General features: G+C 41.4%; 2 protein-coding genes and 1 non-coding gene across 3 annotated transcripts; 2 read left to right on the forward strand and 1 right to left on the reverse strand.

Moving 5' to 3' along the window:
• Positions 1-16,469: 16,469 nt before the first annotated feature.
• Positions 16,470-31,986, forward strand: LOC128504010 (uncharacterized). The gene is made up of 7 exons (XM_053474225.1): positions 16,470-16,586; positions 16,844-17,006; positions 17,452-17,595; positions 18,653-18,781; positions 20,427-20,678; positions 23,615-23,740; positions 31,590-31,986. Exons 1-7 carry the CDS (start codon positions 16,474-16,476, stop codon positions 31,779-31,781), a joined length of 1,119 nt encoding a protein of 372 aa, XP_053330200.1. The 5' UTR covers positions 16,470-16,473; the 3' UTR covers positions 31,782-31,986.
• Positions 31,987-33,265: 1,279 nt separating this feature from the next.
• Positions 33,266-37,062, reverse strand: LOC128504011 (ras-related GTP-binding protein A). The gene is made up of 10 exons (XM_053474226.1): positions 36,934-37,062; positions 35,922-35,968; positions 35,207-35,306; positions 35,053-35,119; positions 34,640-34,862; positions 34,435-34,530; positions 34,210-34,332; positions 33,992-34,083; positions 33,765-33,880; positions 33,266-33,608 (listed from the first exon to the last, which is right to left on the reverse strand). Exons 2-10 carry the CDS (start codon positions 35,946-35,948, stop codon positions 33,511-33,513), a joined length of 942 nt encoding a protein of 313 aa, XP_053330201.1. The 5' UTR covers positions 35,949-35,968; positions 36,934-37,062; the 3' UTR covers positions 33,266-33,510.
• A 422-nt stretch (positions 37,063-37,484) lies between these two features.
• On the forward strand, positions 37,485-37,556 carry TRNAE-UUC (transfer RNA glutamic acid (anticodon UUC)). The gene has a single exon. It is a non-coding gene; the product is annotated as a tRNA-Glu (tRNA).
• Positions 37,557-54,038: the final 16,482 nt, after the last annotated feature.

Genomic DNA, 54,038 nt, shown 5'->3' on the forward strand with positions numbered 1-54,038 from the left:
TGCCTCCCAGAAATGCCATATACCTCTTGTATGCCTTATACCCCCAGATATTCCACTGTACCCTCTGATATGCCTTATACCCCCAGATATTCCACTGTACCCTCTGATATGCCTTATATCCCCAGATATGCCACTCTGCCCCCACCAGATATGCCACTGTGCCCCCCAGATATGCCTTATATCCCCTATATGCCATAGTGCCCTTTGATATGCCTTATACCCCAAAAATGGCACTCTGCCACCCCATATATGCCTTATAACCCCTATATGCCACTGTGCCCCTGATATGCCTTATACCCCCAATATGCCACTCTGCCACCCCTAGACTTACCCCCCTGTGCACCATACTACCTTGTGTCTAGTAGGGGCAGCCGGTGAACGTCTGCGTATAGCCCGACGCCCGGGACATGCAGTTCCCGGGTGCCGGGCAGACAGCAGGGTTAGGATACAGATCCTCTGCAAAAAGTAACTATTTCCTGTATCTTTTTATCAGGATGTCGTTAGACTTGCTTGAAGATACCTGGGTTGCTAGGGAAGCTACCTCATCAGCTTAAAGCTCCTTATCAGCATCCTCCGCTGATGTTCAGAAACATAGGTCATGATTCTGGTTTGTCGGGCTCGGAGAAAGATTGGCACCAAGAGGCACCCCTTAAAAAGGAGAAATATCAGAAAAGGCCTTCTTTCTTGTGGAGGAGGTGAATATACTTGTTAGTACCGTGAGAGCCACATTAGCCACAAGAGAAAACAGATTTTCCAGTCCGCATTTCAGCCAGGGCCTTCCGCCTATCTGTGGTCTGTAGAAGAGTTTTATGGCTAAAATCTTGGTGTGTAGTTAATGCCTCCAAACATCAGTAAAATTTCCTTCTCAGGGAAAGAGTTGTTTGGGAAGAAGCTGGAAGTTCTTCAGAAGGATTAATCCACTCCTGCTCTCTCAAGAAAGTGTGTGATTCCAGCCAGAATATGTTATTACCTCAGGTGGTGGCTACAGAAGAAAAGACTAAGAACAGGGCTTGTATAGACCAAACCTTCATGGGCAATTGTTTCAACAGATGCCAGCTTGTACAGCTAGGGGGGCACTCTGGAGATAGAATTCAAGTCAAGACAAGTGTTATAGTCAGTACATATCAATGCATTGGATCTCTTGGCGGTATGAAAAGCACTTCTATCATGGCAGGACAGATTGTGAGGAAGAGTTTTGAAGATTCTACCAATCACACTGTTGAGGGTTTCTGGAACAAGCAGGGAGGTACAAGGAGCATCCAACTGAGGAACCTTCTGCAGAGAATAGGAAGCTGGTCCGAGAATACCGTATTTGCTCGATTATAAGACGACCCTGATTATAAGACGACCCCCCAAAATCAAAATATTAATTTAGGAAAAAAACAAAAAGCCTGAATATAAGACTACCCTATAGGAAAAAAGTTTTACTAGTAAATATTAATTCATGTAAACTAATTTTCATATTTAATAAAAGCTATGATTGAGAAAAATATATTTTTTATTTCCTTTTATTTGCCAACCTGCCCCCCCAGTTATGCACATCTGCCCCCAGGCTTGCCACTCTGCCCCCAAAAATGCCTTATACCCCCCTATTTGCCACTCTGCCCCATTATGTGCCTTTTAACCCCTATATGCCCCTCTGCCCCATGATATGCCTTATACCCCTATATGCCACTCTGGCATATAGGGGGTTAAAAGGCATATCATGGGGCTGAGTGGCATATAGGGGGTTAAATGCATTTCTGGATAGATATATATATATAATGCTAACAGCAATCACACTCCTATCAAGCCAAGGCAGCCAGTACATGCTGGAACCTGGGGATGTTAGAAGTGTGATTACAGCCTCCCTATGCCATGCTACCACCCCCACCCCCCTTACACATCCATGCTATCACACACACACACTCATTCACAAACATTTAAATACTCATTCATTCCATTAATCACACATACACACACACGCTCAAACCCCCCCACCCCCTTACCTGAACTGCAGATCTCCCACTAGCAGACTTCTGCAGGGGCCTGGCTGTGTGAGCAACTTCTCTGGCCCAGCCCCCAGAGGAAGGAGGGGGGAGGTAGAGTTATGTGAGGACTGTGCTAGCTTCCTGTTTCCTGCTGCTAATAGCAGAGACGCTGCTCGTGATCAAAGCTCGGTAAGCAGCACGGCCGAAGCAGAATGAGGTCTGATTAGAAGACGACCTCGATTATAAGACGAGGGGTATTTTTCAGAGCATTTGCTCTGGAAAAAACCTCGTCTTATAATCGAGCAAATACGGGATCTGTTCCATCTTTCAGCTATATTCATTCAACAGAAAGAAAATATCACCACAGATTACCTCAGCAGGATGCTTGTTCATCCAGGGGAATGGAGCCTGAATGATTCAACATTCCTGCAGATTACAAGAGAATGGGGTATGCCAGAAATTGATTTTATGGCAACAGCAAACAACGATAAGTTGTCTCTCTTCTACTTCCTGTCTACAGAGGGCCATCTTTTAGTTCTGGAAATTTTTCACAAAAATGGGACTCCAGGATCTTTCCCTCTCTACCTGGTTGTATAGGGAGAGGTATTAGCAGTAGGAAGAGGGAAGTGCTCATGCCGCTGTACAGATCACTGGTGAGACCTCACTTGGAGTATTGTGTACAGTACTGGAGACCATATCTCCAGAAGGATATAGATTTGTTGGAGAAAGTGCAGAGAAGGGCTACTAAAATGGTTTATGGATTACAAAATAAACCTTACCAGGACAGGTTAAAGGATCTTAACCTATATAGCCTGGAAAACAGACGGGACAGGGGGGATATGATAGAAACATTTAAATACTTAAAGGGAATCAACAAAGTAAAGGAAGAAAGTTTATTTAAAAGAAGAAATAAAACCGCAACAAGAGGACACAAGCATAAACTAGAGGGGCAAAGGTTTAATGGTAACATCAGGAAATATTACTTTACGGAAAGGGTAGTTGACACATGGAATAGCCTCCCAGTGAAAGTGGTAGATGTTAATACAGTAAAGTCATTTAAGCAAGCATGGGATAGGCATAATGCCAAGCTAGATATAGGATAAGGGCAAGTACTAAAGGAGAGTACTCAGAGGTTGGGCAGACTGGATGGGCCTTCTGGCTCTTATCTGCCGTCACTTTCTATGTTTCTATGTTTCTATGTTTCTACCTCTTATCACCAGAGTCCTAATGAAGATCAAGAGAGAGAAATGTCTGGTGATTCTGATAGCTCCGAACTGGCCCAAAAGGATTTAGTATCCAGAGGGGTTAAAAGCCTGAAGGCACCATCTTCCCATACAGGCACCTGTCTCCTGATCTCATGGCCAGCTCACTGGCCATGCCCACCACCCTGTCATAGGCGATAGAATCAGCAGGAGAGGTCAAAAAGCCCAGCATTTTCCAAAAACGTAAGCATTAGTGGGCAACTGCAAATTGCCTTAAACTTTACCGAAATTACATCTTTGAAAAATTGACACAGTGACCTGGAGGATGAGGTGTTACACCTCAAAGAGACAACCAGCTCCCATGCTACTAATTTTTAATCGCTCCTTACCTGATCTTGAGAATCCCGGTAACAAAAACAACATACAGAGTATAAACTTTCCAAAGTACATAAAACCCTACCTTGAATACTCTGAAGCCTCCCCATACAGGAAGAAAACGGACCTGCTTTATAATGTTTCAGGAGTATTTAGCCCTGTCACTGCTAAAAGGAAGGATTTCATCCTGATCTGCACACGATAAGGGAGTGAAATTTACTCTAATGTGTCTAGCAAGGCTTTGCCTGGTGCATGAGGGCAAGACACATATCCTAGACATGGTGTAAGAAGCAACTGACAAAATAACTAATCTAAAGTTGTTGGAGCAGCTAACAACTAATGACTGCTCTGCTGTCTATAACATTTTGGTACACAGAAATGCCTACATAAGGTGCTACTGAGAGCGCTGCTCTCTATCCGCCTCTGTTTTCCTATGGTTGGTAATGTTAATGTTGATTTCGATATGTCTAAGGTAATGTTTTGAGGCGTCTCCAATTTAATACAAGCACTCATTCAGTATGTGATAACTCTCTTAAGATAATATCCTGGAACGTTGAGGGACTTAATTTCCCGGTAAAAAGAAGACTGATTTCTACTGGGTTACATCGCTTCCATCCTCACATGGTGTTTGTGACGGGCACGCCTTGTACCCTGGCTGGGTACGCCCATCGGTTCTGCAATGCCTCCTGCCGGGATTGAAAGGGTTAAACCAGGTGAATACTAGCAAGGCAGCGTTCAGGAACTGGTCCGATGTCCCTCTGATCGCAGCCCCGCAGCTCGCCGAGGCGCAGCTATAGGCAGTGCAGAGATTGTCCTGAGAAGGACAATAGGTGATCTAGCGGGTCCCTGAAGCATTAGACGAGGCTAATGTCCAAGTAAAGAACACACTTTATTGGGGAAACACACTGGCTTATATACAGGTTAGGTGAGAAAAAGACCATAAATCATGTCCGCATCTTCCCGCCCTGCCCAGACAGTCCGGTGCCACGCTTAGGCCACGAGCCCTGCAATGTCCGTATGACTTCAGCTGTCATTCTCGGGGTGATCCCGAAGGAGCGGGGGCTATCCCGGGGTGCTATCAGGGTTCCGGGGGTATCCTGCCCAAAAAGCGACGCTATCGGCCAAAGGGACCTTGAGTGACGACAGTTCAAAGTTTCCCGGGACGGACAGTGAGATAGCTGACCTGCGTATCATAACCACGCCAGCCGATCTCTGTTCTCCTGGCAGTCCCAGCGACTGGGAATCTGCCAGAGGCTTCCTCCCACGAACGACCCCTTGTCTGTATCCCACCACCAGTGGGTTACCTCCATAAAAGAGCGCTGTGGTGGGGTTGGTGGTTTCTGGGCTACTGGAAGTTGGGGGAAGTGGGGACACATGGATACGGGAATGTGCCACATTACCGTACCTCTCTGGATACCACACCTCTCTGGATACCACACCATATCCAGAGAGGTGGCAATAATTTTCATTGAAAACTTTGAAAAAAGTAATATGGTTCTGAGTAATAAAAAAAAAATCAGTGATGAACAAATACTGTCCGTGTGTCAAAATGTTTTGGTTCAGAATTTCTTAAATGTATAAAAAACTTATATAATACCCCAAGCTTCTATGTACTCTAAGCCCCATTAAACAGTTGGCTTACCATAAAAAGACAAGCAATATATTCAACCCTTCAGGGTATTTATCAAGACGGCTCAAGCCCCAGTTTCCACCTTGCACAAACACATTAACGCACATGCACACAGACACTAACATACCTACATTCGCACACACATGAATGCAGACACACACTAACACAATGAACACAGACACACACATTAACATACACAGACAACTACACATATGCAGACACACCCAGACACTCACACTAACACATCTAATCACTCACACTAACATCAACAAACACTCACTCGCACATGCCCAGCCAGGCACTGTCAACATAACCAGAAAAAAACGTTGGAATACAGCACTCAGCAGTGAGATGGTGCACAAGCCAGGGTACCCCCAAGTCCTTCAATAAATCCAAAATAAAGAAGCAGAGGCTCAGCACTCAAATGGTAAGGTGAATTTATTCCACACAGGCAATGTTTCGACACACAGGTCTTGGGCTTGAGAAAGACCTGTGTGTCAACATAACCAGGCATATGAACACACACACACTGACGCTAGCACAACTGGACACACACTCAGATACTAAAACACAAACATACCCAGACACACATAAGCAGACACTAACATACCCAAATGCACACACTGTCCCACACACTAAGATACCTAGACACACAGGCACATAAGCAAACACCAACATACCCAGACACACAGTCACAAACAATTCACTTACTATTGTGAAGCCCCAGCCTGTACATGGGACATAACACTCTGCTGAACACTGCCACCTATTTGCAAAAAAAGAGATATAGCAAAAGAAACAATCAAGAATTAAATAGACAGAAAAGGGACACTAAGAAGTCTCTTTCATGAAGCAGAAAAAAAGTAAATACATCCACCAAATAAATTGACATAGATCCTAGCAACCCGAAATAAAATAAATCGAATTAAAATGTAACTTTTAATGATGTTCAGCAAGAGTAATATGATTTCTGTAGGTAGAACAATAAAAAATGTCTAAGTAGCAAGGAAGAGGTTAAAACTACAGCTCTGTCTCTCAAACCTCTTCCTTGCCATTTTGCATTGTTCTAGGTACACAAATCATACTACTCTTATTAAAAATTATTAAAAGTACTAATTAAATACAATACTAATTAAAGTTAACAAATCCCACTCCTCAGAAAAAACCATTATCGGTACTTACCACCTCCATAGCCTAGCAGTCAATTATTTCTCTCTGGCGCGCAGTGAATAGAGAAGACTGCCTTTGAAGAGACCACGTCGTGACCAGATCAGGTCACCAAGATGTGGTACTCTTTAATTTTACTGTGGTCCCAGTGGCAGTCAATTAAATTCTTTGTGTGTATGTGTACGGACACCTTGCCGACCACCGGCACACTCCTTTGTCCAAATCTCCCTGCCCTCCAGCCTCCTACAACCATAACTCTGCCCCTTTTATTACTAAAAACTTTCTCTTATCCATCTCTCTATTTCCCCTCTTGTAGCTTTCCTGTCCATCACAAGCAAGAAAAGCTTTCCTGGCCATTGCAAGCAGTCTGTTAGCCATCATCTAGAGAGACGCTCTAACATCACCTCATCTTCTCTCATTTGTCACTCACACATATATCCTGTACATACTTTATCCCCATTTATTAGATACTGATACTTTCCTGCACACCTTGTGAATAGCAAAAACTAGGAAAATGTGTCGGAATAAATCCCTCCATGGAGCCATGTCTGAGGCCTTTGATAAATACTGTCAAAGCCAGTTCTCTGAACATAAAGAGAGGTTTTGACTAGACTTGGGCACCAGGGGGCTCTTCGTGTTCGTCTAAGGCAAAAAAAAAATCTTCGTATTCCGCGAATACCCGCCCGTTCCTGTTCTTCGTTTTTTATAAGAGGTTAATATAGGGTTAACGCGTACCGCAGCAGCTCTGGTGCCAGGAGTTAAATGTCCGTATGAGCAACTCTATTGGTCGCCAGCAGAGGGGTCGTCTGCCATCAACCAATGGTTGATGGCAGACGAGCCCCCTGCTGGCGACCAATAGAGTCACTCGTACAGGCTTTTAAAATCCTAATGCAGGAACTTGTCCGGCAGAGACCAGCTGTGTCTCTCCTGTGTCAGTTAAATGTCCGTACCAGCGACTTTGATGGTCGCTGGCACGGACTTTCAACTGTTGCAGCGGGGAGACCAGCGGTTTCTGCCAAGATGTCTTGGGGATTCTCTTGCATAATAGACCTTGCAAGATCTCAGTGTCATCTCCGTTTTCTGCGGTTGAGTATCCTGGCTTAGTTCAGCGGGGTAACCCCCATACCAGAAACTCATAATTTCCAAGCTTCTGAAACATCATTTGGAATCGTGTTAAAATCGTCACAATTAGTCAAAACAGGCAAAACATGGGCCTTAGACCAATAAACTATCCACTTCATGAGAGCTGTCATTAGGATTAGATGTCCTTACTGACCATACCCTCATGGGTTCTCCCACTGGTTCTGCAGATCTTATCTCTACACACTTTTGAACTTTTGAAAGATGTTTCAGCGACAGTGCTTATTCAGAAGATTGTCTCCTTTGTTGTCATAATTTTTTCCTAAATAATCTCTGAATTCTAGGCCTACATGGGACCATTCACTATTATCCACCATTTCCTGTTCCTCAGTTCCTACCCCAAGTGGTATGAAGGAATGATTCTCCCTTCATTTTTCACATCCCACCTCAGATGAGGAAGCCCAGTACAATATGTTAGCTCTGGTTAAACACCTTACAATATATCTGTCATGGCATCATGCAGCCTCTACTGCCCCCTCCTACAGATGGATTGTGTCCACCATTTCCAGGGCAACCTGTTGGGCATTGAAAAATGTGTTACAATCTAGAAATTCAGTGTGTTTCCATTCTGCAGGAGTCTCTAGGTAGGAGGCCACCTGAGAGATATCTGGAACAGTTCAGCTAAAGACTCCTGGATTCTCTAAATTGTCCACAAGGGCTACAGATTGGTATTCAGAATCATTCTTTGGAGGGACCACTTCATAGATTCCATAATTCCAGGAGCAGCAGAGTATTTCAATTGGACCAATTTACTACACAGTGATTGGAAAACAGAAAACATTAGTAGCTGCAGCATTTGATCAATTTGTATTGTTTAAGTTATGTTTACTTATGTTAAATAAAATGCACATATTAAAGTACTTACCAAGTACTGTTTGGTGATTGTGTTTAAGGCAGTATATTTTTTTACAAGCATGCAGAAGTGCACCTCAACGCGTATCACTGCAATGTTTGACACTGCAAATTAAAGTACACACAGGCATACTTTAACATGCATCGTTTTTTAATGGAGGTGTCAGGGACACTAAACTGTACCTTTAAAAGCAAATGCCCTGATACCTACAAAGACAATACAATGGCCAAATGCATGTGACAGGGAGAAGTAGAAATACCATACAAGATTGCAGTGCTGCAGCATTGCCCATTTATTAGTGTTTTTTTTTTTATTTAACGGTGTTGTAGTCCAGAAAGAGTCTGCTACTTCTGCTGAATAAGGACCCACAGCTTGTTCCTGTTAAAAGTAAGCACCAAAGCAATGTGTGACACATGACAGCATTTTTCAGTGTATTCTTTATGGTACATTGGTATTCTTAAATCGTATACATTTCCTAAATAAATATGTTAATATTACATTATATGATAATATTATATATTTCAGTTAGACACATGATTGGTACACTTCATATGATTATCTAGTTAATAAGTTGACAGCAAAGCTGTACAAAATTTTCAAAGTATGTACTCGATTGTAAAACACATGGTTAATAAGGACCTTTCTTAAACCTGTAAAACACCATAAACCTTTGGAGTGAAACAGGTTTAGAAATATTCCCTAGATGCTTCAGAAGTACCCAAAGGGGCACAAATTAAAAAAGAAGTCTTGAAAACAGCATAATCTCACATGTTTACATCACATCAAGGGAAAAGAGTGGTAATGGAGAGGAGGTAGTTTTTTCAATCACCCTTTTAACCCAAATTTTTGTCAACTAACTAAAAAGAGGAAACATTTTAATCCCTTGGTCTCTTTGGGACATGTAAATTCCTCGCATCAGCCTTGAACTACTAAAATAGAGCTTCAAATTGCTCCAGTAATCTGGTTTTCATAGCGGGCCCTTCATGTGATATGGAAGAAGGGAGAGGAAATCTTGTGGCACTAGATTTAGGGCTCTGCAGATTGTTCATTTGCTGTTACATCCTGGCAATGGAAAGGACTTGTACGTGTGTCTGGCATACAAATTAGAGATACAATATCCTTCAGGGTCATTACTAATAAATGGGGCAGCTGTCCATGGCATTGTACAGAGTGGCACAATAAAATGTCTTTGTTCAATATATTCATATCTTATTCTGCTCCCTACTGACTTATGTCCTTTTCTGCTTTCCTCTTTCTTCATCTCTCTGTTATTGGTTTGTTACACCAAGATAGTTCTGCATTTAAATCACTTCCAAATTTACACACATATATTCCCAATATTTAATTCCTGTTTGCAGCCAAAAGTGGAATCTCTATTTGTTTATGTTGTATGCTGTATGACATATGATATCCTATGTTGTCTTCACCCTTTTGCTTGACCACATTACTAAACCCATAGAGGCATGTGTAACCATAAATGTACCTATGGGTTTAAGAGGAGAATTACTGGAACAAGGCTCCCTTGTAAGAGGGACATACCCTCCTTGGGTCCCATATCCCCCTGCTCAGATTGTTTGTTAGTATTTAGGGTCACAGGGTTTTACAGGCAGGTTTTTACTTAAGGTGTAAATGTAATGTAGAGTATGGCATTAGTTGAATCTAATCTACTGTATTATAGAGCAATTTAGAATGTGTTTTATATTTTAACATTTTATTTAAATATATAAATATTTAAAATCATGTGATATGCCATGGATACTTAGTGAATTGTGGTGTATGAGTAACTTGGGACAAATGTTCCCTTATTTTCTAGTAATAATGTATTATTAGTGCAGCAGCACCACCCAATGATAACAGCTGCAATTGCAATGCATAGTATATCGCTCGCTGTTTTACAATATTATACACCATATTTGCCTGATTATAGGCTGCACCCCCCCACACACACACACGTTAAGTCTTTAAAGTGGAGGTGCGGCCTATAATCAGGGTTTAGCGCAGGGATGCACTGTTCGTATCGTTCGAAACTCGGGACATGCAGTTCCGGTTGCTGGGCAGGCTTTTTGTTTAGCCCTGCTGCGGGCAAGCAGCAGGGTTAGGATCCAGATCCCTGTGTGATGCAGACAACCCACGCTGCTGCCGACACCTCGTTATAGAAGCACTGCAGGGGACCTGTATCCTCCTCTCTGGCAGCCAGTGAATGTCTGTGCAATGCGTGCAGACAACCTCTGCTGCTGCCGGCACTTCCGCTAGGGCTTCTATGCCGGAGCGGAAGTGGTGACCAGCAGCAGAGGCTGTCTATGCACATCGCGCAGACATTCACCGGCTGCCCCTGCTACACACCAGGGAGTCTAGGGATGCAGAGTGGCATATCTGGGGGGTCAGAGTGGTTTATCTATAAGTAAGGTGCATTATGAATTAAGGGGGCTTAAAATGGTTATTGGTTTTCCATATTTTTGTTTGTATATAACATATGCTGACTAACTGTCAGACCTGCTAAGAACACAGACGCCCGCCGGCTGCCAGAGAGGAGCATCCGGGTCCCATGCAGCACTGGATCTTGTAGTCAGACCTCTGTTTGAGGTCTAATTAGAAGACAACCTTGAATATAAGACAATGGTTATTTTTCAAAGTTTTCAGAGCATTTGAAAAATCCTTGTCGAGCAAATATGGTATATAGCCCGCTGTTCACTGTTCTGAAATATCAGGTGTTAAACTCCTCTGGGCATCATTTCTATTACTTTATAAACAAATTTATAAGGCAAATATAAACATTTAATATAATATGTCAAAGTGACTATTGAAAAAGAGATGTATCTTTAATACATATATTGCCAATAATGTGTCTCTCCATTTTTAATGATATAGACATTATTCAAAAGTGGGTGGTTTCCTCTTTGTTAATATCAAAGTCCATTAGTTTTACCAAGAGAGCTGTTTTTGTTGAGATATTCTGTTTTTTTACTGGCAAAGTCCATCAGTGCTGACATTTAGTTTCAGTTAGCATTTAACTGTATTTGAGAAAATTATAATTCTATAAATTAGTCCTTGCACAGTAAAGCCTTCCTGATAAACGCTTTACTGCACACACAGTTTTGTCACAGCACTTTTTCTTCCCCTTTTATCAATCATGATAACTGAATTGATGTTTACTTTTGGTTCCTCCACTGCAGATAAATCCTTCTCCTTTTATGTTACAACCCTGTGGTGTACATTTCTCAAATTAGAATATAATCTTAGGTACTTTATTCAGATGATAAAAAGGTTTTGTACCGTGTTAGCCGTTGAGAAAACAGGAGAAAAGTATAGTTAAAATGATACCATTTATTGGCTAACTGAGAGTTTGATTGCAAGCTTTCGAGACCAAGTTGTTAGCCTGAGGAAGGGACCTAACAACTTGGTCTCGAAAGCTCGCAATCAAACTCTCAGTTAGCCAATAAATGGTATCATTTTAACTATACTTTTCTCGTACTTTATTCAGTAAATACTGGATGCTGTCTGCTTGCACAAGATTGTCTACAAAAAAGGGTTCTGGGCAGCCGCATATGAAGGTCTGGGCAGGTGGTGGCAGACCCCTTGCCACAGAACCAGTAGTAGGGCAGCAGCATCATAGCAGCTCACATTGACAGTAAAAGCTGCGGTAAAGACATGGCTCTGATAGCGGTGAGAGTGGGAGTATGTATTTATGTATGTATAATTGTATGGTGTTAGAATGAATGAGTGTGTATAGAGTCGTGTGAAAAAGAAAGTACACCCTTTTTGAATTATATGATTTTACGTATCATGACATAATAACAATCATCTGTTCTTAGCAGGTCTGAAAATTAGGTAAATACAACCTCAGATGAACAACAGCATATGGCATATTACACTGTGCCATGATTTACCCAACAAAAATAAAGCCAAAATGGAGAAGCCATGCGTGAAGAACTAAGAACACCCTTACTGCTTCCATGGGACTTAAGATGCTAAGTAACAGACAGGTGCTGCTAATCAAATGCTCTTGCTTAATTTATCATCAGCAAGTGTGACCGCCTCCATAAAAGGCAAAGTTTGCTGGTCTGGAGCATTCCAGTGTGTGTTAACACAATGTCAAGGAGAAAAGGCATCTCTTAGAGAAGCAATTATATACAGTTAGGTGCAGAAATATTTGGAGACTGAAACAATTTTCATAATCCCATCATACCTAATGTAAAAATTCTACAAATAATGTGCACCTTATAGTATGTTCCCTATAAATGCTGGGAAAATATGGAAATTCTATATAAAGTAGGTATTTCTAAAATCACCTGAATTGATAAAATTGGAGGGGATTTTCCATCACTTTACCTAATTTTGTGAGGTTTCTGTCAGGCCCCATCCGGGCTGCTGAGCTGCATGTCTTTAGTTTCCCTAGTCCTTGCTACAGTTTCCCTAGTCTTTGCTACAGTTTCACTAGTCCTTGCTACAGTTTCCCTAGTCCTTGCTATAGTTCTCCCTTTGCAGTAATCCATTCCTGGATTTCCCTATGCTCTGTCCCGTACCTCTGATTCTTTGATTCCAGTCTTGCTTTTTGTGTTAGCTCTGTTTCATTTATAGGGTGTGCCCCACCTGTGTGTTCTGTTTGTCTCAGTCTGCAGGTATGTCTCTCTGATATGTGTTTGGGTTTCATGTTTAGTTTGTTTAGTACCTCTGTAGGCACGTTTTAGTGTTAGGACCCACCGTCATTGGAGTACTTTGGCGTAGTGGTGGGCTAAGCATACTATGGCCATATGATGTGACGGAATCTCCAATTGTTATCACATAGTCCTAGGCTAGTTCCGGTATTCATGTTTGTCTGTCTGTGTACCTTGCCCTCCTTTACCTGAATCATCTGACGGAGTTCGGTTCCTCTCTCCTCTCCCCATGTCCCAGTTAATATGTCCTATCTTTTCTTAAAGGAGAAGCGTCAGAGGATTCTGGCTCCTCACTCCATCCCCTGTGTTCCTTGCCTTGTTCCCTGTCCTGTGTTGTGCCCTGTATCATGTATGTCTTGTCTTGTTATGTTTCTTGTTTGGTCTCCCTGTTCCTTGCTCGCTCTGTCCCTCTTGCTTGCTATGTTTCTCCTGTACTCTGCTCAGCTTCCCTACTCCCAGCCTGCAGCATCCTGCCCATTTCTATGTTCTGTTATGTCTCATACCTGCTCCAGGGTGCCTGCAGGTTATTACTTTGTTTTGAACTGGACAACATCTGCTGCTATGTCATGGTGCTGGTATGTGGCTGAACAACCCTGGGTGCTCGGCGCCCGGGAAGGTGTGGCTGCCCTGCATCAGGCCCTCACGCAATAACCCCTGAACACCATCTTTGGGCGGTCTGGGTCATGGTAGCCTTCTGACCATGGACCCTGGACCTTACAGATTCAGAGGGAAAATATATAAAAAATTGGTTTTTTTTCTAATTTTCTCATCCTAAATTTTCAGCTAATCATCTAACTATGGTATCAAAAGAAAGCTCTATCTCTCCTCTCGCTGAACTGACATAATGCAAAAATGGCAAAATTGCTCCGGGCTTTGAGGTACCAAAAACCCCTGGGACTGAAGGGGTTAAAGAACTCTATCTGTAAAGTAAAACTCCATAGAAACTTCGCTAAATTAGGCTGAATCTGAGCAGACAATATATCCCTATACACTTCAGAATCTGTCTGCGTCTGTCACATCATCAATAAACACTAGTGACCCAGTGCCACTGGAAGCCATGCATGCCCATGCCATCACACTGCTTCCACCGTGTTTCACATGCTTAGGATTATGAGCCTGGTACAGGTTGATCTTAGTTTCATCTGTCTAAAGAATGCTGTTCCAGAACTGAGCTGGCTTTTGTATATGTGTTTTGACAAAGTCTAATTTGGCCTTTATATTCTCCTCGTAGACTTGGAAAATGATATACCTACCTGCTGAAGAGTGTTCTTCATTTGGCTGGATGTTGTGAAGGGATTTTTATTTATCATGGAAAGGATTGTACCCTCATCCACCACTGTTGTCTTCTGTGGACTTCCAGTGCCTTCTTTTTTTCTCAGAATGTACAAAACTATTGATTTTTCCTAATGTCCCTGCAGCTCTCTGATGGAGTTTTGGTCTGTTTCACTTGCATTTAGAGCTCGTTTGATCGCATGTTGTATGTTCACAGCAACAGCTTCCAAATGTGAATGCCACACCTCGAATCAACTCCAGACCTTTTACCTGCTTTACTTAATGTTCAGCTTTTGAGTCAATTGACCATTTACTTCTGGTCCATTGAAAAAGAGGGGACTACATATTAAAGAGCTGTAATCCCTAAACCCATCCTTCAATTTGCATGTGAATGCCCTTAAACTGAAGCCGAGAGACCGCACTTTAAACCCATATTCATCATTTAACCGTACCTTGCTTTTATATGGGTTAACAGCCGAAATAACAAAACTTTTTCAAATGTCTTTTTCCTGACTTCCCTTTCTTGCCATACTGATTACACAAGCAGAAAATAGGTAGAAAATGGGTAGACTAAATTGTCCAATTGGTTCTTATCTTCTGTCAGATTCTAATTTTCTTTGTTTCGGTCGGTATTGTAAAAATCCTGCCCCTGTCTGAACCGTGAAGGGTTAAGCTCTGCCTGATATTTAATTTAGGGAAGTAAAACTCATTAGCATTAGTGAGAGGTTAAAGTCCTTTTCAACTCTTACTCTTTTCTCTGTCTCACTTGTATCATGAAACCTTTAGCGGATATCATTCTGTATTTTAATACAGTATATAGATTACAATTTTCATAGACAACTTAAAGGCATTCAATCATTATCAGTTGATAGTGGGGTGGAATTTAACTTGAACTATTCTCGTCATTCTGCCTCCTCTGCATGTGCTACATGACTGGTAATTTCCCAAGTGACGAAACAGGTACCAGCTGACTGCGTTTTGGTGTCATTAATTTCCACACAAGACTTCCTGCTTTTGGTACAGAAAGAAAAGCCAAGGACATGTGACATACAGACGCATCGGGCAGAGAAAGGAGAAGAGGTATCAGTGACAGAGTGGATGAGAGAGGCTGAAAAAAGCAGGCAGGTAAAGAGTGGAGAGAAGGAAAGAAACCCAAAAGAAGCAATGACAGAATAAATGTGGCAAATAGGTGGAGATGTGGACAGAAAGAAATAGTAACAAATAAGAGGCAGAAGATAGAAAAGGGATATACTGTGGATGAATCTGGGAAGAGAGTTTCAAAAAAGTGAAATTAAAATCAGTTTGTTAGAGGGAGTGCTAAAGAATATAAGAAAGAGCCAGCGATAGAAAGCAAAAAAATACACAGTTGCTGTGACTTGACGGAAAAAAGAAGAAAAAACAAACAACTAGACAGGTTTGACAGTAGCTCCAAATTCTAGGAATCCTAGCAGACGACTAAACAATTAGTTTAAGATAGTATCTTTAGAGTTGCCTTTCATTGCTTCAGGTCTTGGATATTAAACCAGGTAAGAATCTATAATATGCCCCTCAAACCTCTTTGCCTTTATCACTGACTTGTCTTGGGTCCTTTGGGGTTCATTCAATGAAGCAAAGGTTAGCAGGGGTGTTTGCAGGATAGTTGTGGTTTCATTTTACTAAACTTACTATGCATTACAAAGGGACATCCTTGTCTACGTTCTCCAGAATAATGATAGTGCCAAAGTCTGCTGTTGTTGGCCCTCCATAATAAATTGAAGTCAGAAGAGTCAACTGTATTCTCCTGCAAACTCTCTATTTAATGATTAGATTACTTAGATGAATTTCAGCAGCTGCTGAAGTTGTCTATATGTTAGCATGGTCAAGGATAAAAAGCAGGCACTGAAGTCCTACTAATCTTTCCTATTTCATCATTAGATGTAGGCAATCCCCCTTTAGAACATTAATCTACCAGTTTCAGTCAATATTTCAAAATCTACAACGGATCATGTAAATTGGAAATGCAATATATTAAAAACCAGGTAAGCTTAGGAGCACACCGAAGAGCGTTTTACCTATGAGAGAATGTGTGGGATTCCAGCACCATTTGTATTTAAGTAGTTTTTCCTTAATATTTCCTAGGTTCATTCAAAACATTATGCTGTTTGTTCGTTTTACTTGAATGCACAAATGGAGAATCACAAAGTGCATGTCTTATTTTTCCAGTGTTACAATGAGTACAGAAGCACTCCTCCATTACCCAGGCTCACTTTCCATATTAGATGGTGAAACAGATTTTGCATCAGGTTGGACAGCAGATGACATCTCATCATATGACCTGGATAGGTGAGCAAACGGAACATTCATAAGAGGGAAAAGAGCCCAGCAGTGGTTAAGTGGCTTACAGCAGTCCAAGGGTTTTCCCCCTGCCTGTCTTGCAAACCCTCCCCTGACTGCAGTTATCTGTAAGCAAAGCTGTTGTTTCAGGTGGTAGATGGTTGATAATAATATGCTGCACCTGATCATCATTTGAAAGGTAAAAATGGGTAAACATATACAATAATTTTTTCTATTTGTGCCTTTTTTTAATTTATGCGTAACAGCCAGGTCCAGTGCAAAGATCCTAGTGTCTCCCTGGCAAACAACAGATTGGACTCTGAGGACACTAGAACTGTTATCACAGAGAGTATGTCCGTTACTGCTTCTGATGAGGAAAAGCTTCAGCTTCTCAACAAGAATACAGAGCTCCGAAAAATCAATGCAGAGGTACATCTTTGACCTACAGCATAATGGGGTTATGTCTTTAAAAAGTGCATGTATAGCTTTTCTTTTTTCATGCTTTTTTACATGTAGAATTATTTTTTGAGCGCTGGGTAAGGGGTGGTACTTATTTTTTCCCTAGGGGTGCAGTAAATCTTTTTTCTTTCAACATTATATACCATAATATCACTTGTCATTATTTAAAGATAAACTTAATTGGGTCATCTACATTAAAGCAGGGATGTCAACTGTGAAATACAGGTATCATTGTATAACGTGTACAAATTTAACAGTATAGTTATGTTTGCATATGTTTCCCCGCTTTTCCTGAATTTGTCCATAAATTTCAGTTTCAACAAACTTCGTAGAAATGAAACATAATCATACAGAGCAATATGCTTATTATTATTCTATAGGAATGCTTATATTAAAGCATTAATTTAACTTGCAGCTAATGAAACTGAATCAGCAGTGGGATGAGATTTATCGTAACACTACAGAAAGGATGCAGCATACAACCCGTGCCTTGCAAGATGAGGTCCACAACCTGAGAAAGCATAGTGACAAACTGAGCCTAATATTGGAGCATGAACAGGTGACATATAAGACTAAACCCAAATGAAACATGACAAAAGTGCATAGAAAATCCTGATATATAGGTGGTTGTGACAGAAGCACTGTCAGAAGCTACTCCTTAAGAGCAGGACAGGAACCAAAGATCCAGCATTCCAAGGGTTAAACGAATAGAGCTCTTTGCATATTAGTACAAGCACCAGACAAAACTAGTTTTGAGGTAAAACAGAGACTGAATTTTATTGAAAGCACACTGACATATATATATACACAGTATTCTTGATAAGAGCATTAGCAAACAATACCTTGCCCAGACAGCCTGGTGCCTCAGTATGGCCACTATAGCCAGCAATTCCCACAACAAAGTAATTGATTTTGGGGTTTTCCTGGGGGAGCAGCAGCAATCTCAGGGTACAGATGGATAGCTCTGAGAACCAGCGTGTTTCAGTTCCGAAAGTGCTCTGCTCCGAGGTCGGGTCTCCGAGCGACAGTGATGGAAAGTTACCTGGCCGCAGTCCGAAATCTAGCCAGACCAGAGTTCCATGGCCACGGCTAGGAGACCCCAGTCTTAAGATCATGATGGAAAACCAGGTTTCCCAAATGAACTCCCTCTCTGGAAGCACCCTAACTTGTGCCCCATAAAGTAATAAAGGAAGCCACAAGGAAATTGTCTTTGCAGCCCTATATCCATGACTGATTTCATATAAACTGTATTTGCTGTTTTTGATGTTTGAGGTTCCCATTAGATGAGAGCTAAGGACGAGATATTTTATCGTGATACACATTCATAATACTTTTGCATAGCTGTATTTTTAAACGTATATAAACAATGTAACAATGTAAGCACTGAGATTTATATTTTCGTTACCGTTTCTATCCTAATCAGAAAGAACATTCTTAACAGTAATGGTTGTAAAGCTCTATAAAAACATTGCCTATGGACATGTTGACTGCATGAACTACATAGGCATTCCAGTTTTAAACTGGATTTCTTTTTAACAAGAAAGAGTATTGTCTGGATGCACATAATAATTTTGTTCCCTTCATACCCTGGTGCACCTTTTTTAAAAAATACCCAGAATAAAAGGGAGTTCTACGAGACCTCACTTCTCCAAGAAATGAAGAGGAATCAAAAACTGCAGGAATATGTAAGACACTTGGAGAAGTCTCTTCACTACAACATTCTTGCTCACCGTGGTGTGTCGAATGTGAGTACCAAACACTATGTGTATTGCTAAAGAGCTGCTTGTGTAAAGGTTATAAATAATCAACGATCCTGTACCAGGCAATACACTCCTACAACCATTTTATTTACCTTCTTTAGGAATTAATACAACACAAGACAAAATGTCTTAGTGTGTCCCTTTCAGCATACCAACACTTTTTGGACAATGCTATTCTTGCTGTACCCTTTGTGACCCAGGCTGTTGTAACATTTTTGCGCTGCTTGTGTTTCGTTATAATTCTTCTTTTCCGGAACAAAAACTTGAAAAACTTTTTAAAAATCACCTTTTCTCACATTTTTTTTTACTAATCTACAAAAGCTAATGATAAAAAACTGCTAAATAGATTAGAAATACCCAATATTTTTATGTTTTTATGCAAATGATAGGGCATTTTGCTATATTAAAACCATTTTTTCAAATATGGTGATCCTGTCCCCATGTCCTATTTGGGACATCTTTGAACCCAGCCAATTAAATTTACCTCATCATACCATATATTTGTGAAAACTAGACACCCCAGGGTATTCCAAATGGTGGTATTTTAACTTTTTCCATTCACTAATTCTACCACCAGGTATGAATGTATATGTCACTGACAAACAACACCCCAATATGTGTTCAGCAGCATCTCCTGAGTACAGCGATACTACCCATGCATATGTTTCCCTGTTGGGGGCTAAAAGGCCACATTTGGGAGGTGCACATATTTACTTCTTTTCATTTTGACATCTGGTCAGTCTGTGCCCATAACTTATTTGTACATCTTTGAACCTGGCCAATTCAACTTACCACAACTATACATTTTTTAAACATGACACCCCAATGGGTATTTCAAATGCTAGTATTTGAAATCTTTCCATGCCAGGATTTTTGGGAAGATACAGCCCTAATTTTAGCACTTGCTCATAAAAAAACCTTTTTTTGTTATTCAGGTATACAGTTACAGCTCCTGGTAAATATCACTTCAAAACAAAAACCTGATATGTGTTAAGCAACATCTTTTAGTAGACTTGGGCGCCGGCCAACTCTTTGTGTTTGTCTTCGTGGGGGAAAAATCTTCGTATTCCGCAAATATTCGCCTGTTCCTGTGTTTGGTTCAGGTGAATATTCATGTACATTCTTCATGTTTGTTTTTTTCCGGTTTTTGTAGAAGGGGTTAATACGGGGTTAACGTGGTATGGACTACGCCGCAGCTTTGGCGCCAGGAGTTTAAATGTTCGTACGAGCAACTCTATTGGTCGCCTGGAGGGGCCTCCTCTGCCATCAACCAATGAAGTACACCTGTACTTCATTGGTGGATGGCAGACGAGCCCCCTGATGGCGACCAATAGAGTCGCTGGTACAGGCTTTTAAAATCTTGGCCCAGCCACTTGGCCGGCAGAGACCACTGGTCTCCCTGCTACAACAGTTAAAGGTCTGTACAAGCAACTTTATTGGTCGTTCGTACGGACTATTAACTGTTGGAGCAGGGAGTCCAGTGGTCTCTGCCGGCCAAGTTAACCCCTGATGGCGAACCTACGGATTTCCGCTCCCGTTATCTACGCAGCATCGCAGGGGTTAACGGGAGCAGATATCCCTAGTAATCCCATGTCTATCATGTTCCATTACCTACTTTTGTTGTTTTTAGGTTGTGGACGTTTCAAGAACTCAAAGCCAAACAGATCTCTCCACCAAACCATTCCCTGAAAATTCTAAGGAAATTTCAAACCACTGTGCTAAGGAAGGAGATCATATTCTTAAAACAAAGATTCTGAATTCCCAACCTTCATGTAAAACCTCTAAGGGAAGCCAATATAGGAGATGCAACAGTCAACATAGCACTGAAACTGAGCAAGACATGAACCAGCTGAAGGAGCAGCTGCAAGCCCTTAAATGTCAGGTAAGAAAATCATTATTGTGTTAGACGTCAGACTCTTTAGAGTCTTAAATAGAAAGGTTAGAGATGACAGAAAGGGAGGGGTGGTAAAAATAGCTTAAAAGGTAGCTCTTATACAAAGACATAAGGGTAACCTAGAAACCATTTGGGGAATTGGGAAATTACTAAAACATCAATCTTGACTGGAAAAATCAAACAGCTAGGTCAGCCAGGAGTAGAGACATCCTAAACAACTTACAAGGACTGTGTCTAAAGCAAGTTGGTAGAACAATGAAAGAGGCTGTGCTGGATTTAGTATTTACAAATTGAGGTTTGATAAAGCAAAATTTCAGTAAAATTAAAATTGGCACTTTCTTTGCACCTGAAAGGGTGGGGTTTTTACCAAGCCTTTTTCTGCAAATGTGCAACCTATTGATAGCTGTTTATCCAATTAAATAAGGCATGTAGAACAATGCCTTTGATTTATGCAATTAAAATCAGCATTTCTGTTTTACAATCTTTAGGGCTCTAGAACACTGATACACTCATAGTTGACAAAGATTTTGAGCAAATTGAAACAGGTTACATTCCATTGATTTAAATCAATGGGTGCGTTTTCTGTGCGTGTCAGAGAGGCTTTTCTCTCTTCCCCCCTGGACTGTTTGCTGAACCTGAGCTGGAGCTTTCTGGTGGTGAGTAGATCACGTGGCAGGAGATGTGATTGGTTGAACATGGTTGAACTGTGGGGATTCAGCAGAATACTCTATCATTTCCATTAGAGTGCAAATGATGGCTGGGAGTGTTAGGACAAGGACATTAGTATAAAAAGGAAATTAATTTCACAGGTAATATATATATTTTGAGGTACTTCTGCTACACTGCTTTTATACAAATTATCATAGGTAAATTTAAAAACATTGTGTTCACGCCTCCCATTTTAAATGTTTTATCTCTGCTAAATGATTGTATATGTATGTACACTAGATAGACATTAACCCCTAAGGAGCAGGTTGTTTTTTTACTTTTTGTACCCTTTGTCACCAAGGCTGTTTTAACCCTTTTGTGGTGCTTGTGTTTAGCTGTAATTTTCTCTTTACCCATTTATTGTACCTGTCGTGTTAACATGAGGGTATGTTTGAGTTAGGGAGAGGAACACCCTGTGCTCATTGGGGGGCACAGGGTGACCGAGAAACCCTGTCTGGTCTGCCGGAACCAGACTCCCATGGACTAGCCCACACAACTTATATATTGGGTTTTTTCCAGGACAAGAAGGGCTTTCTTAAGATACCATTTTTTTATTTATTTGACAAATCTTTTACTCATCCAAAAAGCTAATGAAAAAACCTGCTATACGGATTCTACTATTTCTCCTGAGTTTAAAGATACCCAATGTTTTTAAGTTTTTTTTTGCTTTTTTTCTGCAAGTTATTGAGCAATAAGCACAAGTGGCATTTTGCTATTTCAAAACCATTTTCTTTCAAAATTTGGTCATTCTGCTCCATGTGCTATTTTGGGTATCTTTAAAGCTGGCAAATACAATTAACCCCCTCAATATTTTTGAAAACTAGACACCCCAGGGTATTTCAAATGCTGGTATTTTATCCCTTTCCATGCACTAATTTTCCCTATCGAGGCATTTCAGCTACACCATTGAAGATTAGGAGGTGATCGTTGGAAGCTTCTAGTTGGTGTACAGGTCAGGTGTTCCAATACTTTTGTCCAAATAGTGTGTATGAATATATGTATATACCGTATTTGCTTGATTATAAGACGACCCCCCCCAGAATCTAAATATTAATTTAGGAAAAAAACAAAAAGCCTGAATATAAGACTACCCTATAGGAAATAAAGTTTTACTAGTAAATATTAATTCATGTAAACAATATTTTCATATTTAATAAAAGCTATGATTGAGAAAAATATATATTTTTTTATTTCCTTTTATTTGCCAACCTGCCCCCCCCAGTTATGCACATCTGCCCCCAGGGTTGCCACTCTACCCCCAAAAATGCCTTATACCCCCTATTTGCCACTCTGCCCCATGATGTGCCTTTTAACCCTCTATATGCCACTCTGCCTCCAGAAATGTCTTATACCCTCCTATATGCCACACTGCCCCATGATATGCCTTCTAATCCCCTATATGGCATTTCTGGATATATAACTGCTAACAGCAATCACACTCCTATCAAGCCAAGGCAGCCAGTACATGCTGGAACCTGGGGATGATAGGAGTGTGAGTACAGCCTCCCTATGCCATGCTACCACCACGACCCCCCTTACACATCCATACTAACACACACTCATTCACAAACATTTAAATACTCATTCATTCCATTAATCACACATACTTGCTCAAAAACCCTCCCCCACCCCCTTACCTGAACTGCAGATCTCTCACTCGAAGACTTCTGCAGGGGCCGGCTGTGCGAGCAACTTCTCTGGCCCCGCCCCCAGAGGAAGGAGGGGGAGGCAGAGTTATGTGACACTCTTCTAGCTTCCTGTTCTCCTGCTGCTCGCAACCAAATCCCGGTAAGCAGCATGGCCCCAGCAGACATTTTGAGGTCTGATTAGAAGACGACCTCGATTATAAGACGAGGGGTATTTTTCAGAGCATTTGCTCTGAAAAAAACCTTGTCTTATAATCGAGCAAATACGGTATATAGTTATTCCCTCAAACAGTATAGATATAGTCTGTGTAAGTACACTTCATAATAAACAGTGTGTTGAACAACACTAATACTCACTAGGCATTTTGAGCTTGTAAAAAACATCAAGACATCAAGGAGAGAAGAGGCAGAGAGAATTCAGTCTCAAAGAGGGACACTCCTTTCCATAATAGGTATTTAAAGCACGCTGCCAGTATTTCATATTGTGCTTGCATTGGCAGGTCCTTGTATACTTCCACAGTGGCACACATTAAGTGTAAATCTGTTTTTAACATTTTCCTCTTCTTTAAGACTGAGATTTATGCAGCAGATTATAAAATTGAACGCTTTGACCGTGAGCGCATGAAAACAGAGAATGAAAAACTACGCAAGAAAGAAAAAGAAATGAGAGAGCAGATGCATATACTACAGGAGCAGGTAAGATTTGATCAGCATTAGTATATTTTTACATTGTTGTTCCAGGCAAGTTAATATTTAGAGCATACTATTACTTTGTTACATGTGAATGTCAGTTCCAGACAGGGCCGTTGCTAGGTCTCCAAAAGATCCTAGTCGCTGCACCCACTGTGTATATGTATATATTAACTGGAACAGTTGGTGGAACTGATGGAGTGCTACTACCACAGCAGACCAATTGAGAGGCAATATATGAAGCGTATGAGGAAACTATGGATGGATAGAAGACCTACATGAACACTAAGTGGGAAACAGCTAGAAACCCAGCGTTTCACCATAGTGAAGAGGACGTTACTCACAACTTGAGATCGACCAACTGCACAGTAGAACCCAGATGCGATGAGTCCCAGAGATGCAAGGAGACCCAGAAGAACAACAAACCATGCGGCCAACACCAGAAGCCGAAACTTCCCTACCACCCCTGCCATTTCAGAGCACAGCAGCTGAGATGAGGCATAAGGTCATGGATAAACTAGGCACAGTCAATCCTTGGGATCGATTAACAAAGCTCAGTGGAGAAGGAACATCACCTAGTATTCTAGAAAATGCCAAAATATACTTCACAACCATCCCTACTACCACCATAACTCAGACCAATGAACAGGTATACGCTACAGCTACTGTAGTCCTGGAAATGCTTGGATACACACTCAGGAAGTACAAGAGAACCTTGAGATTTGAAGATTTGCCAAGATTAAGGCACGCTGGAGAGAAGTTAGCCAGCTGGTAGAGCTATGGAAGGGTGTGAAGGTTAAGAAAAAGACTCGCCTACTTGGAAAATACAGGGGCCTAACTCCATCTGAAGCCATTGAGACAGCTAAACAAAGACTCGCAGCACTGGCTATCAGACTAAGGAGACACACTAGAGAAGCGGATGCCAAAAAGATAAATGCTCTGTTCTCCAAAGAACTATCCAAGGTCTGCTCCTAATTGCAGTGCAACAACATAGTAACAACAGAACTACCAGCAGCAGAAATTCAGTGGTGCTGGAAGGACATATGGGAGAAAGAAAAAACACACAACACAAAGGTGGCTGCTGGACCTGATAGCTGACCACAGCAATCTCCCAGAATAGGAACCAGTCACCATCACAGTAGCAGACATCCAACAGCGAGTCAATAACGTGAAGAGTGGGACAGCACCTGACCCAGAGATGGTCCACACCTACTGGCTGAAGAAACTGACAGAGGTACATTAACGCTTAGCAGCACAAATGCACCACCCGCTAGCATAAGGCTCCCACCCAGACTGGCAACACAAGGAAGAACAGTGCTGATCAAGAAAGACCCTGGTAAGGTCATAACACCCTCTAACTACCGGCTAATAATCTACCTCCTCTCAACATGGAAAGTCCTATCAGACATCATAGCCACCAGACTACAGGACCACATGGGCCAAAACATGAGCAAAGCTGAGAAGGGCTTTGGGAACAACACCAAAGGCTCCGAGCATCAGTTGCTCATAGACAGAGCAGTCGCCCAAGACAGGTCCGGACAGACCAACCTGAGCACAGCCTGGATTGACTATAGGAAAGCCTACGATTCAATGCCACAAACATGGATCTGTGAATGCCTGGACCTTACAAAGGCAACAAGACACTAAAGACCTTCCACAAGAACTGTATGGGAGTCTGTAAGACAACATTGGAAGCCAACTCAAGACAGTTAGCACAAGTGATCATCAAGTGCGTCATATACCAAGGTGATGCACTGCTGCTGTTCTGCATAGGCTTGAACCCCTCAGTCAGCTAATCACAAGGATTCAGCCACCTCTTCTACATGGTTGACATCAACCTGTATGCCAAGAGCGAATGAGACATTGATTCGCTGATCCACCTGACAAGGATTAACAGTGAAGACCTTGTGATGTCATTCGGACTGGAGAAGTGTGGCCGGATTGTAGTAAAGAGAGGGAAGGTACTTAAGATTGCTTGGGTTCAACTAGCAGGAGGCCACATAGCAGACATACAGACCAGCTACAAGTACCTTGGTATCCAACAATCACATGGGAACCACAATGAGGGAGTAAAGAAGTCAGCAAGATCCAAGTACTTCCAAAGGATAAGGCAGATCGTGAAGAGCCAGCTCAATTGGAAGAACAAGAACCGCACCATCAACACATACGCCCTGACAGTCATTAGATACCCTGTCGGCATAGTGCGCTGGCCAGTGGAGGAGACGGAGGCTGTCAATGTGAAGACCCGGAAGCTACTCACAATGTACACCCTAAGTCCAACACCCAGAGACTGTACACCAGCCGGAATAAATTGCGGAGGGATTCTGGTAAGTGTCAAAGCCACTGTGCTGGATGAAACCAAGAGCCTATGGGGGTACATTAGTAAGGTGGCACTCAAAGATGAGCTGCTGAGAGAATGCCTGAACCAGCACCAGACATGCAAGGACGATCTAGTGGAGGAAGTACCATGGCAAGCCAAGACCCTGCATGGGATATACCATCGACAGATAGCAGAGATGGCTGACATTGGCAAAGCTCAACTCAATGACAGCACTGGAGCATTGATAATGACAGCAAAAGAGCAGACACTAAGCACCAGATCCATGGAGGCAGACATCAACCACAGTAGGCAGGACCCAAGGTGCAGGCTATGTAAAGAGGCTTCTGAGACAGTCCAACACATAGTGTGTGGGTGGGGTGTAAGATGCTCCCAGGAACAATGTACACTCATCGGCACAACCAAGTAGCTGACATTATATACAGTAATATCTACACATAGTATGGGCTAAACCCTCCAAATGGGAGATTCTACTGAAGGATGTGGAGAATAGCAGGGCTAAGATTCTGTGGGACTTCCAGCTCCAGACAGACAAGCAGGTACTGGCCAATCAACCCGACATCGTGATGGTAGACAAGGACCAGAAGACAGCGGTGGTGATAGATGTAGCGGTGCCAAGTGACAGCAACATTAGGAAGAAGTATGAGAAGCTGGATAAGTACCAGGGCCTGAAAGAAGAACTAGAAAAGATGTGGAGAGTGAAGGCCAAAGTGGTCCCAGGAGTTAGCAGAGCACTCAGGGCTGTTACTTCTTAGCTGAGAGAGTGGCTCCGACAGGAACGACATCAGAACACTCTGTCCAGAAGAATGAAGTGCTAGGAACAGCTGGGATACTGTGCAGTACCCTCAAACTCTCAGGCCTCTGATAATGGACCCATACACACACACACATTTCTAAATGAATACAATTTATTTCCAGTAACCTCTGTGAAATATGCAACCAAGGCTATCTGCTTTAGACATCCATTTTAACTCTATAATATGTACATAATGGTGGATGTTAGAGACCTTGTGCTCACCCACCTTCCATTTGAGGATTCCCCACATATGCTCAATAAGGTTTAGGTCTGGAGAAGGGAGGGGGATCATGCTCTGCTTCAGTATGTCACAGTACATGTTGGCATTCATAGAACTGTAGCTCCCCAGTGCCGGCAGCACTCATGCAGGCCCAGAACATGACGCTCCCACCCCCATGCTTGACTGTAGGCAAGACACACTTGTCTTTGTACTCCTCACCATCTGAACCGAATAAGTTTATCTTGGTCTCATCGGACCACAGGACATGGTTCCAGTAATCCATGTCCTTAGTCTGCTTGTCTTCAGCAAACTGTTTGCGGCTTTCTTGTGCATCATGCAGACCAATTTGATGCAGTGTGCGCCCTATGGTCTGAGCACTGACAGGCTGACCCTCATCCCTTCAACCTCTGCAGCAATGCTGGCAGCACTTATACGTCTGTTTCCCAAAGACAACCTCTGGATATGACGCTGAGCACTTGCACTCAACTTCTTTGGACCATGGCGAGGCCTGTTCTGAGTGGAACCTGTCCTGTGAAACCGCTGTATGGTCAGTTTCAGCGTCTTAGCAATCTTCTTATAGCCTAGGCCATCTTTATGTAGAGAAACAATTCTTTTTTTCAGATCCTCAGAGAGTTCTTTGCCATGAGGTGCCATGTTGAACTTCCAGTGACCAGTATGAGAGAGTGTGAGAGAGCGATAACACCAAATTTCAGTACACTAAAAAAAAGTCAGCACACCCCGGACGCCTGAAGCCACAATTTAGTGCCACTAATCCTTTTTACTAAAATATGCAGATTGAAATAGAGTACAAAACACAATACCTTTACTTTTCCTCTCGCTGATTTCTAGGCCTAGAATGTTTGTCCTCTGAAGTGACTACAAAGTCAGGAAGGTGTTTTATCTCTGTCTAAGTAGAAATGTAATAGTTCAATTTATTCCTACAGTAAGGAAAAGTGCCAGGAAACACCCAAACACACACACCAGGACAGGCTCTGCCACACCGACACCCAAAACACACAAACCAGGACAGGCTCTGCCTCACTGACACCCACGTCCGAACAGGCTAAGCTACAACAATAAAAAAAAGTATTTTCCACACTGCTTTGTTATTGACCCCCCTTTGTATCTCCCCGAGCCAGCACTATGTATATTTATGGCCCCAGCCTGCCCCTCACTTTAGTATTGATTTATGTACTATGTGACGGGGATGCCTTGTACCCCGGCTTTATTGGGGAAACACACTGGCTTATATACAGGTTAGGTGAGAAAAAGACCGGGGTACTGATGGATAGCTCAGGGTCCTGAGGATATCTTATCCAAAAAGTGACGTGATCGGGACTCAGAGCGACAGCACTTAGATGATATGATAAAATTGGTATCTAAAGAAAGCCCTGTTTGTCCTGAAAAAAAAATAATATATAATATGTGTGGGAGCATGAAATGAGAAAGAAGAAAATCACAGCTAAACAGCAACACTGAAAAATGTTAAAAGAGCCATTGCCCCACAATATACTACGAGTAAGAACCCCTATTGTCCTTAAGGGGTTAATAATAGTTTATTTTTTTTCATTTAACAAAATGCCAAGTGAGTGATGAGGACACTCTCAATCAAATAAATATTTGTTGTGACCACCAATTACTTTCAAAACAGCATCAATTCTTCTACATACACTTGCACAAAGTCAGGGATTTTGTAGGCATATAGTTGTACGATCAACTCCGTGACAATGGCTCATTTTTTTTCCCCTCCTCGTGACAATGGCTGTTTTAACATTTGTGCGGTGCTCGGGTTTACTGAACCCACACAAGTTATTCATTGTTTTTGTTCAGGGCAAGAAGGGCTTTCTGTAGATTACTTTGATTGTATCATATAATTTACTATAAAAAAGTATAAATATGGTGAAAAATTGAGAAAAGTGAATAGTGTTTTGCTATTTTAAAACTACTTTTTCCAGATCTGTTCTGTTTGGAACAACTTTTTTACCCCCATCAAACCATATATTTTTGACTAGACACTAGACTAGACACCCAGGGTATTTCAAATACTAGTATTTTATAGTTTTCTATGCACTAGTTCCCCAACCAGTCTTTGTCAAACTTTGTGGTAGTATTTTTTTGGCAGATTCTTTTCCACATACATTTTTCTTCAGGTATGAAATTACAGCTCATGGTATATGTCACTGTCAAACAACATCTCAATATATGTTAAGTAACATCTCCAGAGCATTCATGGGTTAGTCCTGTTGTTTGGGGACTAAAAGGCCACATTTGGGAAGTGTGTATTTTTCAAGTCATATATTTTTTACAGCTAGACACCCCAGGGTAATTCAAATGCTGGTATTTTAACTCTTTCCATGCACAAATTTTACCACCAGCCTTCATCAATGTTTGCACTAGTAAAAGGACACATTTGAGAGGTGTGCATTGTTTTTGGAATTTAGACATCTGGTCATTCTTTGTCCATGTCCTGTTTTTGGGACATCTTTGAACTGGGCCAATTCTATTTACCCCATAAAATATTTCTTTTTTCTTTTTTTTTTTTTTTTAACTAGACACCCCGTGGGCATTTAACATGCCAGTATTTTAATTATTTTTGGATTTGCTCATAAAAATAATCTTTATATAAATATATATATATATATATATATATATATATATATATTAGATTTTGTTGGAACTGGAAGGTTCCCCTGATGGTGACATTTTTTTTTTCCAAACTATTTTTATTTATTTATTTTACTTTTACTAATTTATTTTGATTAGAAAGCTGAGCTCCATTGACTTGCATTGTTAAATGCAGTACCTGTATTCAATCCGCAGGGGGTCTGGGGAGAGCCTCTTGGAAATGTGTTTATTTTTTTAAAGGATGCCACCCATCTTGCGAGAGGCAAAGTCTCTCGCAGTGGCACTTGTGATTGCTCTCCAGAACGGTCACAGTGCATCCTGGGGTGGGTTTACGGTGTTGCTGAATGTTTCACTAAGCTCTTTTAAACACGGCGTCCGACGCCATACAATATATGGCGTATGTTGATGTCTGGGGGAGAGGTCACACGGAGCCCCTGCTGCCGATCTTGGTGTTGCTTAATGCCTCGAGGCATTACAGCAACGCCATTTGGGTGAAGAAATCGATCGCAGATCGCTTTCTTCGCACATTTAATGTCATGACATGGGATTAAACATGTGCTAATGATCATCAATTAATATGTAGATATGTAGGTTGAAACACAATCATTAACTGAAACAGAAACCGCTGTGTAGGAGGAATAAAACTGGATGAAGAACAGCCAAACTCACAAACAAGGTGAGGTTGCTGAAGACAGTTTAATGTCAAAAATCATATAACTGGGCAAGGCTGAGCACAGCAACAAGACACAATACTGCATCCTCAAGGTCTCTCCGAGGCAGACATCTAAGGGCAGACAGGCGTTTTCAGATGTTCTATACAAGCTCTTTTCAAGAAGCACAAAGAAATGGGCAATGTTTTGGACCGTAGACGCAGTGGTCAGCCAAGGAAACACATCATGCTTACTTCCCCTTTTCCCCTCCCTACATCTCCTCACTCATCTCTAAATACACTCCTAACCGGTCTCTCCGCTCATCCAATGATCTCCTTCTAATCTCTCCTCTGATTTCTAGCTCTCATGCCCACTTACAAGATTTCTCAAGGGCTGCCCCTATCCTCTGGAATGCTCTCCCCCAGCCTATCCGTCTTTCTCCGTGCCTTTATTCCTTTAAAAAATCCCTCAAGACCTACTTCTTTAAGGACGCTTACAACATAGCACATTAACGCACTCCCACATTCTTTTAGCTCACCTTTCCTAGTCCCTCTCCTGCAATACTTTTACTAGTGTGGCTGGTCTATCCCTTGCACTGGCACTTTTACCCTTTACCTATTGTGGAATACCCTAAATCCCTATAGATTGTAAGCTTGTTTGAGTAGGGCCCTTCTCACCTGTTGTCTCAGTAAATTTGTTATGTTTTGTCTACCCATTGTACAGCACTACGGAATTTGATGGCGCCTTAAAAAACAATAAATAATAATAATAGTAGACATTTTACCAGATGGGAAATGGTGGCATACACACAATCAACATCTACTTATTTGACAGTCACTTGGCTCCACTACCAGAGAAGCCACTAGCCTTGAAACACCAGAAGCAGAAGTGGTGGGCCGCTACTGAGACTTGAGGCTGAGGTATACTTCAGCTCTAGTGTCTTTATTTGGTGCTCCTCACTAAAGCGTTCAAATATGGTCAGCTACTAGCTGTGAGGCAGGTAGCCTAACAGAACATTTTTCAGTATTACAGTAGCCAGTTCGGCTGTGTACCTTCCAAGTAAAAAAAACTTCCAGGAATAGAAGGTGGATTCCCTAAATGCATAAATTAGGGCCAACTGGATATGAAGCAGAACAGCCACAGATATACACTTCAGATACTACTGTATTTTAATTTTCTTTACGGAAATGAACACACATTTGAAATTAATTTTCTTGTGCCTACAGCTGAAGATATACGAGGATGATTTCCAGAAGGAGCGCTCTGATAAGCAGGTCTTGCAGCGCCTTCTTAAGAGCCGCCCTACAACCCATGAACCAACTCTGGTCCATCGCTGCAACAATGAGGCCCATTGCAATGGCTCAACTCGGGGTAGTGATAAATTATCTAGGGTAACCAACAGTAGGACGAAGCAGTGAGAACGTGATGGAGAGGGAAACTTCCATCATACTGGGTGTAGGTTACCAGGACCGGACTGGTCATCTAGCCAACATCACTCCATACACACCCTCAATGCCACTACGCATCTATGTTATAGTCTCCAGTGGGGGTTTTATTCTTTTTTTATTTAACCTAGTAGAAAAACATATATTGGTTTTCATTTTATAATAAAGGTACAATTAGAAGACATAACTTTGTTGTGTATTAATGTTTCAAAATGTCATAGGCATATGCATTAGCACATTTACTTACACCAAACTGAAACCTCCTTTAGAGATGGAAAACTGTAAAAATTAGTTTTCCTTTGTCTGCCACCTGAGTAATACAAATATGAGTAAAAATAAGCTCTAACCAGGCAAAAAACAAACAATTAACAGGAGTAAATTATTCACCCTTTATCAGTCAAGGACACAATATTGTTCCTGCACAGCCATCAATTAACGACAGTAGACGTCTAACATTAAGACAGCATGATATCTCCCATTACAAGGCTTTTGAAAACAAGCTAATGAAAGGTTGCCAGCGTCACAAGCCAGCATCATTGGCTTTGTGCCAACAATTTAGTGTAACAAAGCTAATGCCAAACGTTGTTTAACTGATGGGATTCACATTGCAGGGGTGTTTATGAGGGTATTTATGACAATGAAGGATATGTCTCTGAAGATCTTCTGCAGCTAATCACACAGTATGATCAGGGAAGTAGGGCTCATCATCAGGCAGGGTGAGAACAGTGGAAACAATGGAAAATAACCTTTCTTGACTGTTTTTCGTTCTTGTAAAAGTTAATAAATAGGAATGAGTAAGACAAATGAAAAAAAAAAAAAAAGGTTTTCTTATGTTTAAGGCTACATCACACTTACATAGTACCTTGTTTTTTTAGATTTTCATAATACTAAGTTTGGGGAAAGTTTTTTTTTCTAGTGACAGGACCCAAAGCACAACCCAGCACCTTTCCCAGCGGTCATGTAGGGCACAAGCAGACAATAATTACATTTAGACATGAGTCAGCCATGTGAAGGATCAGCATCTACACCAGAAAAAAAATGTAACTTAAAAATATATATATATATATATATTTAGTAAAAAACTCACAATAACATTGGTCTTCTTGCTATATTAACATTAAATAAGTTCAGTTTCAAAGTACAGTTTCTCGATTGTCAATGTTTTGTAATAAACATGCAATGCTGTTTTAAGCATAAATATTTTATTTGAAAGCATAAAACACAATATGATATCTGAATAGTTCTATTCTAAACCAGAGCAGAGCAAGATTCAATCCAATTCAAACATTAAGGTTGGAAGATAAAGGTCTACCTCAAGCCTGAAATTTATAGTTGATGCAGAGGTCTTTCTCTTTTCCTCTTATGAGTAGGTGGGTGACTAAGGTGTAAGTTATGGGTTTACAATAAAGGGAATGCTTTTTCATACTTTCAAAAAAAAATAAAAAAAATTGAGACAGTGTGTTTCATCATGATTTAATGTGCTGAGGTCACAATGAAGGTCCAGCCCAGGTGGAGGTTCTGTGTCAATTAAAATTGTAATTGTAATGATTCAAAGTGGTGTGGGGTATTAATATTCTGAACGTTATGGTGGAGGTCAACTCCAGTTGCAAGTTCAGCACAATATGATGCTGGAACCGGGGTTGAATGTGAGGTCAGCTCTGTACACATGCTTAGTAAAGGAGATGGAAGCCGCACAGGTAGGTCAGCGCATCAGGAGGCTGTGTTTAGGACCATCAACACGTTCCAGCTTCTCAAAATGCTTTCTGGCATTGCGGATGTTGATAAGGGTTGCAGCAGATGCTGTTGAAGGAAATGAGTACATTAGTGTTGGTGCTGAGAGTAAAGATGAGAGTGTGAGAACTGTTACGGCTGATGCCCAATGATTGAAGAAATGTAATACTGTGCACAAACTACTGCAAAGATCTACAGGAAAGAAAAACCAGGGCTTTAACTTACGTATTGAAGGATCTGACATCACAACCATAACGTAGGTGTTGGATGTGAAGATGTCTATGAAGGCAGCGAAGTTAGAATTCCGAACCTCCATACTCTGGAATGAGGCAGCCAGTTTACTGCATAAAAGGACACAAGGTACACTTGTTGCACAGACCAGTCCATGTTGTACACAGTGAATCTTTTTTAAATGGGGTTAAGAAGAGACACAGAACCAAGCAGATTCTCACCTGCAGCTCAGTTTAAACTGCTTTATAATATTGCTGATCTTCTCAAACCTGTGGATATCCCTCTGCTCTTTACACTGGTAATGGGAGATGACCTGATAGACACAGAAAAAAATTATATTGTCTCCCTTCGTGCATTTGTTTCCTTACAGTAAAAGAAACCAAACTCTACATTGCTGGATATAGGCCACATAAGACGTTCACAAATTGCAAGCGCTCACCAGAAATGTTGCTCTCTCAAACAGCAGCACCTCATCAGCCTCAATAATCTGAGCAAAGTTTCTTAAATTGGATTCCAGTTGCTGTACATTTGGAATAAGTTGATAGACGATGCTCGACCATGCCTGGAAAACAATATATGCAGATTATAAAGCAAAGTCTGATAAAATGTTTGTGCCCCCATATCAATTGATAATACTGGACTGATGAATGTAAACCATAATTACTTTGTACAAGGTCTCATCCCAAATAGATGTCCTAAAGCAAGCACAATCTAGCGGCCTAGAAAGACGCCTTAGATCCTCTTCACGCTCTTTAAAAATCTGCATGGTTAGAAACAGGTAAGACAATTAGGTTGTTTGCAGCAGAAAACTAGGCATAATAGATGATCCAAAAGGTTCTTATCTGCTATGTTTACATGTTTCGACTAACCAGGTCCCTCTGGTCTTCCTGCACAAGATCCATTTTGTGTACTAGGCAGAACACTTTGGCATCAGGGGAGTTCTGAAGGATGGCTTCAAGGCAGGACTGATAGTAGTGCATGTCCTTCTCCAGCTCCCTGCTCTCCACATCAAACACATAGATCAAAACCTCTACATTGCGGAAGATGTTGTCACGCTGGCTAGTGAAGTAATTCTCCATGAATGTGTCCTGACTGTGGAAACAATATATTATACATGATAAATTGGAGATTCCAAGTAGACAAAACTCTGACATTGTCATTTAGTACCCTGGATTTAACAATAAACCCCATAATTAAATTATGGAGTCTGGCTTTCGTACACAGCATAGAATAAGAATCAAACTGCCTTATATTAACCATGACTAATGAGAGAGAGACTTACCCACCACAGTCCCAGAGGTTCAGCACTAAATTCCCCAAGAATCTGACATGCGAGTGCTCAACATCAACTGCAACAGAGCAAAAACAACTGTTAATGTTAAACAATGCAATCCAAGAAATACCATATTAAACCTGCCTGTGAAGACATTTCTTACTTGTTGCGCCCAACCGACGTGTGTCTCGTGCAATGTAGTTTGCAAAGATTATGGATCTCATACTGGTCTTTCCAGATCCACTTTTTCCCATTAAAAGAACCTGCCAGAAAACAAAGGCATCACTAATCGGACACAATTAGTTAAACCTAAAGAAGCTCTGTCTGTTTATTGTTATTTACATTCGGACAGCGTAATATGGCTTAATTGAAATGAATTAGTTAGCATCTCAATTAATGCTAATCACATCTCTATTCCATAGTGAGTTTACTTTTTTCTGCTATTGTTTGACTGTGGAATAAAATAGATAATTATAGGGTATTTAGTAATTCTAATAATGTTTTAAATGACATAGGCTGGGCAGATGTAAAGGGGTATATGCAAGTCAAAAGCATTGCCTGAAGACTGACCTACACTAAACTAGAATGTAAAGTCTACATTTTTGTAGTCTTAAGAATTCTATGAAAACTCACCTGGATTTAGGTTTTTCATATAACTATTGGGGTGGTCCTTTATATTGATTTATTCATATATATTTGATAGCAAGGGAGCTATAAATACTTACCTGTAAGATTAGCATAACTATATCAAGGCAGAGTAAAGCTTTAAAACATAATGCAACTTCAAAATGGCAGGATTCACATAGAATACAGCAAAAACAGACATGCAGGGAGAATATGTCCTTGCTTTTGACTAGTCAAATAGTCACATAATTTACCTTCTTCTTCATGGCTGTGCTGGGCATCACACAAAGAAAATAATATTCTGTAGCGAAAAGATCACAAATTAGTTAAAAAAAAAACAACAGATAAATATAATACACACACATATGGGGGGTGTCCTAAACTGAACATACCTGATAATATGTTTTGAACATGTTAACTAACAGATTACAGTGTAATAACACAAACTCTATGTCTCTGGTAGAGGTATAGGGCATTGCTAACCCTGCTGACTGTCTTTACAGGCTGCTCATCTATGGGGCAGGAGGATAAATTCAGCAAAGGTCTCACAGAAACAAATCACAACATACTTCAACAACATGTCTAACAACCCAGTGCACGTATTTATTCAGTGTAGGACCTGGGGCCTGCCAGCATTAAAACAGATCTCAAATAAATAACTCAAATACCTCATCTTAAAATGTATTGGTTTTGCTTTGTTTTCTTTCACACACACACACACACACATATATATATAAATATTTACATTTTAACCAGAGAACCAAAAATGTACATTATACAGCAATGACATTTTGATGACATTCTACATGAGTGTTACATATTAATAAAATACCATTATTCATTTAAGCAGTACTTTTCATATACTGACAACCTGATCTTTACATGTATGAGGTCTAAAATAATGTGATGCATGCTTGACTAACAATAACACGTTCATTAATACAGCTATTTCAACCTTATTCCTCCAGTAAGTGTGTGTGTGTGTGTGTGTGTGTATATATATATATATATATATATATATATATATATATATATATATATATATATATATATATACACACATATCTCTCACTAGGCATTACTCTTCTATATGGTTTTATAACTTTACCCTCTGTGTCACATGACCAGTCACATGTGTTTTTTTTCTTACACACACTATATATATATATATATTTACATTTTAACCAGAGAACCAAAAATGTACATTACATATATATACACCCCCCCCCCTAGGCATTACCCTTCTATATGATTTTATAACTATACCCTCAAAGTCTTTACTCTTTTAATTCCGAAGAGATTCCCAGCCTCGCATAATTCACTCCAATTTCCGGATGCTCTCTGTGTCACATGACCAGTCACATGAACACAACGGAAGTCGACACACCAAACGAGAGCGAGCTCCGATGGCCTGTTACGATACAGCGTTCACATTGCTACCTAACGCGCATGTGTTGTTTTCGCCGACTGACCCCTGATAACGTTTCCGTCCTTTTCTCTCGAGTACTTTTGGGAGTTGTAGTCCATAACATACTTATGGCGTTTAAAGAAAATATAGTTACGGCAACGTGTGGTCATTAGTACACAGTTATGGGTCGGTGTAGTAATTCTGTTACGTTGTTGAAGTTCACGGATTTATCTGTTGCAGTGTACTAGATTATTGATATATTTTCTGCAGTAATATTTACCACATAAAAAGCATGGAAACAGTAATTCTGTAATACACTAAAGGCAAACCTTTGGTTACTTGAAAGTAGTGCATACACTTCGTTGTGATGTTCGTTGGTGGCTGAAACGAGGCTTTACTTTGTACGACGTCCCATATGGTCTAGCGGTTAGGATTCCTGGTTTTCACCCAGGCGGCCCGGGTTCGACTCCCGGTATGGGAAGTTAGCTTTTGTTTGCTATATATTCGGTATTTTTATTTTTTAAGAAGACTGCAAATATCTTATGATGCAATTCTGAATTTTATCATGGGTTTCTTGTTTTTCCTACACTAAAAAAATATATTGCATTAAAAGAAAAAATGTTATATGTACAATAAATTAATTGCTGGTGTTACTGCCATATTATACCCCAAAGTCTAGATTTTTGGCATTTTTAACATGTTTTTTGGCATCAACCATGAATCCCTTTAATTAGTGGTAATTAGTTTACTAAAACTAATTATATGTTGTTTTTGCAATTTTGACAGATGTTTTAAAAAGTATTTAGGTACTTTTTTTATACAGCATATATAATCCAAATTCAGTTAAAATGATTAAACAATACAAATACGAAATAATAATAACAAAAAAATTAAAAAAAAGTTGACTAAATGCACCTATACTAAACTGTTTTAGTATTAGCATTTGGCTGGTACAAGTATTAAGTTTGTTCTGCAGTTATTGTAATTTATTTTCTGGCAAAATAAAGTTGGTTTTTTTTGTTACATTTTCTCTATCCCTACTTTATACTAAAATATTACACCCTATGGACGCTCTCGTTTTCTGACCTGATGTTGAGTCTGGGGCTATGGTTTTACAGGGGACAGCAAAAAATGTTGGATTAGTAATTTGTTCATCGTGAAAGCTAGGTTTTGTGTGATGATGTAGAATTACAACAGGTCACCTCAGCAAAAATTCTGAATTAGTAAGTTGTCCACCATGAAAGTTTACGATGGTGTCCATCGACGTGTCAGGTCCTGAGGCTCCCTACCTGCCGCAACGGCGGCATGCACTTGCAGAGTAGGCCGCATCCCCGACCTTGTATAGCTTGCAGGCGGCAGGGTGGCATGTACTACACGAAGGAGGGCGAGGAGCTTCAGCCTCTGACCCTATATATAAGCTCTCACCTCAGTTAGTGCTTGTGTGTTCCAAGCTGTGGTGTCTGTCAGACATCATTCATCCCTTGCATGTTAACTAGCTGACCTTGCTAGAACTCCCTTGCTTCTGATCACCTAGCCTTGTGGCCCCCTGTAGGGGGTTAAAACGCATATCATGGGGCACAGTGGCATATAGGAGGGTATAAGGCATTTCTGGAGGTAGAGTGGCATATAGGGGTTAAAAGGCATATCATGGGGCATAGTGGGATTTCTGGGGGCAGATGTGCATAACTGGGGGGTAGGTTGGCATATAAAAGGAAATAAAAACAAAAAAAATATTTTTCTCAATCATAGCTTTTATTAAATATGAAAACATAGTTTACATGAATTAATATTTACTAGTAAAACTTTTTTCCTATAGGGTAGTCTTATATTCAGGCTTTTTCTTTTTTTCCTAAATTAATATTCAGATTTTGGGGGGGTCGTCTTATAATCAGGGACGTCTATAATCGAGCAAATACGGGATATATGATTGTTAACAGCAATCACACTCCTATTATGTCCAGGTAACCAGTACATGCTGGAACCTGGGCATGAGAGGAGTGTGATTGCTGTTAGCAATCACAGTCCTATCATGCACAAGCAGCCAATATATGCTGAAATCTGCCTGGCTGCCCCCCTTGTGTATTGATGCCATCACAAACACATTAATTTACTCATTCACAAACATTCATATACTAATTAATTCACAGATACTAATTCATTCCCTCAATCACGCATACTCGTTCATACAACCTCCCCCACCCCCTTACCTGAACTGCAGATCTCAGTCCCGCTTGCAGACATCCGCATGGGCCCTGCTGCTTCCCTCTGTGTTGCTCATACTCTGTACAAACAACTTTTCTTGACCCGCACAGGGGAAGCAGGAACGGAGCAGAGTCATGTAAGGTGACGTAATGTCACATGACTCCGCTGGGTTCCTGCTTCCCTTGGGCAGAGCAAGAGACGGGTAAGCAGCAGCAGGGCCCCTGCGGAAGTTAATCCGGTATTGCGTCCAGGGACATAATTTGTCCTCAATCTGGGGACTGTCCCTGGAAACTGGGGACGTCTGGTCACCCTGCCCTACAGGTTACAGAATGCGTGGGGCACTGGAGCTTTCCTTTTTCCTTTGCTATAAAATGATACAAATGTTTTACTCTCTTGCAGGGTGGGGGTATGACATCATCAAAGAGAGTAAAGGGCCCTTTACACCAACCTAAACAACACAAGAACAGGTAGAAAGCTTTCTACTTCTCAAGCAATAAAGATGCCTAAGTCCAGCAGAAAACCCTCAATCTGCTCCACCATCAGACTGGACCGGTGGGAAAGCCAGATTTCAATGGCTGTATCTCTCTCCTGCACCTTATCGAATAACCCCTCAAGAAACACGCAGGGGATCTACTCCAACACGTTATGACCACCATCCACATGCAAGAGGCCCCACATCCCAGGAATTTAACTTTAGATGAAATTCTTTTTGAGTATTTTTTTTTTGTTTAGTAGGAATTGGGCTGAGTATCTTCATCTTCAGAAACTTCATACCAGAAATAGCTATAAAATGTTATTTGTTTTTATTATTGTTATAAATGTTTTTGGACTGTTACATTTGTATCTTTTAACCCCTTAATGACAAGACTGTTTCTTACTCGTAGTACACTGTGGGACAAAGGCTCTTTTAACATGTTTCAGTGTTGCTGTGTAGCTGTAATTTTCTTCTTTCTCATTTTGTGCACCCACACACATTATACATTATATTATATTTTTTTTTCAGGACAAACAGGGCTTTCTTTAGATATCATTATTTTTATCATATCATCTAATTTAATATAATATAAAGTATAAAATATGGTGATTTTTTTTAAAAAAGGACTTTTACTCTTTGAAAAATCTTTTACTCATCTGCAAAAACTAATGAAGAAAAATTGCTAAATAGATTCTACTATTTGACCTGAGTTTAGAAATACCCATGTTTTTATGTTTTTTTGCTTTTTTCTGCAAGTTATTGGGCAATAATTACAAGTAGCGTTTTGCTATTTCAAAACCATTTCCCCCCGAAATCTGGTCATTCTGCCTCATGCGGTATTTGGGACATCTTTGAAGCCGGCCAATGCAATTTACCCTATCAAACCATATATTTTTGAAAACTAGACGCCCCAGGGTATTTCAAATGCTGGTATTTTAACCCTTTCAATGCACAAATTCTACCATCAGTCTTTGTCAAACTTAATGGTAGTCATTTTGTATTTTTTTCACAAACATTGTACTTCAGGTGTGAATTTACCACTCCTTATATATGTCCCTGTCATACAACACCCCAATATGTGTTAAGAAACATCTCCTGAGCACAGTTATATGTATGTGTTTGTTGGGTTGTTCTGCCCACATATCCTGTTTGGGATATCTTTGAACCGGGCCAATTGAATTTACCCCATCAAACCATATATTTTTGAAAACTGTATACCCCTGGGAAATTTTAGCATTTTCCATGCACACATTTTACCACCAGCCTTTGTCATAGTATTTTCTTGTGTGATTTTCTTCCACGCGCATTTCACTTCAGGTATGAATTTACCGCTCCTGGTATATTTCACTGTCAAACAACACCTCAATATGTGTTCAGTAACATCTCCTGAGTACAGCGATACCTCCCATGCAGGGGGTTGTTTGGTTATTTGGGAGGTAAAAGGCCACCTTTGTGAGGTGTGCATTTTTTGACATTTGGAGATCTGGTAAGGCTGTGCCCATGTCCCATACTTGGGACATCTTTAAAGCCGGCCAATTTGATTTACCCCATCAAATCATAATTTTTTTAAAACTAGGCACCCCACTCTTTCCATGCGACAAGTTTTGTGAAGACATAATGCTAATTGTAGGACTTGTTCATAAAAAACTTTTTTGTATATACTGTATATATATATATATATATATATATATATATATATATATATATATATATATATATATTGTATTTGCTCCATTAAAAGACAAGGTTTTTCTTATTTTTCTTGTCTTATATTCAAGGTCGTCTTATAAACAGACCTCAAATAGAGGTCTGACTATAAGACCCAGATCCCCCGCAGTGCTGCAGGGGACCTGGATCCTCAACCTCCGCTGCTGTCGGCACTTCTGCCGGGGCTTCTATGATGGAGTGCCGGCGTCGAATGACCTTCCGGTGCTCCATCATAGAAGCCCCAGTGGAAGTCCAGGGTAGCAACGCACAGACGTCCCCCGGCTGCCAGAAAGGAGGATCCCCTGCAGCGCTGCAGGAGACCTGGATCCTCCTCTCTGGCAGCCAGATCCTCCGCTGCTACCCGAGCACAGGGACAAGTAAAGGGATGCATTGGTAAGTCAGGATAAGGGGGGCAGAGTGGCATATAGGGGGGTATAAGGCATATCTGGGGAGCAGAGTAGCAAGCCATGTGGCACATGTACATAACTGGGTGGGCAGGTTGGCAACTGAAAGGAAATAAAAACAAAAAAATAGTTTACATGTGAATTAGTATTTACTAGTAAAACTTTTTTTCTTATAGTGTAGTCAGGGGAGGGCTGGCAGCCTAAGGCCTGGGGGGCAAGTCAAGTGAAGTGGCTCCGCCCCCTCGCACTCACCTTTCACCCCTCACACTGCTCCCATCACTATGCGGCCATCAGACTGCTGGAAAACTTATCTAAACGGCCGCTGGGTGCTGATGCCACCGGCCGGAGCTACTTTAATCTTTTTTTTTTATTTATTTAATATGCCGGATCAGCTTGCCATATTAAAAATAAATAAATAAAGTATTAAAGTAGCGCCGGCCAGCAGCATCAGCAAATCTAAACGGCCATTTAGATTCGATTTCCAGCAGTCTGATGGCCGCATAGTGATGGGAGCAGCGTGAGGGGTGAAAGGTGAGTGCGAGGGGGCGGAGCTTTCACCCCTCACGCTCCCATCACTTGGCGGCCATCGCATACGGCCGCTGGGTGCTGATGCCGCCGGCCGGCGCTGCTTTAATACTTTTTTTTTCATTTAATAGCCGATCCGGCTTGCCATATTAAATTTAAAAAAAAAAAGTATTAAAGTATTAAAGTAGCGCCGGCCTGCGGCATCAGCACCCAGCACCCAGCGGCCGTTTAGATTAGATTTCGGGCGGCATGGGGGGCAATTGCCCCCCTGCCCCCCGACCCAGCCCGCCCCTGAGTGTAGTCTTATATTCAGGCCTTTTTTTTTAAAATTAATATATATAGATATATATTGTGACACAAGGTCTGGTAAGGTGGTAGATGGCAGGTATATTAGACCAGCCTTGGTCAATAGTAGTCTGCCTTAAAATATGTCCCAGGGAAAGATGTTTGACTACAAACTGCACTACTGGCAGTTTGCAAAACATGGTAAGGGTCCCTGGGGCGGAGCATCTGGAAGAGCAGGGTGGGCCAGTGCTCCAACAGCACTAATTGCTGTATTGATCCAGTCCAGAGCCTGCGTTCTGGACAGGAGCTCCACAGGTGTGGGGTAAGTAGCAGCTCACCTGTGGCTGATTAATTAGCAGGCAGAAGGTAAAAGGGTTTGAGCCTGATTCAGAGATTAAGTCACTGTTATGCCAGCTAGGAGAGCTGATAAACTGAGGGGTGGTTTCTCTCTGCAAAGCCATATTGATGGTAAATTGTGACCTGTTTTGTTCTAAGCGAAGACTGTTATTCTGCTTACAACTGCTGCTGTTTGTTCCTTGAAAATAAACATTGAAGTTGAGCTGGATGTGTCCTGGACTTCATTTACCCTAGAAGACTGTGGTTACAGCCAAGATCCTTGACAAAAGTCCCAAGGAAAAGGGAGGCTTGTCACATATGGTGGAGAATGCGGGCATCCACGTAAGTCTGTGGGTAGAAGTCAGTTACAGCTCAACATGGAGGATATTATCAAGGCGTTGATCCAATCCACCACTGTGCAACAGGAGGCTAACAGGAGAGCTACAGAAAACAGTGCAGTTCTGCAGCAATTGGTACTGACCCAGGCAGAGAATGCTAAACTCCTGGCCAAAGCACAAATAGAAAGCACTGAATCCTTAGTGCAACAGATTGCAGTGGCACAACTTGAGGCATTTAAAGTAACCCGTGAAGAGCAGCAAAATGCTACCCGTGTGCTACAGCAGGAGATCCAAGCTATTTCTGAAAAGCTGGACTTGGACCCTGAGGCGAGATCCCCAGGACCAAAGATGATTCGGGCAAGCCACTACCTCCAAAAGATGACTGCATCAGATGATGTTGAAGCCTACCTTCTGGCATTTGAACGCACAGCAGAGAGAGAGAAGTGGCCGGCTACCGAGTGGGCAAGTGTACTGGCACCGTTCCTGAGCGGAGAGCCGCAGAAGGCGTACTATGACCTAGAGCCTGCAGAAGCAAGCGACTACCGAAAATTGAAAGCTGAGATCCTGGCACGTCTAGGGGTAACCTCTGCAGTACGTGCCCAAAGATTCCACTCATGGGCATTTTCCCAGGACAAAGCTGCAAGATCCCAAATGTTTGACCTCATGCATCTGGCCCGGAAATGGTTACAACCTGAAGTCAATTCACCTAGCCACATTGTGGAAATCCTAGTGATGGATCGATTTTTGCGTGGTTTACCAGCAGCCCTGCGTCGGTGGGTCAGCCAGAGTGATCCACATACAGCAGACCAGCTAATTGCCTTGGTGGAAAGATATGTGGCTGCAGGAGAACTGTTGAGCCCTGCTTCACCAGATAAACCCCGCAGTTCTAAGCTCAAGGATTCTGCAAGACTTGGTAAGACAGGTTCTGGGTTTAAGGGGGGCGGAAGAACCACAACTATATTCTCAGGACACCAGGGACAATACTCCAGGACTCAGAGGGTTAACCAGACGTAATAGGCCTGGGAGAGGAACTAATTGGGGGTCAGACTATGTTGTGAAGTGCTTTAGATGCAATGAGGCTGGTCATATGGCTAAGGAATGCCCCTTGAAGGATGAACCTATGGAGTGCAATATAGGTGAAAATGGGGGAATGCATTCATTTTTGTTTAATTGTGTTGCGTCTATTAACAATGACTATGATAATAACCCTTATTGGTGCTATGTGAATGTGAATGGAAAAATGTCTAAAGCATTACTTGATTCAGGAAGTATGGTCACATTAATAGCAGAATCTGTAATACCCTATGTGAAGTCTGATCATGTACAAAAGGTGGGAATTATCTGTGTTCATGGGGATAAGAGAGAGTATCCCACAGCAGAAGTAAATATTGGAACCCCGTATGGTTCTCTAAAATACAGAGTGGGTGTAGTACCCAGACTATCCCAGCAGGTGGTAATAGGTAGAGATTTTCCCCATTTTCTAGAATTATGGGCCTCTGCAGAAAAGAAAGGCCAAAGCTCATCAGAATTTAACCAAGCTGATGAGGATTATGTGTTTCCTTTTGCCAATACCGAATTGGATTTTGACCAACGGGAGAGACACCAGGGCAAATCTTACTACCCTAAACCAGTACTAGTGGGGGATAACCCAGTACAAACTAGTGAGGAGCCGGCTAATACTGCAGAGAATGATGAGTTATTAGACATAGGGATCAGTCCTGGTAACTTTAAAAGCGCCCAGTGGGAAGATCCCACTTTAGTTGCAGCCCGAAACAATATAAGGGTTGTAAATGGGGTTGCTGCTCAGCCAGGAGAAGCACTGTCATTCCCTTATTTTGAAACGTTAAATGACCTAATCTACCGTGTAGAAAAGAAAGCTGCAGATACTATTAAGCAGCTGTTGGTTCCACAGGCTTTCCGTAATATAGTATTGAAGTTGGCTCACAGCCACATACTAGGAGGACACCTTGGAGTTGAGAAAACCAGAGAGAGAGTCCTTAAACGTTTTTACTGGCCTGGAGTGCTTGCTGCTATAGCAAACTATTGCTCTTCATGCCCTGAATGCCAGCACAGGGCCCCGTTCAAGGCTTTTCGTAGTCCACTAGTTCCCCTACCTATCATAGATGTGCCCTTTGAAAGGATCGCTATGGACTTAGTAGGGCCACTGATAAAATCCGCTAGAGGGCATCAGTATATACTAGTCGTTCTGGACTATGCAACGCGATACCCTGAAGCCATACCCTTACGTAATTCTTCTGCAAAGTCAATAGCAAAGGAGCTAATGCTGATGTTTAGCAGAGTGGGTATCCCCAAAGAAATCCTGACGGACCAGGGGGCCCCTTTTATGTCCAGGGTCACCAAAGAGCTATGCAGATTCCTGCAGGTTAAACACCTTAAGACCTCAGTATATCACCCACAGACTGATGGTTTAGTAGAAAGGTTTAATAAAACCCTTAAGAGTATGTTACGTAAAGTAATTGACACTGACGGGAAAAACTGGGACTTTTTATTGCCATATCTAATGTTCTCCATTAGGGAAGTTCCGCAGGCCTCCACAGGCTTCTCTCCTTTTGAATTGTTGTATGGGAGGCATCCCCGTGGAATGCTGGATATAGCTAAAGAGACCTGGGAGCAGGAGAGCACACCCCACCGGAGTGTAATTGAGCACATAGCTCAAATGCAGGATAGAATGGCTACTATTCTACCTATTGTCAGGGAACACATGCAGAAAGCTCAGCAGGCTCAGAAAAACAGTTATAATCGTAATGCTCGAATCAGAGTGTTTCAGCCTGGAGACAGGGTATTGGTACTGGTCCCTACAGTAGAGAATAAGTTCCTGGCAACTTGGCATGGACCATACGAGATAATTGAGAAAGTGAGTGACGTCAATTATAAAGTTAGGCAACCAGGTAGAAGAAAGCCTGAGCAGTTGTATCACGTAAATCTGCTGAAACCTTGGAAAGACAGAGAGGTCTTGGTGGCTTTAAAGCCTTCAGAGCCTCCTAAGGCCGAGCCAGAGGTAAATATAGCCGAGACGCTATCTATGCATCAGAAGCAAGAGGTCAGGGATTTTATCAGAAGAAATAAGGATGTTTTCTCTGTAGTCCCAGGAAAGACTAATGTTATCAAACATGACATAGTGACAGAACCAGGGAAGAGGGTTAATCTCAAACCCTATAGAATACCTGAGGCCCGGCGGGAGGCTATAAACTTAGAGGTCGAAAGAATGCTAAAACTTGGAGTCATTGAGGAATCCCAGAGTGACTGGAGCAGTCCTATTGTATTGGTGCCAAAACCTGATGGCACATGGAGATTCTGTAATGACTATCGGAAGTTGAATGGCATCTCAAAATTTGACGCCTACCCAATGCCAAGGATTGATGAGTTAATAGAAAGACTGGGTAAAGCACGGTATCTGACAACTCTAGACCTGACAAAAGGTTACTGGCAAGTCCCTCTCACGGACCGGGCCAAAGAAATAACAGCCTTTTCAACACCCAGTGGCCTGTTTCAGTACACTGTATTGCCATTTGGGTTACATGGTGCGCCTGCCACATTCCAACGAATGATGGACAGAATTCTTAAACCTCATACTCGCTATGCCGCTGCTTATTTGGATGATGTTGTCATCCACAGTACAGACTGGGAATCCCATCTTCCCAAAGTTCAAGCAGTGCTTGATTCTATCCGCTCGGCAGGTTTAACTGCCAATCCTTCCAAATGTACTATTGGTTTAGAAGAGGCTAAGTACTTAGGATATTCAATTGGGAGGGGATTGGTTAAACCGCAAACTGCAAAAGTAGAAGCCATACAAAAATGGCCACAGCCACTTACGAAAAAACAAGTAAGGGCATTTTTGGGTTTGACTGGTTACTATAGGAGGTTTATTCCAGATTTTGCTACCATTGCTGCTCCTCTAACTGACCTTACTAAGGCGAGGTACCCAGTTATGGTTAAGTGGAGCCCTGAAGCAGACAAAGCTTTTAAAAGACTGAAGGAGGCTATCTGTGCCCAGCCAGTCTTAGTAACTCTGGACTTCTCCAGAAGCTTCATAGTTCAGACAGATGCTTCTGATGTGGGCTTAGGAGCTGTCCTTTCCCAGGAATATCAGGGTGAAGAACATCCTGTGTTCTTTTTGAGCAGGAAACTAAATCCACAAGAGAAAAACTACTCTATTGTAGAAAAGGAGTGTCTCGCTATTAAATGGGCATTAGAGTCACTTAAATGCGTTCTGGACAGGAGCTCCACAGGTGTGGGGTAAGTAGCAGCTCACCTGTGGCTGATTAATTAGCAGGCAGAAGGTAAAAGGGTTTGAGCCTGATTCAGAGAGGAAGCCACTGTTATGCCAGCTAGGAGAGCTGATAAACTGAGGGGTGGTTTCTCTCTGCAAAGCCATATTGATGGTAAATTGTGACCTGTTTTGTTCTAAGCGAAGACTGTTATTCTGCTTACAACTGCTGCTGTTTGTTCCTTGAAAATAAACATTGAAGTTGAGCTGGATGTGTCCTGGACTTCATTTACCCTAGAAGACTGTGGTTACAGCCAAGATCCTTGACAAAAGTCCCAAGGAAAAGGGAGGCTTGTCACAATATATAGATATATATAGATATATATATATATATATATATATATATATATATATATTTGGACTTTTTGGTGACAGTGGCGCGGCGCGAGGTGTCTCTCCACATCCGTTCCAGGCATAGGAGGCTTTATGTGTCACATTAATATGGTCAGTCGGGGCCTTGCACTGAGTAGGATTTGTTACTTGTTAAAGTTTTGCAGGGTCTCTTATTCCGTTCCCTGTGTGATTTCCCTGCAGGAAATCCGTCGTTCGCTGAAATTGGTGATGCTTTTCCCAGACGCACTCCTGACACTAGGGTTCTGGTACCGGCCTGGGCTTTAGTCAGGCGCACCGCATGGGAAGCCAGAGTATTATTGCAAATAATTACGCATTTCACTTTTTTAGCAACAATACAAGGTTTACACGATGAAGTTTGCATCCACTGATAATTTATACTTTTATTATTTATACATTATGTGTTAATATTTACTTGATTATGTTGTCTGCTGCTTCACGTGATGCAAACCGTGTTCTGAACTCCAAGAGGTTTCCAGTCTCTCTCACGCACACACAGACTTAGGCAGTCACACACACAGACTCAGGCAGTCTCTCACTCACACACACAGACTCAGGCAGTCACACACACACACACACAGACTCTGGCAGTCACATGCACAGACTCAGGCAGTCACACAATGTGAGGAAGAGTATAAGAGGAGTCCGGTATGCAGCACCGTTTAGGCGATCGTGCCTCAAGAGAGCACCATTTAGGCAATCATGCCCGAAATCCAGGAAACAAGCCGAGGTCAGGTCACCAAAAAAGTAGCAAAGTCCCCAAGGTCAGGGTCTCAAGAAAAGTAGTAAAGTCCGTTAACAAGCTGAGGTCAGGGTCTCTAGAGTAGTTGGAAATTTTAATTGAGATCTGTCACAATCGTCTTTTCCTATTCTCAGAATCTGCATGATTATTCCTCCCCATTTCGTTATCGCTTCCCTTTTATAAAGTTAGTATTTTTTAGGCATCATAACAGTTACAGACAAACAGAAAACAAAAACCCTTTTCTAATTGGATGTGTCCAATATGACTTAATACTTGAATTAATACTTTAGTCTTCCTTTGTGCCACTCTATTTCTGCAGGAACCCCCATATGTATGTGCCTCTTTACCCACCCCCAACTACGTGGCTTGTAGTGGATATGTTTGGCTGAACACATCTCCTACCGCCACCACCCTTATGATATACTCATCGCCAGTCACCTCCAGCGCGCCCTTAGAGATGGTTCCAGGGGGTTATAACGGGACCATGCATGCACAGACACAAAAAGTGCTTACACTGATTTCAATACAAGCAATTCTTTGTCACTGATTGGTTGCTTTAAGCCAATCAATGGAATGAAAATCAGACTTCAGAAGGGGCTCTGGAATTACAGTTTCCCACAAAGGTGATTATTTATTTATTTGTTTTTTTCCCCCACAGTAAGTGACCAGATTTTTAAAATGAAATCCGAGGACATTTTTTTTTAACTTGGCAAATGGTAAAAATTTTATAAGCATTTTTTCTTCAAACTATATATGCAGTGTATTCGGTATGTGTTTATGAAGTTATTGTATGATATATGTGTTATTTCTCACATTTTGCACTTCTTAGAATGTTTTGGGCAGGGCCGGACTAAGAGCATCATGGGCCTGGTGCTGATCATTTTGGTGGCCTTTTTATGAATATAAATAAAGTAGACAGAATCTTAACTACTCTGCATCCATGTGTACTGGATAAAGATGGCATCAGTGCGAGGCAGATAATATAGGATAGAATCTTATGTGATCGGATTGTGAGTAATCAGTTCACTAAAAAAAGTGAAGCCACAGTTTAGTGCCACTAATCCTTTATAATAAGATATGGAGATTGAAATAGAGTAAATAACACAAACCCTTTACTTTTCCTCTCACTGATTTCTGGGCCAAGCAAGTTTTGTCCTCTGAAGTGACAACAAATTCAGGGGGGCATTTCATCTCTGGATAAGTAGAAAATTAAATAGTTCTATTTATTCCTACAGTAAGTAAAGTGCCAAGAAACAGAACACACACACACATTAGGACAGGCTCTGCCACACCGACACCCAAACACACACTAGGATAGACTGCGTCCCACCAACACCCAGACACACACACCCGGACAGGCTCTGCCACACCGACATCAAACACACACACACCAGGACAGGCTCTGGCACACCGGAACCCAAACCATGTTTGGTAGAATACTGTTTTACTATTCCACTGATGTGTATTTTTTCTAAAGATATTAATTTTATTTAAAAAAGCACCTAACTTTTAGGGTGCGGTCTATAATCGGGTGCAGCCTATAATCGAGCCAATACGGTATATGTTAACAGTAATCACACTCCTATTATGCCCAGGCCACCGGTACATGCTGGAACCTGGGTATGAGAGGAGTGTGATTGCTGTTATCAATCACACTCCTTTCGTGCACAAGCAGCCAATACATGCGGAAATCTGTCTAGCTGCCCCCCTTGTGTATTGATGATGCTGGCAGTATGGGGTCTACGCATCCCTTACAGCCTCCCTGTGCTACCCCCCACACTTCCACAACCTTGCTATCACACATATATTCATTCATTTACTCATTCAGAAACATTCACTGGCACTGACCCCCTCCATGCAAGAACTTGCCTAGCTTGACTTTGATTTTGTCTGACTCCTACCATCTTACTGCCCCATACAGGGTCCTGCGTAAGTACTTGTCCCTGTGCAGAGACTCTCATGACCCACAGTTATGACAGGGGCAAACCATAATCCTAACAATGAAACCAAGAGATCTAATATCTCCCTGTCTTAGGTTTCCCTGTATGACTGTATGATCCTGGCAGGGCATCCAGCGGCTGTCCTTTTATTGGGGGGGGGAGGGACTATCAATAGCCATGGGATCAAACCTTGCAACCCCTGTGGAGATCACAAAGAGGGTCTGTGGTTGCTGAGCTTCCTATTTCCTCCATGTCCCCTTTCTGACACACCTGCCACTCATCTAGTAATCAAGTGCCTTCATAAACCTGAGTTGCTCCCAGCATTGTTTACGTATTGTTTAAGTAATATTTCCTGTCTTTGATTGTCAGCATAGTATATTTCTCCAGTGTTGACCACTAACATTGAAATCAGACTATGATCTTGACCCTTCGGTGACTCTGTACAATTTGGTGAATGTGATCTATCAAGTGAGTGGTTCACAGGGTGCCCCTGCAAAGTTGTTTGGTGTTGATGAATGATTTGATATTGAGGCATTCCAGCAACATTGGCTCAGCAAACAAAGTGATCATTTTATCCCCATGCAGCATCAGGCAACTCAATTGTGAAATTGTATGTTTTTCTGTGACAAGTCTCGCATGTTCATTGTTGCTAAGGGGTTACTATGCAGTTTTTTAAGTTACATTTTAGAGTCTGGAGGGCAGGTGGCACTGTTTCCTACAGTGTTCTGATTCCAATTTGCAAACAAACCCTGAAATGACCGGCAAGGTGGAGAGCTTAAAAACCGAATTCTAACTTCCTATGAGTCAATGTACGCAGATTAGGCTGTTTTGGATTTGTAGGTAGGATGCATACATAATCAACAGGAACGGTAAGCAATTATTATTTTATCATTACTATGTAATAGACTTGTGCATTTGTTTAAGTGCAAACTTCTTTTAATGAAAATTGCCTGGTTCGTGTGTTCAAATCAATAAGGGCGATCTTCTAACAAAATAATGCAAACTAATTGCAATAGTTTTCAAAATTTGTTAGAATTTCTACGTCCGTCGCCACATGTAGCCGCCACAATTACAAGCTATTTTTGGTGCCATTATAAGCTGTTTTGGCGCTTGTTAATGAGGTAAAGTGGGAAGGACTGCGTCTAGGAGGGCAAATATCAATGACTAGAACTAGACAATAAAATGGGGGTGGTCTCATTGATTCCTACAACCTGTATGAATATTTTTCTTACTCTTTTCACTCTGGCCAATCAGCATTTACAAGGGAAGGGACAAGCATTTTATATATGTGTGCTGATGCCATTTTAACTTGTCAGTAGCAGCAGTTACAGACCGGCTGAGATTAATGGTCATTGCTTACCTACCATACTACAAGTTATTTATTTAGGTGCAGAAAACTTAATGTTGTAGGGTGGATTGCAGAAGCTGTAGTGTACTACTGTAGTGTATTACAGGGACTGCAGCAGACATTTTTTTACCCTGTTCCTGAGTAGAGTTGATCATATCATCTATAATTCTTCATTGATAAAAAAATATTGGTGACAAAACCAGGCATTTTACAGTGTCTTTCAGTTGTTTAAAATGTAAAACCTGTACCTGAGTTGCCCATTTAAGCTACCAGCCAAAGTTAATTTTTTATTACCGTATTTGCTCGATTATAAGACAAGGTTTTTTTCAGAAAAAATACCCCTCGTCTTATAATTGGGGTCGTCTTATAATGAGAGCTGCAGGGGACCTGGATCCTCCTGTCTTATGCCCCCCATTTAACATTCCCCCCGAACACACCAGTGCTTCTGACTCCCTGGTGTATAGTCGGGGCAGCGATTCGTGTAGGCAACTACTGCTGCAGCCGGAAGCAGTGGGGGTTGTCTGCGTCCATCAGGCAGACCTTCCCCGGCTGTCAGAGAGGAGAGTTCCCCGCTGCGGGGAATTCTCTCTGACAGCCGGAGGGTGTATGTGCAATAGACGCAGACAACCCACGCTTTTTTTATTTTTTACATAGTTTACATGAATTAACATTTACTGGTAAAACTTTTTTCCTGTAGGGTCCTCTTATATTCAGGCTTTTTCTTTTTTTCCTAAATTAATATTCAGATTATGGTGGGTCGTATCCATATATCATATCATATATTATTCTTCATTGATAAATAAATATTGGTGACAAAACCAGGCATTATAACCCCTTAACGTCCAATGACACCCCAGTCTTGTCACACAAAAACGGTCAGGTAACGACCAATGAAGTACCTGGCACGAAATTTTATTAAAAAACAAAAACTGTCTGCACTTCTTACCCTAATAAAGTTGGCACCAAATATAAACACAATATAAATGAGAGGTTTTGGTTATATGAATTGGTCAAAGCATAATTAAGCTCACCCGCCACGTCAAGGCACACTCTCAATAGGGTGAGAACCTACTCTCACCTCCTACATAGTGGGCACACAAAGCAGTTTATACTGCTACCAAAACCTGATTAATGTGTTGGAGGAGGTGCAATTAAACCTCCTCCCTATTAACCCCTGGACAGCAAGCTGCAACCAGACTGATGAGGAGCCAACAACCTCAAATATGTGCAAACAGGGAAAAGAAAAAATGTCGGTGCGCTAAGCTAGTCACAGGCTCAAATAATACAAATGTATAATACGAGGCCTACCAAACAGGTGTAAGCATGCTGCAAGAAACAGTGTATTGGCTGTACAATGTATACAAAAAACAAAAACTGTCTGCGCTTCTTACCCTAATAAAGTCGGCACCAAATATAAACACAATATAAATGAGAGGTTTTGGTTATATGAATTCGCCAAAGCATAATTAAGCTCACCCACCACGTCAAGGCACACTCTCAATAGGGTGAGAACCTACTCTCACCTCCTACATAGTGGACACACAAAGCAGTTTATACTGCTACCAAAACCTGATTAATGTGTTGGGGGAGGTGCAACGAAATTTTATTAAACAAGCTTAGAAAGGGATCTACGACTTAAACGGTGTTGCTGTAATGCCTCGATGTCGAGGCATTCAGCAGCACAGAGACTTTTTCAAATAAAAGTGAGAAAAAGTGTAAATGTAAAAAAAGAAGTCCAAAAAGAATAAAATAAAAAAATAAAGTTTATTATTATGAGCAAGTGCTAAAATTAGCGCTGTATCTTCCCAAAAATCTTGACATGGAAAGAGTTAAAGTAAAAGCATTTCAAATACCCAAGGGGTGTTTAATTTTTTATTTAAACAAAATTAATGGTTTTATGGGGTAAATTGGAGTGGCCAGGCTCAAAGATAGGGCATTGCCACAGACTGACCAAAATGGGGGGGGGCGCACTTCCCAAATGTAGCATTTTAACCCCAAACACCAGACAAACCCATCCATGTG

Source organism: Spea bombifrons, chromosome 8, assembly GCF_027358695.1.
Source record: "Spea bombifrons isolate aSpeBom1 chromosome 8, aSpeBom1.2.pri, whole genome shotgun sequence".
NCBI classification, from domain to species: domain Eukaryota; kingdom Metazoa; phylum Chordata; class Amphibia; order Anura; family Pelobatidae; genus Spea; species Spea bombifrons.

Coding starts and splice junctions, on each gene's coding strand:
- LOC128504011 (XM_053474226.1), bottom strand. CDS start 35,948: ATGCCCAGCACAGCCATGAAGAAGAAG. Junction 34,863..35,052: donor AACCTCTGGGACTGTGGTGG/GTAAGTCTCTCT, acceptor TTGTTTCCACAG/TCAGGACACATTCATGGAGA. Junction 34,084..34,209: donor TTGAGAGAGCAACATTTCTG/GTGAGCGCTTGC, acceptor TGTGTCTATCAG/GTCATCTCCCATTACCAGTG.
- LOC128504010 (XM_053474225.1), top strand. CDS start 16,474: ATGAGTACAGAAGCACTCCTCCATTACCCAGGCTCACTTTCCATATTA. Junction 16,587..16,843: donor TCATCATATGACCTGGATAG/GTGAGCAAACGG, acceptor TATGCGTAACAG/CCAGGTCCAGTGCAAAGATC. Junction 23,741..31,589: donor TGCATATACTACAGGAGCAG/GTAAGATTTGAT, acceptor TTGTGCCTACAG/CTGAAGATATACGAGGATGA.